At 32.9% G+C, this 72,089-nt stretch overlaps 1 protein-coding gene and 2 pseudogenes across 1 annotated transcript; all 3 read left to right on the top strand.

Annotated features, from left to right (window-relative positions):
* Positions 1-29,589: 29,589 nt before the first annotated feature.
* LOC137946571 (secreted RxLR effector protein 161-like) lies at positions 29,590-41,919 on the top strand. Its single transcript, XM_068792911.1, has 3 exons — positions 29,590-29,848; positions 41,656-41,737; positions 41,844-41,919. Exons 1-3 carry the CDS (start codon positions 29,590-29,592, stop codon positions 41,917-41,919), a joined length of 417 nt encoding a protein of 138 aa, XP_068649012.1.
* Positions 41,920-48,544: 6,625 nt separating this feature from the next.
* Positions 48,545-49,954, top strand: LOC137945977 (IAA-amino acid hydrolase ILR1-like 1; annotated as a pseudogene).
* Positions 49,955-50,002: 48 nt separating this feature from the next.
* Positions 50,003-51,341, top strand: LOC137945976 (uncharacterized; annotated as a pseudogene).
* The last annotated feature ends 20,748 nt before the right edge of the window (positions 51,342-72,089 follow it).

The following is a 72,089-nucleotide window of genomic DNA, read 5'->3' as shown; positions in this document are numbered from 1 at the left end:
TGTTCCAAGTGCAAAAAGAAAATGAATAAATATTGCCCCTTGCATTGCAAGAGCATCATAAAACAAAATGAAGTCAAACTTTTTCTTTCTGTTGGGAATTTTTCTCGAAGTGCAAAAAAAGAAAAATTAATACTTTTATACTTTTTTTCCTTCTATATGTTCTCTCCAAGTGCAAATAGAAAATAAATAATAATTTTTTTACTTTTTTTTGCTACAATTTGGTACTTTCATTTCTAGTGCAATTTTTTTTATTTTTTCTTACTTTTTTTCTTCTTCTTCGAACTTTCGTTCCATGTGCAAAAAGAAAACAAACAGCACAAAATTGTCTCTTGCATCGTGAGAGCATAATAAAAAAATATAAAGTCATACTTTTAATATAATTTTGTTTCTGTTGAGACTATTTCTTTTATTCCAAAAATAAAAATAATAAATATTGTAGTACATTTGTTTTCTCCTATGGGTATGTTCTCTCCATTTTAAATTAGAAATCCAATAAATAGTATAGAATATTTTGGTTCCTCTTGTTACTTTTGTTCCAAGTGCAAAAAGAAAATCAATAAATACTACCCCTTTCATTGTGGAGTTTAATAAAGCAAATAAAGTAAAACTTTTTTTTCCTTTGCTTTTGTTGGTTCTTTCTCTCCAAGTACAAAAAGAAAAACAAAACATATTGTTGTACTTGTTTCCCACTTCTTGGTACTTTAATTTTACTTTCTTATATAGGTATTTTCATTCCAAATGTAAAAAAAAAAATAAATAAATATTTACTTAATGTTACTTTCTTCTGTAGGTACTTTCATTCCAAGTATAGAGTGAAAAACGATAAAATATTTCCCCTTGCATTGTGAGAGCTTAATAAAACAAAACAATTTCATACTTTTTTTGCTTCTATTGGTACATTCTATCCAAGTGTAAAAAGAAAATAATAATTATTGTACTCTTTTGGCTCTTCTTGGTACTTTCGTTCCAAGTGCAAAAAAAAAAATTGAATAAATATTGTCTCTAGCATTGTGAGAGATTAATAAAACAAAACCAAGTAAATTTTTTTTTTTCTGTTGGGACTTCCTTTCCAAGTGCAAAAAGGCAAAAAATAATCTTTTCATAATTTTTTTTCCTTCTATTGGTACGTTCTCTCCAAGTGCACATAGAAAATGAATAAATATTTTTGTACTCTTTTTTGGCTCTTCTTGGTACTTTCATTCCAAGTGCAAAATGAAAATGAACAAATATTTCCCCTTTTATTGCGATAGCTTCATAAAATAAAACAATGCCAAACAATTTTTTTTCTATTGAGACTTTTTCTCCAAGTGCAAAAAGACAAAAATTAGTTATTTCATACTTTTTTGTCCTTCCATACATTCTCTCAAAGTTCATATAGAAAATCAATAATAACTTTTTTACTCTATTCTTACTACTTCTTGGTACTCTAATTTCAAGTGCAAGTGCAAATAGAAATTTTTTTTATTTTTTATAACTTCTTTTTCTTTTTCTTCATACTTTTGTTCCGTGTGCAAAAGGAAAAAAATGACAAAATATTGTCTCTTGCATTTTGTGAGCTTTTAAAAAAACAAAACAAAGTCATACTTTTTTAATACGCTTTCTATTGCAACTTTGTCTTCTAGTAAAAAAAGAAAAATAATAAATATTGTCATACATTTTTTTCTTTTGTTGGTACATTCTCTACAATTTAAATTAGAAAACCAATAAATATTTTATTATTTTTTTTGGCAGTTCTTGGTACTTTTGTTCCAAGTGAAAAAAGAAAATCAATAAATACTGCCCCTTGCATTACGAGAGCTTAATAAAGCAAAAAAAGTCAAAAAATATTTTCGTTGCCTTTGTTGGTTCTTTCTGTCCAAGTGCAAAAAGAAAAACAAGACATATTATTTTACTTTTTTTTCTACTTCTTGGTACTTTAATTTCAAGTGTAAAACAAATACAAATAAAATTTAATTAATTTTACTTTCTTCTGTTGGTACTTTCATTCCAAGTACAAATAGAAAAACAATAAAATATTGGCCTTTGCATTGTGAATGCTTAATAATACAAAAAAATTCAATTTTTTTTGCATCTATTGGCACGTTCTCTCCATGTGCAAAAAGAAAAACAATAAATATTGTTGTACTCTTTTCGGCTCTTCATGGTACTTTCGTTTCAAGTACAAAAAGAAAATGAATAAATATTGCCCCAAGCATTGCAAGAGTTTTATAAAAAAAAACAAAATCAATTTTTTTTTCTGTTGGGACTATCTCTCCTAGTGAGAAAAGAGAAAAAATAATATTTTCATAATTTTTTCCTTCTATTAGTACGTTCTCTACAAGTGAAAATAGAAAATCAATAAATATTTTTGTACTTTTTTTTGGCTTTTCTTTCTATTTTTCATTCAAAATGCAAAAAGAAAATGAATAAATATTGACCCTTGCATTGGGAGAGCTTAATAAAACAAAACAAAGTCAAACTTTTTTTTTCGGTTGGGACTTTCTCTCTAAGTGCTAAAAGAAAAACAATTAACATACTTGCTTTTTTTTTTTTTTTTTTTGCTTCTATTCATATGTTCTTTCCAAGTGCAAATAGAAAATCAATAAATATTTTTGTTCCTTTTTTTGGCTCTTCTTGGTACTTTCATTCCAAGTGCAAAAATAAAATGAATAAATATTCCTCCTTGCATTGCTAGAGCTTCATAAGACAAAACAAAGCCAAACGTTTTTTTCTTCTGTTGGGACTTTTTCTCCAAGTGCAAAATGACAAAACTTAATATTCTCATACTTTTTCTTCCTTCTATATGTTCTCACCAAGTGCAAATAAAACATCAATGATAAGGTTTTTACTTTGTTTTTTGCTACTTCATGGTACTCTCATTTCTAGTGAAAAATGAAAACAATTATTTTTTATTACTGTTTTTCTTCTTCTTCATTCTATCATTCCATGTGAAAAATGAAAAAATGACAAAATATTGTCTCTCGCATTGATAGAGATTAATAAAATAAAAATAAGTCATACTTTTTTTAATAATTTTGGTTTTGTTGCAATTTTCTCTTCTAGTCCAAAAAGAAAAGCAATAAATATTGTCATCCATTTTTTTCTTCTGTTTGTACATTCCCTCCAAGTTAAATTAGAAAAACAATAAATGTTTTAGGAATTTGTTTTGCTCTTCTTGGTACTTTCGTTCCAAGTGCAAAAAGAAAATCAATCAATACTGCCCATTGCATTATGAGAGCTTAATAAAGTAAACAAAGTCACACTTTTTTTTCATTGCTTGTGTTGGTTCTTTCTCTCCAAGTGCAAAAAGGAAAAAAAACATATTGCTGTACTTTCTTTTATACTTCTTGGTACTTTCATTTCAAGTGCAAAAAAAAAAATAAGTTTTTACTTAATTTTATTTTCTTCTCTATTGGTAATTTCATTCCAAGTACAAATAGAAAAACAATAAAATATTGCCCATTGCATTGTGAGAGCTTAATAAAACAAAAATAATTCATACTATTGTTTTTGCTTCTATTGGTACGTTCTCTCCAAGTGTAAAAATAAAAAAAATTAGTATAGTTATACTCTTTTTGGCTCTTCTAAGTATTTTCACTCCAAGTGCAGAAAGAAAATGAATAAATATTTCCCCTTGCATTGTGAATGTTTTACAAAACAAAACAAAATAATTTTTTTTTCTATTGGGAATTTTTCTCCAAGTGCAAAAGGAGAAAAAAAATATATTTTCATACTTTTTTTCGTCTATTGGTATGTTCCCTCTAAGTGCAAATAGAAAATCAATAAATATTTTTATACTTTTTTTGGCTCTTCTTGCTACTTTCATTCCAATTGCAAAAAGAAAATGAATAAATATTGACCCTTGCATTGCAAGAGCTTAATAAAACAAAACAAGGTCAATTTTTTTTTTCTGTTGGGTCTTTCTCTCAAAGTGATAAAAGAAAAAAAATTAATATTTTCATACCTTTTTTTTGCTTCTATGTTCTCTCAAAGTGAAAATAGAAAATTAATAAATATTTTTGTACTTTTTTTGGCTCTTCTTGGTACTGTCGTTCCATGTGCATAAAGAAAATTAATAAATATTCCCCCTTGCATTGTGAGAGCTTCATAAAACAAAATAAAGTCAATTATTTTTTTTTGTTGGGACTTTTTCTCCGAGTGCAAAAAGATAAAAATTAATATTTTCATACTTTTTTTTCCTTCTATACATTCTCCCCAAATGCAAATAGAAAATCAATAATAAGTATTTTACTTTGCGTTTTTCTACTTCTTGGTACTCCCATTTGAAGCGCAAAATGAAAAAAAAATTGTATTTCTTTTTTTTTCTTCTTCTTCGTACTTTCGTTCCATGTGCAAAATGAAAAAAAGTACAAAATATTGTCTCTTGCATTGATAGAGCTTAATAAAATAAACAAAGTCATACTTTTTATTTTTATTTTAGGTAAGTTGCAACTTTATCTTCTAATCCACAAAGAAAAACAATAAACACTGTAATTCATTTTTTCTCTTTTGTTGGTACATTCTCTATAACTTAAATTAAAAAACCAATAAATATTTTAAGAATTTTTTTATTCTCTTCTTGGTGCTTTTTTCCAAGTGCAAAAATAAAATCAATCAATAATGCCCCTTGCCGTACGAAAACAAAGTCAAACTTTTTTTCTTTGCTTTTGTTAGTTCTTTCTCTCCAAGTGCAAAAAGAAAAACAAAACATATTGTTGTATTTTTTTCTACTTCTTGGTACTTTCATTCTAGTGCAAAACAATAACAAATAAGTTTTTAACAAATTTTACTTTCTTCTGTTGGTTCTTTCATTCCAAGTACAAATAGAAAAAATGATAACATATTGCCCCTTGCATTGTGTGAGCCTAATAAAATAAAACAAATTCTTATTATTTTATTTGCTTCTATTGGTACGTTCTCTCTATTTGCTAAAAAAAAAACAATAAATATTATTGTACTCTTTTTGGCTCTTCTAGGTACTTTCGTTCCAAGTGCGTCTTGCATTGCAAGAGTTTAATCAAATAAATTTTTATTTTTTTTCTATTGGGACTTTCTCTCCAAGTGAAAAAAGAGAAAAAATAATATTTTAATATTTTCTTTTTCCTTCTATTGCTACGTTCTCTCCAAGAGCAAATAGAAAATCAATAAATATTTTGTACTTTTTTTGGTTCTTCTTGCAACTTTCATTCCAACTGCAAAAGGAAAATGAATAAATAGTGATCCTTGGACATTTTCTTTCTATTGGGACATTTTCTTCGAGTGCAAAAAAGACAAAAATTAATATTTTCCTACTTTTTTCCTTCCAAACGTTCTTTCCAAGTGCAAATAGCAAATCAATAATAATTTTTTGACTTCTTTTTTTTTTTGCTACAATTTGGTAGTTTAATTTCTAGTGAAAAACAATATTTATTTTGTTTTACTTTTTTTTCTTTTTCTTCGTACTTTCGTTCCATGTGCAAAAAGAAAAAAAAACTACAAAATATTGTATCTTGCATTGTGAGAGCTTAATAAAACAATATAAAGTCATACTTTTTTTATAATTTTGTTTTTGTTGCAACTTTTTCTTCAAGTCCAAAATTAAAAACAATATTTTCTTCTATGGGTAAGTTCTCTCCATTTTAAATTAGAAAACCAATAAATATTTTTATTATTTTTTGGCTCCACTTGGTTCTTTTGTTCCAAGTGAAAAAAGAAAATCAATAAATACTGCCCCATGCATTGCGAGAGTTTAATAAAAAAAAATAAAGTCAAACTTTTCTTCCTTTGCTTTTGTTGGTTCTTTCTCTCCAAGTGAAAAAAGAAAAAAAAACATATTGTTGTACTTTTTTTCCCACTTCTTGGTATTTTAATTTCAAGTTTTACTTAATTTTACTTTCTTCTGTTGGTACTTTCAATCCAAGTACAAATAGAAAAATAATAAAATATTTCCCCTTGCATTGCTTAAGAAAACAAAACAAATTCATACTTAATTTTGCTTCTATTGGTACGTTCTCTCTAAGTGCAAAAAGAAAAAAAATAAATATTATTGTACTCTTTTTGGCTCTTCTTGGTACTTACGTTCCAAGTGCTAAAAGAAAATGAATAAGTATTGCCCTTTGCATTGTGAGAGTTTAACAAAACAAAACAAAGTATTTTTTTTTTTCTGTTGGGACTTTCTTTCCAAGTGAAAAAAGGCAAAAAATAATATTTTCATAATTTTTTCCTTCTATAGGTACGTTCTCTCCAAGTACATTTGAAAAATCAAAAAATATTTTTGTACTCTTTTTTGGCTCTACTTGGTACTGTCATTCCAAGTGCAAAAATAAAATGAATAAATATTCCCCTTGATATTGTCAGAGCTTCATAAAACCAAACAAAGTCAAACTTTTTTTTCTCCAAGTGCAAAAAGACAAAAAATAGTATTTTCATACTTTTTGTCCTTCTATAAGTTCTCTCCAAGTGCAAATAGAAAATCAATAATAACATTTTTTTCTCTTTTTTTTACACTTCTTCGCACTCTCATTTCTAGTGCAAAAAGAAAAAAAATTTATTTTGTATAATTTTTTTTTCCTTTTTCTTTTTCTTTGTACTTTCGTTCCATGTGTAAAAAGAAAAAAATGACAAAATATTGTCTCTTCCAGTGTGAGAGCTTAAAAAAACAAAACAAAGTCATACTTTTTTTAATATTGTTTCTATTGCAACTTTGTCTTCTAGTCCAAAAAGAAAAACAATAAATATTATCATACATTTTTTTTTCTTCTGTTGGTACATTCTCTCCAATTTAAATTAGAAAACCAATAAATATTTTAGTATTTTTTCTCTCTTCTTGGTTCTTTTGTTCTAATTGCAAAATAAAAATCAACAAATACCACCCCTTACATTGCGAGAGCTTAATAAGGCAAAACAAAGTCAAATTTTTTTCTTTGCCTTCGTTGGTTCTTTCTCACCAAGTGAAAAAATTAAAACAAAACATATTATTGTACTTTTTTTTCTACTTCGTGGTACTTTAATTTCAAGTACAAAACTAAAGCAAATAAAATTTTAATTAATTTTACTTTCTTTTGTTGGAAGATAAGGTCAAGCCCACACGACCAAGGAAGGCCCACATATCTAAGATTATTATAAGATGGGCAACACGACCAAGGAAGGCCCACAAGATGGGCCCAAGCCCATAATAAGTAGGACCCACAATGATTACCATGAGCTGACATCCTTATCACATCAGTTGGAAGATCAAGGACTCACAGAAGTATCTTATCTTATGGTCACGTCAAATAAGAGTTTTAGTTTGAGTTATGTTTGTCTTTTATCTATATTGAGTTATTTAATTATGTTAGGACTTATCTTTAAGTCTTAGTGTTTAGGTGTAATTGGGACAAGGGTAGTTTTATTGTAATTCGACTCTACTACCTTCCTCTATTATAAATAGAGGTTCATGTACTCTGATTACAACAAGTTATTGATATCAATGAAGTATTTCACTTTTCCATAAATTCAAAATGGTATCAGAGCAGGTTCAATGAGTTGACTTGGTTAACTCACGAAGGTAATGTGATCCTTTTCTCTAAACCCTAAACCCTAAGTCTAAGTTCGTAATTATTTTTTTCAATCCCTATACCTGTAGTTATCTTTGCAATTTTTACCTCTATACGGAGTTTTTAATATTGCAATTATATATTTACGAAAATATATTTGAGTCAAATTTCCAAAGAAAAATAATTTGTTCCAATCGGAGTTATCTATAGAGAGATGTCGATATTTGAATGAGCAAATGTCAGATTGCAAAAAGGTTTGAGCAGCAGCAACAATCTTCAGATTCCGAGGTATTTTTTGGTATCAAGAACTAGACTTTATATGGAGAAATATATATCAAAAGAAAGATATGTAATTCTATTCTTTTACCTATTCAACCAATTTTTTTTATCAGAGTTATCTACAAAGAGAAATCGATATTTGAAGTAGCAAAGGTCAGATTGAAAAGGAGGTTCGAGCAGCAGTAGAAAGCCTATACTTTCGAGGTATTTTATGCTATCAAGAAAGAGACTTTATATGGAGAATTATATATCAAAAGAAAGATACGAAAGTCTATTTTCTTTCCTATTCAACCAATTCTCAGTATGAATTTTTTATTAGGAGATATTGTTTTTAGAATAGTCGATGGTCATTCTAGGAAAAAAGGAGAAACAATACTTAGTTCGGCCAGATGACAGAGACAATAATCTATCATATTATTTATCTTATGATAAATATATTTTATGAAAAGAAGTTATACTTGGATGAAAGTTATTTAGGTCTAACTTCATAATGAGAAAATTTCATGTTAATCTGAACTATATTTAAATAAATATTCGCATTGGAAGAATCAAATGTCATGTTGGTATTATGTTACATTGAAAATCCGAATTTAAGCCGATTGCTATGTGTCAATTTTTGAGTTGATATATTAGGAAAATATCTCACTTCTACCCGGTTCGACTCTACTACCTTCCTCTATTATAAATAGAGGTTCATGTACTTTTATTACAACAAGTTATTGATATCAATAAAGTATTTCACTATTCCATAAATTCAAAATGGTATCAGAGCAGGTTCTGTGAGTTGACTTGGTTAACTCACAGAGGTAATGTAATCCTTTTCTCTGAACCCTAAACCCTAAGTCTAGGTTCGTAGTTATTTTTTTTAGTCCCTATACTCATTGTTTTCTTTGCGTTTTTTTACCTCTATACAGAGCTTTTCATATTGCAAAATATATAATGACGGAAAGATATTTGAGTCTAATTTTAAAATAAAAAAATTAGTTCCAATCAGAGTTATCTATAGAGAGATGTCGATATTTGAATGAGCGAAGATCAAATTGCAAAAAGGTTCGAGCAGCAATCTTCAGATTTCGAGGTATTTTTTGCTATCAAGAACTAGACTTTTATGGAGAAATATATATCAAAATAAATATATGTAAGTATATTCTTTTACCTATTCAACCAATTTTTTATCTTAGTTATCTACAAAACGAAATCGATATTTGAAGTAGCAAAGGTAAGATTGAAAAAGAGGTTCGGACGGCAGCAAAAAGCCTCAACTTCCGAGGTATTTTATGCTATCAAGAAAGAGACGTTATATGGAGAATTATAGATTAAAAGAAATATATGTAAGTCTAGTTTCTTAAATATTCAACCAATTCTCGGTATGAAGTTTTTATTAGCAGATATTGTTCTTAGAATAATCAATGGCATTTTAGAAAAAAAGGAGAAACAGTACTTAGTTCATCCAGATGACAGAGACCGAAACCTGTTAGATTATTTATCTTCTAATAATTATAATTTAAGAAAAGTATTTATACTTGGAAGAAAGGTATTTAAATCTACTTTCATAATGAGAAAATTTCATGTTAATCTGATCTATATTTAAATAAATACTCACATTAGAAGAATCAAATGTCATGCTGGTATTCTGTTACATTGAAAATCCAAATTTAAGCTGATTGTTTGTGTCACATTTTGAGTTGATATATTAGGAAACTATCTAACTTCTAGCTGGTTCGACTCTACTAACTTCCTCTATTATAAATAGAGGTTATGTACTCTGATTACAACAAGTTATTGATATCAATGAAGTATTTCACTTTTTCATAAATTCAAAATGGTATCAGAACAGGTTCTGTGAGTTGACTTGGTTAACTCACGGAGGTAATGTGATCCTTTTCTCTAAACCCTAAACCCTAAGTCTAGGTTCGTAGATATTTTTTTCAGTCCCTATACCCTTGGTTTTCTTTGCGCTTTTTCCTCTATATAGAGTTTTTCATATTGTAAAATATATATTGACAGAAAGATATTTAAGTATAATTTCCAAATAAAAACAATTAGTTCCAATCGTAGTTATCTACAGGGAGATATTGATATTTGGATGAGTAAAGGTCAGATTGCAAAAAGATTTGAGCAGCAACAGCAATCTTCTGATTTCGAGGTATTTTTTGCTATCAAGAACTAGACTTTTTATGGAGAAATATATATATCAAAAGAAAGATATGTAAGTCTATTCTTTTAAATATTCAACCAATTTTTTATATCTGAGTTATCTACATAGAGAAATCGATATTTGAAGTAGCAAAGGTCAGATTGAAAAAGAGGTTCGAGCAGCAGTAGAAAGCCTCAACTTTTGAGGTATTTTATGCTATCAAGAAAGAGACTTTATTTGGAGAATTATATATCAAAAGAAAGATACGAAAGTCAATTTTCTTTCCTATTCAACCAATTTTCGGTATGAATTTTTTATTAGGAGATATTTTTCTTGGAATAGTCGATGGTCATTCTAGAAAAAAAAAGAGAAACAATACTTAGTTCGGCCAGATGACAGAGACAAAAATCTATCAAATTCATTATCTTCTGATAATTATATTTTATGAAGGGAAGTTATACTTGGATGAAAGGTATTTAAGTCTAATTTTATAATGAGAAAAATTTCATATTAATCTGAACTATATTTAAATAAATATTCGCATTGGAAGAATCAAATGTCATGTTGGTATTTTGTTACATTGAAAATCCAAATTTAAGCCGATTGTTTTGTGATACTTTTTGAGTTGATATATCAGGCAAATATCTCACTTCTACATGGTTCGACTCTACTACCTTCCTCTATTATAAATAGAGGTTTATGTACTTTGATTACAACAAGTTATTGATATCAATGAAGTATTTCACTTTTCCATAAATTCAAAATGGTATCAGAGCAGGTTCTGTAAGTTGACTTGGTTAACTCACAGAGGTAATGTAATCCTTTTCTCTAAACCCTAAACCCTAAGTCTAGGTTCGTAGTTATTTTTTACAGTCCCTATACTCATTGTTTTCTTTGCGTTTTTTACCTCTATAAAGAGTTTTTCATATTGCAAAATATATATTTTCGGAAAGATAGTTGAGTCTAATTTCCAAATAAAAACAATTAGTTCTAATCGGAGTTATCTACAGAGAGATGTCGATATTTGAATGAGTGAAGGTCAGATTGAAAAAAGGTTCGAGCAGCAATCTTCAAATTCAGAGGTATTTTTTGCTATCAAGAACTAGAATTTTATGGAGAAATATATATCAAAATAAATATATGTAAGTATATTCTTTTACCTATTCAACCAATTTTTTATCTTAGTTATCTACAAACCAAAATCGATATTTGAAGTAGCAAAGGTCAGATTGAAAAAGTGGTTCGGGTGGCAGTAGAAAGCCTCAACTTCTGAGGTATTTTATGCTATCAAGAAAGAGACTTTATATGGAGAATTATATATCAAAAGAAAGAAACGTAAGTCTAGTTTCTAACATATTCGACCAATTCTCGGTATGAAGTTTTTATTAGGAGATATTGTTCTTAGAATAGTCGATGGCATTCTTGAAAAAAAGGAGAAATAGTACCTAGTTCATCCAGATGACAGAGACCAAAATATATTATATTATTTATCTTCTAATAATTATATTTTATGAAAAGTATTTATACGTGGATGACAGGTATTTAAATCTATTTTCATAATGAGAAAAGTTCATGTTAATCTGATCTATATTTAAATAAATACTCACATTGGAAGAATCAAATGTCATGCTAGTATTCTGTTACATTAAAAATCCGAATTTAAGCCGATTGTTTTGTGTCACTTTTTGAGTTGATATATTAGGAAAATATCTAACTTCTAGCTAGTTCGACTCTACTACCTTCCTCTATTATAAATAGAGGTTTATGTACTCTGATTACAACAAGTTATTGATATCAATGAAGTATTTCACTTTTCCATAAATTCAAAATGGTATCAGAGCAGGTTATTTGAGTTAACTTGGTTAACTCACGGAGGTAATGTGATCCTTTTCTCTAAACCCTAAAATATAAGTCTAGGTTCGTAGTTATTTTTTTCAATCCCTATACCCTTAGTTTTCTTTGTGTGTTTTTCCTCTATACAGAGTTTCTCATATTGCAAAATATATATTGACGGAAAGATATTTAAGTCTAATTTCCAAATAAAAAAATTAGTTCTAATTTGAGTTATCTACAGAGAGATATCGATATTTGAATGAGCAAAGGTCAGATTGCAAAAAAGTTTGAGCAGTAGCAGCAATCTTCAGATTCCGAGGTATTTTTTGCTATCAAGAACTAGACTTTATATGGAGAAATATATATCAAAAGAAAGATATGTAAGTCTATTCTTTTACCTATTCAACCAATTTTTTTTATCTGAGTTATCTACAAAGAGAAATCGATATTTTAAGTAGCAAAGGTCAGATTGAAAAAGAGGTTCGAGCAACAGTAGAAAGCCTCAACTTCCGAGGTATTTTATGCTATCAAGAAAGAGACTTTATATGGAAAATTATATATCAAGAGAAAGATACGAAAGTCTATTTTATTTCCTATTCAACCAATTCTCAGTATGAATTTTTTATTAGGAGATATTTTTCTTAGAATAGTCGATGGTCATTCTAGATCAAAAGGAGAAACAATACGTAGTTCGGCCAGATGAAAGAGACCAAAATCTATCATATTATTTATCTTATGATAATTATATTTTATGAAGAGAATTTATACTTAAATGAAATTTATTTAAGTCTAATTTCATAATAAGAAAATTTCATGTTAATCTGAACTATATTTAAATAAATATTCGCATTGGAAGAATCAAATGTCACGTTGGTATTTTGTTACATTGAAAATCCAAATATAAGCCGATTGTTTTGTGTAACTTTTTGAGTTGATATATCATGAAAATATGTCACTTCTACCTAGTTCGACTCTACTACCTTCCTCTATTATAAATAGAGGTTCATGTACTCTGATTACAACAAGTTATTGATATCAATGAAGTATTTCACTTTTCCATAAATTCAAAATGGTATTAGAGCAGGTTCTTTGAGTTGACTTGGTTAACTCACGGAGGTAATGTGATCCTTTTCTCTAAACTGTAAACCCTAAGTCCAGGTTCGTAGTTATTTTTTTCAATCCCTATACCTGTAGTTTTTGTTGTGTTTTTTTTCCTCTATACAGATTTTTTCATATTGCAAAATATATATTGACCGAAAGATATTTAAGTATAATTTCAAAATAAAAAAAATTAGTTCCAATTGGAGTTATCTATAGAGAGATGTCGATATTTGAATGAGCAAATGTCAGATTGCAAAAAGGTTTGAGCAGCAGCAACAATCTTTAGATTTCGAGGTATTTTTTGCTATCAAGAACTAGACTTTATATGGAGAAATATATATCAAAAGAAAGATATGTAAGTCTATTCTTTTACCTATTCAACCAATTTTTTTTTATCTGAGTTATCTACAAAGAGAAATCGATATTTGAAGTAACAAAGGTCAGATTGAAAAAGAGGTTCGAGCAGCAGTAGAAAGCCTCAACTTCTGAGGTATTTTATGCTATCAAGAAAGATACTTTATATGGAGAATTATATATCAAAAGAAAGATACGAAAGTCTATTTTCTTTCCTATTCAACTAATTCTCGGTATGAATTTTTTATTAGGAGATATTGTTCTTTGAATAGTCGATGGTCATTCTAGAAAAAAAGGAGAAACAATACTTAGATCGGCCAGATGACAGAGAACAAAATTTATCAAATTATTTATCTTCTGATAATTATATTTTATGAAGAGAAGTTATACTTGGATGAAAGGTATTTAAGTCTAATTACATAATAATAAAATTTCATATTAATCTGAACTATATTTAAATAAATATTCGCATTGGAAGAATCAAATGTCATGTTGGTATTCTGTTACATTGAAAATCTGAATTTAAGCCGATTGTTTTGTGTAACTTTTTGAGTTGATACATTAGGAAAATATCTCACTTCTACCTGGTTCGACTCTACTACCTTCCTCTATTATAAATAGAGGTTCATGTACTCTGATTACAACAAGTTGTTGATATCAATGAAGTATTTCACTTTTCCATACTGTGAGTTGACTTGGTTAATTCACGGAGGTAATCTGATCCTTTTCTCTAAACCCTAAACCCTAAGTCTAGGTTCATAGTTATTTTTTTCAGTCCCTATCCTCGTTGTTTTCTTGGCGTTTTTTACCTCTATACAGAGTTTTTCATAATGCAAAATATATATTGAAGGAAAGATATTTGAGGCTAATTTCCAAATAAAAACAATTAGTTCCAATCGGAGTTATCTAAAGACAGATGTCGATATTTGAATGAGTGAAGGTCAGATTGCAAAAAGGTTTGAGCAACAATCTTCAGATTTTGAGGTATTTTTTGCTGTCAAGAACTAGACTTTTATGGAGAAATATATATCAAAATAAATAATTGTAAGTATATTCTTTTACCTATTCAACCAATTTTTTATCTTAGTTATCTACAAACCAAAATCGATATTTGAAGTAGCAAAGTTCAGATTGAAAAAGAGGTTCGGGTGACAACAGAAAGCCTCAACTTCCAAGGTATTTTATGCTATCAAGAAAGAGACTTTATATGGAGAATTATATATCAAAATAAATATATGTAAGTCTAGTTTCTTACATATTCAACCAATTCTTGGTTTGAATTTTTATTAGGAGATATTGTTTTTAGAATAGTCGATGGCATTCTGGAAAAAAAGGAGAAGCATGACTTAGTTCATCCAGATGACAGAGACCGAAATCTATTAGATTATTTATCTTCTAATAATTATATTTTATGAAAAGTTTTTATACTTGGATGAAAGGTATTTAAATCTACTTTCATAATGAGAAAATTTAATGTTAATCTGATCTATATTTGAATAAATACTCACATTGGAAGAATCAAATGTTATGCTAGAATTCTGTTACATTGAAAATCTGAATTTAAACCGATTGTTTTGTGTAACTTTTTGAGTTGATATATTAGAAAAATATCTCACTTCTAGCTGGTTCGACTCTATTATAAATAGAGGTTCATGTACTCTGATTACAACAAGTTATTGATATCAATGAAGTATTTCACTTTTCCATAAATTCAAAATGGTATCAGAGTAGGTTCTGTGAGTTGACTTGGTTAATTGATGGAGGTAATGTGATCCTTTTCTCTAAACCCTAAACCCTAAGTCTAGGTTCGTAGATATTTTTTTCAGTCCCTATACCCGTAGTTTTATTTGCGTTTTTTTCCTCTCTACAGAGTTTTTCATATTGCAAAATATATATTGATGGAAAGGTATTTAAGTCTAATTTCCAAATAAATACACTTAGTTCCAATCGGAGTTATCTATAGAGAGATATCGATATTTGAATGAGCGAAAGTCAGATTGCAAAAAGGTTCGAGCAGCAATCTTCAGATTCTGAAGTATTTTTTTCTATCAAGAACTAGACTTTATATGGAGAAATATATATCAAAATAAATATATGTAAGTATATTATTTTACCTATTCAACCAATTTTTTATCTTAGTTATCTAAAAACCGAAATCGATATTTGAAGTAGCGAAGGTCAGATTGAAAAATAGGTTCGGGCGACAGTAGAATGCCTCAACTTTTGAGGTATTTTATGCTATCAAGAAAAAGGCTTTATATGGAGAATTATATATCAAAATAAAGATATGTAAGTCTAGTTTCTTACATATTCAACCAATTCTCGGTATGAATTTTTTATTAGGTGATATTGTTCTTAGAATAGTCGATGGCATTCTGGCAGAAAAGGAGAAACAATACTTTGTTCGTCCAGATGACAAAAACTGAAATCTATTAGATTGTTTATCTTCTGATAATTATATTTTATTGAATGTATTTATACTTGGAATAAAGGTATTTAAATATACTTTCTTAATGATAAAATTTCATGTTAATCTGATTTATTTTTAAATAAATACTCACATTGGAAGAATCAAATGTCATGTTGGTATTCTGTTACATTGAAAATCCGAATTTAAGCCTATTGTTTTGTGTCACTTTTTGAGTTGATAAATTAGGAAAATATCACTTTTAGCTGGTTTGAGGGCTTATTTATACATCTCTTTTTCATGGCCTATTTCTACATCTATGATATTTGGTTCAAGCTGGGATCACTACCATTACCTCCCAGCTTGAGGGGGAGAAGTAGAAGAAGTACAACAAAGAGGTATTTTATTTCATATGTTGTGAATAATTTTATGTGACCAAAATATTCAAGAAAGGGGGAGCACAAAAGATGAAGCTTGTGCACGTAAGAACAAATTTCTATATCGAATTATTTCATGGGAGGGACACGGTGGTGGACACTTCAGAACAATGCCGATAGACATACTACCGATAGAAGATAGAGTGTGGCCTACATCCAACATTAGGACTGGAGTATGAAGCAATGTCTTACCGGCTAGGAGTGATTTTTACTCTCACTGATATTATGCTAGCAAGGCCTCATGGATGGACACAACACCGTGAGGGGGAATGTTGGAAGATGAAGGCATATTGGAAGATGTGTCATTTTATACAAAAATATTCTATGTATCATTTGCAGCAAGCTGGGAGTTCATGTTGTTCTCTCACCCCCAACTTGAGGGGGAGTGGTTGAAGATAAACTCAAGCACACACGACCAAGGAAGGCCTACATATCTAAGATTATTATAAGATGGGTCACACGACCAATAAAGGCCCACAAGACGGGCCCAAACCCATAAGAAGTAGGACCCACAATGATTTCCATGAGCTGGCATCCTTATCACATAAATTGGAAGATCAAGAAAAAAAATATTATTGGAGTCTTTTTGGCTCTTCTTGGTACTTTCGTTCCAAGTGCAAAAAGAAAATGAATAAAAATTTCCCCTTGCATTGCGAGAGTTTAATAAAACAAAACAAAGTCAAAATTTTATTTTTTGTTGGGACTTTCTCTCCAAGTACAAAAAGACAAAAAAATAATATTTTCATACATTTATTTTTTTTCTTTTTGCACTTGGAGAGAACGTACCAAAAGAAACAAAAAAAAATGATTTTTTTGGTTTTATTAAGCTTTCACAATTCAATGGCCAATATTTTTTCATTTTTATATTTGTAGTTGGAATGAAAGTTGTTGAATTTATGGAAAAGTGAAATACTTCATTGACATCAATAACTTATTGTAATCAGAGTACGTGAACCTCTATTTATGATAGAGGAAGGTAGTAGAGTCCAATTACAATAAAACTACCCTTATCCGAAATACACCCAAACTCTAACACTTAAAGATTAGTCCTAACATAATTAAATAAATCAATATATATATAAAAAAGACAAACATAACTCAAACTAAAACTCTTCTTGGTCGTGACCCTAAGATAAAGATACTTTTGTTAGTCCTTCTTGATCTTCCAACTGATGTGATAATGATGGCAGCTCATGGTAATCATTGTGGGTCCTACTTCTTATGGGCTTGGGCCCATCTTGTGGGCCTTCCTTGGTCGTGTGGCCCATCTTATAATAATCTTAGATATGTGGGCCTTCCTTGGTCCTGTGGGCTTGAGCTTATCTTCCAACACTCCCCCTCAAGCTGGGGGTGAGAGAACAACATGAACTCCCAGCTTGCTGCAAATGATGTATAAAATATTTTTGTATAAAATGGCACATCTTCCAATATGCCTTAATCTTCCAACATTTTCCCTCACGCTGTTGCGTCCTTCCACGAGGCCCTGCGGCATAATGTAAGTGAGAGTAAAAATCACTCCTAGCCGTAAGTCATTGCCTCATACTCCAGTCCTAATGCTGGATGTAGGGCACACTCCGTCTCCTATCGGTAGTGTGTCTATCAACATTGCTCTGAAGTGTCCACCATCGTGTCCCTCCATAGGACTGCGACTCTCAAGTGGTAGGAGTCATAAAAGCCATTATAGGAGGAGGGGGGGGGGGGGGGGGGGGGGGGGGGGGGGGGGGGGGGGGGGGGAGGGGGAGGTAGTGGATAACTTAGATGTAATAATAAGTTTCTCTGTCATGGTTTCCCAACCGTGATATTTTTTCACAGGGCCTAGATAGGGTATCCTTCGTCATGGTTTCCCAACCATGATATTTTTTTGACAGGGTAAAATAAATTATGATATGAGGGCACCTCTTCTTCAATAATAATTTCCCCAAAGAGACATAATAGTCACAACTGTATATAACACGACCATCTTCCAACACATATAACACGAACCAAATAATAAAGTTTTTAAAAGAACCCATGAAATATAAATAGAGGTTCATGTACTCTAATTATAATAAGTTAATGAAGTCAATGAAGTTTTTCTCTTTTCCATAAATTGAACAAAAACAAAACAATGTCAATTTTTTTTCTGTTTGGATTTTCACTCCAAGTTGAAAAAGACAAAAAATAATATTTTCGTACTTTTTTTTTCTTGCTATTGGTACGTTCTCTCCAAGTGCAAATAGAAAATCAATAAATATTTTTTTAGTTTGTTTGACTCTTCTTGGTACTTTCATTCCAAGTGCAAAAAGAAAATGAATAAATATTGCCCTTGTATTGCAAGAGCTTAATAACACAAAACAAAGTAACACTTTTTTTTTTCCATTAGGACTTTTTGTCCAAGTGTAAAAAGAAAATAATTAATATTTTAATTTTTTTTTTTTTGCTTCTATTGGTACGTTCTCTCCAAGTGCATATAGAAAATCAATAATTATTTTTGTACCTTTCTTTGGCTCTTCTTGGTACTTTCGTTCCCAATACAAAAAGAAAATGAATAAATATTGCCCTTTGCATTGGAGAGCTTCATACAACAACACAAAGTCAAAAAAAATTTTCCTATTGGGACTTTTTCTCCAAGTGCTAAAGGACAAAAATTAATATTTTCATTCTTTTTTTTCTTCTATACATTCTCTCCAAGTGCAAATAGAAAATCAATAATAATTTTTTTTATTTTTTCTTGCTACTTCTTGATACTCTCATTTGTAGAGAAAAAAATAAATAAAAATTATTTTGTATTACATTTTTTCTTCTTTGTACTTTCGTTCCTTGTATGAACAGATAAATGATAAAATATTGTCTCTTGCATTGTGAGAGCTTAATAAAACAAAACAAAGTGATAATCAATTTTTATTTCTGTTGCAACTTTCTCTTCTAGTCTTAAAAGAAAAAATATAAATATTGTCATACAATTTTTTTTTCTTCAGTTAGTATGTTCTCTCCAAGTTAAATTAGAAAACCAATAAAAATTTAATACTTTTTTTGGCTGTTCTTGGTTCTTTTGTTCCAAGTGTAAAATGAAAATCAATAAATACAGCCCCTTGCATTGTGAGAGCTTAATAAAGCAAAACAAAATCAAACTTTTTTTTCTTTGCTTTTGTTGGTTCTTTCTTTCCAAGTGCAAAAAGAAAAATAAAACATATTGTTGTAATTTTTTTTTCTACTTCTTGGTACTTTCATTTTAAGTGTAAAAAAAATTTACTTTATTTTACTTTCTTCTGTTGGTACTTTCATTCCAAGTACGAATATAAAAACGATAAAATATTTCCCCTTGCATGGTAAGAGCTTAATAAAACAAAACAAATTCATACTTTTTTTTTGCTTCTATTGGTACGTTATCTCCGAGTGTAAAAAGAAAATAATAAATATTATTGAACACTTTTTGGATTATCTAGGTACTTTTGTTCCAAGTACAAAAAGAAAATGAATAAATATTGTCACTTGCATTATGAGAGTTTAATAGAACAAAACAAAGTCAATTTTTTTTCTGGTTGGACTTTCACTCCACATGCAAAAAGACAAAAATTAATATTTTCATACTTTGTTTTTCTTGCTATTAGTATGTTCTCTCCAAGTGCAAATAGAAAATCAATATTATTTTTTTACTTTTTTAAGCTCTTCTTGCTACTTTCGTTCCAAGTACAAAAAGAAAATGAATAAATATTGTCCCTTGCATTATGAGAGTTTAATAGAACAAACCAAAGTCAATTTTTTTTTCTGGTTGGACTTTCACTCCAAGTGCAAAAAGACAAAAAATAATATTTTCATACTTTGTTTTTCTTGCTATTAGTATGTTCTCTCCAAGTGCAAATAGAAAATCAATATTATTGTTTTACTTTTTTTGGCTCTTCTTGCTACTTACGTGCCATGTGCAAAAAGAAAATGAATAAATACTGCCCCTTGCATTGCAAAAGCTTCATAAAATAAAACGAAGTCAAACTTAATTTATTTTGGGATTTTTTCTCCAAGTCCAAAAAGAAAGAAATTAATATTTTCAATTTTTTTTTCATTCTTTTGGTATGTTCTATCCTTGTGCAAATAGAAAATCAATAATAAGTTTTTTACATTTTTTTGTTACTTCGTGGTACTCTCATTTCTAGTGCAAAATGAAAACAAATTTATTTTGTATTACATTTTTCTTCTTCTTCTTCATACTTTTGTTCCATGTGCAAAAAGAAAAAAATGACAAAATATTTATTGAGGGTTTAATAAAAAAACAAAGTCATATTTTTTTTTTTTTTATATTTCTGTTGGAACTTTATCTTCTAGTCCAAATAGGAAAACAAGAAATATTGTCATACATTTTTTTCTTCTGTTGGTATGTTCTCTCCAATTTAAATTAGAAAACGAATAAATATTTTGTATTTTTTTTCTCTTGTTGATACTTTTGTTCCAACTGCAAAAAGAAAATCAATAAATACTGACCCTTGCATTGCGAGAGCTTACTATAGCAAAACAAAGTAATTTTTTTTTTCTTTCCTATTTGTAGTTTTTTCTCTCCGAGTGCAAAAAGAAAAACAAAAGATATTGTTGTACTTTTTTTTCTATTTCTTGGTAGTTTCATTTCAAGTGTAAAATAAAAACAAATAAATTTTTACTTAATTTTACTTTCTTCAATTGGTACTTTCATTAGAAAGAGAAAAGCAATAAAATATTGCCTATTGCATTGTGAGAACCTAATAAAAAAAATCATACTTTTTTTTTTGCTTCTATTGGTACGTTCTATCCAAGTGCGAAAAGAAAAATAATAAATATTATTGTAAACTTTTTGGCTCTTCTTGGTACTTTTGTTTCAAGTGAAAAAAGAAAATGAATAAATATTGCCCCTTGCATTGCGAGAGTTTGATAAAATAAACAAAGTCAACCTTTTTCTTTATCTTGGAACTTTTTCTCAAATTGCAAAAAGACAAAATTTAATATTTTCATACTTTTTTTTCCTTCCATTGGTACGTTCTCTCCACGTGCAAATAGAAAATCAATAAATATTTTTTACACTTTTTTTGGCTAGTCTTGGTACTTTCATTCCAAGTGCAAAAAGAAAATGAATAAATATTGCCCCACTCATTGCGAGAGCTTCATGAAACAAAACAAAGTCAAACTTTTTTTTCCTATTGAGACTTTTTCACCAAATGCAAAAGGAAAAAGAATAATATTTTCATTCTTTTTTTTCCTTCTATTGGTACGTTCTCTCCAAGTGCAAATAAAAAATCAATAAATATTTTTGTACTTTTTTTTATCTCTTCTTGGTACTTTGTTCAAAGTGAGAAAAGAAAATGAATAAATATTGTCTCTTGCAATGCGAGAGCTTCATAAAATAAAACAAAGTAAAACTTTTTTATTTTTGTTGGAACTTTTTCTCCAAGTGCAAAAAGGCAGAAATTATTATTCTCATACTTTATTTTTCCTTCTTTTGGTGCGTTCTCTCCAAGTGCAAGTAGAAAACCAACAATAAGTTTTTTACCTTTTTTTGTTACTTCTTTGTACTCTCTTTTCTAGTGAAAAAAAAAATTATTTATTTTTTATAATTTTTTTCTTCTTCTTCGTATTTTCGTTTCATGTACAAAAATAAAAAATGATAAAAGATTGTCTCTTGCATTGTGAGAGATTAATAAAACAAAAAGAAGTCATACTTTTTTTTTTTAATTTGGTTTATGTTGCAACTTTCTCTTCTAGTCCAAAACGGAAAATAATAAATATCGACATAAATTTGTTTTCTTCTGTTGGTACATTCTATGCAATTTAAATTAGAAAACCAATATATATATATATATATATTATATATTTTTTGTTCTTCTTGGCACTTTGTTCCAAGTGCAAAAAGAAAATCAATAAATACTGCCCCTTGGATTGCGAGAGCTTAACAAAGCAAAACAAAGCAAAACAAAGTCAAACTTTTTTTCTAGGCTTTTGTTGGTTCTTTCTCTCTAAGTATAAAAATAAAAACAAAACATATTGTTGTACTTGTTTTTCTACTTCTTGGTACATTCGTTTCAAGTGTAAAAAAAAAAAAAAAAATTTACTTAATTTTACTTTCTTCTGTAGGTACTTTCATACCAAGTACAAATAGAAAAATGATAAAATATATCCCCTCACATTGTGACCGCTTAATAAAGCAAAACAAATTCATACTTTTTTTTGCTTCTTTTGGTACGTTCTCTCCTTTTGGCACTTCTTGGTTTTTTTCGTTCTAAGTGCTAAAAGAAAATAAATAAATATTGCTCCTTGCATTGCGATAGTTTAATAAAATAAAACAAAGTAAATTTTTTCTTTCTATTGGGACTTTCTCTCCAAGAGTAAAAGGACAAAAAAAAAAATATTTTCTTACTTTTTTTCATTCTAATTGTACGTTCTCTCCAAGTGCAATTAAAAAAAATATTTTTGTACTTTTTTTTGCTCTTCTTGGTACTTTCATTCCAAGAGCAATGTTGGAAGATGGGCGCAAGCCCACAAGCTCAAGACAAGAAGCCCACACGTCAAAGGAGTGGCATATGTGTAAAATATGGTACTTTCCATAAAGATGACATAAAGGTGTAAATATGTTGTCCTTTTATGTCTTTTGTTTTATCAAGTTGTAGCCCTAAGGGCAGCATTGACTAAGAGGTAGAGCATTGAAGTCCTCTCCTCTTCTTCCAAAAATTCGTCCAGCCTTCCACTTTCTTATTTGACACAAACCCTTCTTCCCTTAATCCAAACTCTCTCCTTCTACTTTCCTCTTTTTCTCCTCTCCTTTATCTCTTCTTGTTCTTCTCCCTCGTTGATCTAAAGTTCATCTCTTGGGATCCTAAATTCTACATGGTATCAAAACAAGGAGTTTAGGATCCAACCATGAAGAAATAAGTTAATTCTCTTCTTCACAAGGAGTTTAGGACCCAACCATGAAGAAATAAGTTAATTCTCTTCTTCACAAGGAGTTTAGGATCCAACCATGAAGAAATAAGTTAATTCTCTTCTTCTTTACATTTTTTTTCTTCTTATTTACATACTCCTTTTTTACGTTTTTTTCTTCTTCTTGAACTTTGAATCACATCAAGTCAAGATAATCTTCATATGTTGTGAAAATTTATTTTTATGACTAAAATGATGTTATAATCTTGATCTTCTTTTAGATCAATTACAAGCTTGATCAAGATCAGTTTCTACTTGTGTCTTATCAAGATTGATGTTTTGAGATTCAGTTACCTTTATGTAACTTGGATCAATTTTATTTGAGGTGGAATTCCTGCACATGTTGCTATAAATTCTCCCACTTGATGTTGCTCATGGGATTGTGTTATTTTGTTGGATGAGCGTTATATGTTTGATGAAATTCGAGCACTCACTTATCCCTATTATTTTTGTTGCTCTTGAACTTCAACAATTGCATTTTTTTTACATTGAAGTATTCCCATGAGCAGAAGATAAAAATTTTTCCGATTGTCATGATTTGTGTTGAATTTATGGAAAAGAGAAATACTTTATTGACTTCATTAACATATTATAATCATAGTACATGAACCTCTATTTATAATAGAGGAAGGTAGTAGAGTCCAATTACAATAAAACTACCTTTGTCCCAATTATACCCAAACTCTAACACTTAAATATAAGTCCTAGCATAATTAAATAACTCAATATAGATAAAAGACAAACATAACTCAAACTAGAATTCTTCTAGGATGTGACTATAAGATAAAGATGCCTTTCTGAGTCCTTCTTGATCTTCCAACTTATGTGATAAGGATGCCAGCTCGTGGTAATCATGGTGCGTCCTACTTCTTCGTGTTTGGGCCCATCTTGTGGGCTTTCCTTGGTCGTGTGGCCCATCTTATAATACTCTTAAATATTTGGGCCTTCCTTGGTCATATGGTCTTGGGCCTATCTTCCAACACTCCCCCTCAAGCTAGGGGTGAGAGAACAACATGAACTCCTAGCTTGCTACAAATGATGTATATAAACGTTTTGTATAAAATTGCACATCTTCCAACACTCCCCCTTATGTTGTTGCATATTTCCCTGAGGCCCTACTGGCATAATATAAGTGAGAGTAATAATCACACCTAGCCGATATGACATTGCTCCACACTCCAATCCTAATACTGGATGTAGGGCACACTCCGTCTTCTATAGGTAGTGTGTCTATCGGCATTGCTCTGAAGTGTCCACCACCGTGTCCCTCCAAAAAACAACGACTCTCAAGTGGTAGGAGTAATAAAAGTCATTACATGGGGGGGTGGGGGGTAGTGGGTGGGTAGTGGGTTTATTTATAATGGTGTCCCATCCAGACACCAACTCTCATGGTATCCCAATTGTGATATTTTTTAGAGTTAAATTTATCATGGTGTCCAAATCTGGGCACCAACTCTCATGGTCTCCAAACCGTGATATTTTTTAGAGTCAAATAAATTATGGTATGAGAGAAGGTACTGGGGCCACCTCTTCTTCAATAATAATGTCCCCTAAGAGACATAATAGTTGCAGCTGAATATACACGACCATCTTCCAACTCATATAACACATACCAAAATAATAAACCTTGTAGAAGGACCCATGAAATAATCATCATCCGATATAAATATTTTTTCTTAGATGCATAAACTTCATCTTTTGTGCACCCCCTTTCTTGAATATTTTATTCACATAAACTTATCCACAACATATGGAATAAAATACCTCTTTCTTGTACTTCTTCTACTTCTCCCCCTCAAGCTGGGATGTAATGGTAGTGATCCCAGCTTGAACCAAATATTATTGATGTAGCAATAAGCCAAGATAAATTTTTTTCTTAGTGTTGTGATTTGTGTTGAATTTATGGAAAATAAAAATACTTCATGGACTTCATTAATATATTATAATCAGAGTACATGAACCTCTATTTATAATAGAGGAAGGTAGTAGAGTCCAATTACAATAAAACTACCTTTGTCCCAATTACACCCAAACTCTAACACTTAAAGATAAGTCCTAACATAATTAAATCACTCAATATAGATAAAAGACAAACATAACTCAAACTAGAACTCATCTAGGACGTGACCATAAGATAAAGATGCCTTTGTGAGTCTTTCTTAATCTTCCGACTTATGTGATCAGGATGTCAGCTCGTGGTATTCATGGTGTGTCCTACTTCTTATGGGCTTGGGCCCATCTTGTAGTCCTTCCTTGGTCGTGTGGTTCATCTTATAATACTCTTAGATATGTGGCCTTCCTTTGTCACGTGGGCTTGGGCCGATCTTCCAAAAATTTGCCTCTAAGTTTTCTCTAAATATTTTTTGCTCTCGGTTTGTGTTGGAGTTTGGATTAAGGCCTAAGCGGTTGCATCTAGCTTCTCCTCTTTGTTTTTTACTTTAAGAATATAAGAGAATTGAGTGATGGCTGGATCTTATTCTCACTTGCCAAAAGCAGAAATTTGTTGATGATTTGGTGCTTACTTTTGTGAAGAAATTCTTTTCTCTTTTTCCCACTATTATTGGTGTCTGATTTGGTCCACGGGTTCTTTAAATTACATTGAGTAATTGTTATTTGAAGAAGGCCCCTGCCCTTGACCTCCACATTTGCTTGGCCTCATCATGGAGAGTGGACACACCAGTAATAAGAGTGACAAACTCCGCATTACTATGATTCCACTAAGAGGTCTCTCCCATTACCTTAGCTGATCACAATCGGTACAGAGGGTTCTCATTACTCGTGACCTTCTTAGTCTTGTTATCAAAATCCCTGCTCCGATTGATGAGGAAGTTGAAGCCTACTAAAACTGGGTTAAAAATGATAACATGGTTATCAGTTGGCTCATCAATAGCATGGAAGTGCATGTAGCTAACAATGTGGTCCGCTTGGAAATAACCAAGGACATTTGGGACACTTTTACTAAGCTCTATTCAAGTACGGCCTCATTACAAAGAGTAAATTATGTCTTACAAAGTATGTTTCATACTAAACACGGAGATAACATTCATGAGTTTTTGGCCCGGTTTCGGGGCCTTCTCCAAGAATGGAAAATAGCTCAGCCATAGTCCACTGACATTGCTGTTCAAGAACGACAATGAGAGGCCTTGGCAGCAACTATTTTCTTGTCAAATACTAAGCCTTACCTTGACGTTGTGAAGACCCAACTTCTATGTTCCTCCGCTCTTCCATCCTTCGATGACATCAGTGCCACATTACTATGGATCCCTGATCCATCCCTTTCTACTCCTATTGATGCTCCATCGGCTATGTTCTTAGACAATTGGGGTACATCATCCTCATACCAACGACGGGGCAAAAATATGAGAGAGGGAAGAACTATGAAGAGGGGGCAGAAAATAGAGGTGGTGGAACAGGTCCGAATAATTCCCGTACTGAGCCTCGACTTTGCACTTACTGTGGTGATCAGAACCACCTTATGGAAACATGCTAGAAACTTCATGGCAAGCTTGATTGGGTCACGACTAACCTTGTCTCTGTTAATGTTTAGAAACATGAAGAAAAGGCTGACTCCCACTACGGAAATGTGACTCTCACTGCTGAAGACTATGTTGCATTTTAGAAGATGAAGTCCTTAATGGAATCCTCCATTCCTCCATTATCTACTGCCACTACCACCATTGCCTCAATTATGCTTTCTTCCTCTTCATCTTCTTCCTCTTGGATCATCAACTCCAGGGCCTCCGAACATCTGTCAGGTAATAAACACTTGTTTCAATCATTATCTCATTGTCTTCCTCAAAAATTCGTTACTATTGAAAATGGTACCCAAACCAAGGTCCTTAGCAAAGGTTCCTCCTCTCTTACCTCATCTATTCCTCTTCAAGATGTTTTGTCCCTCAATTTCCTTTAAATTTGCTTTTTGTTAGTCAAGTAACAAAACAGTTCAATTACTTTGTCACCTACTCACCGTCTTCTTGCATATTTCAGGATCTCACTATGAAGAGGGTGATTGGTGGTGGCCATGAAAAGGGAGCTTGTACTACTTCACTCTTCCACCATTAGCTGCCTTATCATCTACATCCAAGGCCCAACTTTGGCACAACCGGCTTGGTCATCCGTCAACCTCTTCACTTCATTCTTGGCTTCCATATTTAAAAATACTTTCTACTTTTAGTTGTGAGGTTTTTCAATTAAGTAAACACATTAGGAGTACATATTCTCCTCTTACAACTACAAGTGCTGCTCCTTTTGAGTTAATACATTCTGATGTATGGGGACCTTTATGTGTCTCAAATATTTCTCAAGTTAAATATTTTGTCACTTTTGTTGATGATTTTACCTGAGTGACTTGGTTATATTTATTTAAAGAACGTTCAGAAATTCTTCCTCAATTGAAAAACTTTCATGCTATGGTATTGACACAATTTGGGAAGAAAATTCAAATCCTTTGGTCTGATAATACTAAGGAATATTTGTCTAATGAATTCAGATCATTTTGTGAGAGTAATGGGCTTATCCATCAAACATCATGTGTTGAAAGGAAGAATCGTTACCTTCTTGAAGTTGCTCGGGGCCTCCTCAACTCCATGAAGGTACCCTATTTTTAATGGCCTCATGCTATACTTACGGCATGCTTTCTTATTAATAGGTTACCTTCATCAGTTCTTCATAGTAAAACTCCTTACTCTATTTTATTTCATGGTGAAGATCCATTTTCTCTTCCTCTTAAAGAGTTTGGATGTACATGTTTTTTTCATGTTACTTCCACACAAAAAAAAAAAAAAAAAAACTTGATCCTCAGTCTATGAGGTGTATTTTTTTGGGGTACTCTTGCACACAGAAAGGTTATGTCTATTAAATCCTACCCTTCGGAGGATGCTTCTTTCTCGGAATGTGACTTTCTTTGAGGACACCTCCTTCTACTCCTCCCATGATGCTCCTCCATGATGGAAATTTCCGTCTACCACTCTGTGTCTGCTTGTACCTTTCAATGTTGATATTAATCCACCCCTAACACATTGGCCATACCTTCTGACAAAGATTTCTAGATGAATGAAGCCTGATGAGATCAGCCAACGTCCACTGTTGAAGCCTGATGGAACAGCCAAGAACTAGAGCTCTAAGCTCTAAGTTTGCGTGGACAGAACCACCACCAAATGAGGCTAACAGCACAGCCATGAGCAAGAGCTCCAAGCTCTGAGTTCGATGGACAGAAACACCACCCCAAGAGGCAGACGAAACAGCCAAGGACCAAAGCTTCAAGCTCTGAGTTCACTGTGAGCAAGATGACACAAAGGAGGCTGGAAAAAAAGGAGTGCTGCTCCCCTCTCCTTCTTTTCTATGTAAACTTAGGGTTAGGTCAATTACAATACAGCCACTGGGCTAAATACAATGCAACCCAGCCCAACTAATCCCTTTCTAATTAACCTATGTACATGTCATTATTTATAAAAAAAATGTACTATAAAACCTATCTTATATACATTCCAACATATTGTAACACCTTCACCTTTGGAGTTGTCGGATCCACCAGAGGTAAGTCCTTCTCCTCGTATGTTTGGGCCTGAATTTGATACTAGGACTATTGCTTTAAGAAAGGAATGTCGTTCTTGTACTACTTCGCATCCTATCTCAAATTCTGTCTCACCATCGCTTGTCTTCTAAGTGCTTTCAGTTCTTTGCTTCTCTTTCTTCTACTTCCATTCCATAGCTGTATTAGGAAGCTTTGAAGCCTCTAGGATGGAAGGTGGCTAAGGATGAAGAAATGCATGCCTTGTATGAAAATCAAACCTGGTCCTTAGCATCACCCCCAAAAGGTAAAAGACCAGTTGGTTGTAGATGGGTATTTTTAGTGAAACATAACCGGATGGATCGATTGCACATCTTAAAGCTCAACTCGTTGCTAAAGGTTATATTCAGTGCTATGGGATAGATTATGAGGGAAACTTTGCTCTTATTGCCAAATTGAATTCGGGACATATCATCTTATCTATTACTGCTAACTCATCATAGCCCATGTATCAATTGGATGTTAAAATACCTTTTTAAATGGTTATATACGTGAGGAAATTTATATGGTTCAACCACCGTGGTTGAGGGGGAGTCCGTGTACCAGTTAAAAAATCTTTATGAGGGCTTAAACAGTCCCCTTGGGCTTGGTATGATAAATTTATTCAAGCACTTCTACGGTTTGGTTTTAATCGGTACTCAGTTGATCATTTAGTATATTTTAAAGATACTGTAATAGGGAAAATATTATTGGCTTTATATGTTGATGATTTTATCATAACCGGTGATGATGCTCAAAGCATACAAGAAGTGAAGAATATGATATATCAGGAATTCAAGACTAAAGATCTGGGTATGCTTAAATATTTTTTGGGCATAGAAGTTCTTCAATCCAAGCATGGAATGATATTGTCTCAAGGGAAATATGTCTTGTATCTCCTCGAAGAAATAGAAATGAAGGGTTGTCAACCAGTTGACACAGCTATGGATACAAATGTAAAATTGTGTGCCATGACTAGATAAGATATTGATATTGGAAAATATCCAAGACTCATGGGAAAACTGATCTATCTCAAGGTAACTAGGCCGAACATATCATATGTTGTAAGTGTGGTGAGTCAATTCATGCACAAACCACAAGTTACCCATTGGCAGGCCTTAGAGAGAATATTACGATACCTAAAAGGAGCTCCGGGAAGAGGATTGTTGTATAAAAAATATGGGCACTTCAACATAGAAAACTTCTCATATGCAGATTGGGGATCACCCAATGATAGGAAATCTACATCGGTATATTGTACTCCTGTTAGAGGGAACTTGGTTACATGGAAAAGTAAGAAGCAAAATGTGGCTGCAAGATCTAGCGCCAAAGTAGAATACAGAGGTATGGCCCATATAGTTAGTGAACTATTATGGATTAGGACCCTTCTTACCGAATTAGGATTTTATAAAAGAGGTTCCATGGGTCTGCATTGTGATAACCAAACAGTCATTCATATTACTTCAAATCTAGTCTGCTATGAAAGAACTAAACATATTGAGGTGGATTGTCACTTTATATGGGAGAAGTTTCAAGCTGGAATACTCTTCCTCAAACATGTTTCATCTCAAGAGCAAGTAGCTGATATTCTCACTAAACCCGTTACATCTAAAATCCTATCTTTTATATGTGGCAAGCTGGGTATTTATGATGTCTTTTCTCCTCCAGCTGGAGGGGGAGTGTTGGAAGATGGGCTGAAGCCCACAAGCTCAAGACAAGAAGACCACATGTCAAAGGAGTGGCATATGTGTAAAATATGGTACTTTCCATAAAGATGGCATAGAGGTGTAAATATGTGTTCCTTTTATGTCTTTTGTTTTATCAAGTTGTACCCCTAAGGGCATTGTAAAATTATAAATAAAGGCATTGGCTAAGAGGTAGAGCATTGAAGTCCTCTCCTCTTCTTCCACAAATTTGTCCAACCTTCCTCTTTATTATTTGACACAAACCCTTCTTCCCTTAATCCAAACTCTCTCCTTCTACGTTCTTCTGCTTCTCCTCTCCTTTCTCTCTTCTTCTTCTTCTTCCTCGTTGATCTAAAGTTCTTCTCATGGGATCCTAAATTCTACAAGCAAAAAAGAAAATGAATAAATATTGCCCCTTGTATTGTAAGAGCTTAATAAAAAAAAAACATAGTCAAACTTTTTTTTTTCTGTTGGGACTTTCTGTAAAAGTGCAAAAAAAAAAAAAACTATTAATATTTTCATACTTTTTTTTGCTTCTATTGGTATGTTCTCTCCAAGTGCTAATAGAAAATCAATAAACAATTTTGTACATTTTTTGGCTCTTGTTGGTACTTTCGTTCCAAGTGCAAAAAAGAAAATGAATAAATATTGCCCATTGCATTATGAGAGTTTCATAAAACAAAACAAATTCTAACTTTTTTTTTATAATGATCAACGAGAGTTTCATAAAACAAAACAAATTTTAACTTTTTCAAAAATAAAAAAATTAATATTTTCATTCTTTTTTTCCTTATATATGTTCTCTCCAAGTGCAATTAAAAAATCAATAATAATTTTTTAACTTTTTTTTGTACTTCTTGGTACTCTCATTTCTAGTGCAAAAAGAAAACAATTTTATTTTGTATTACTGTTTTTTCTTCTTCTTTGTACTTTCGTTCCATGTACAAAAATAAAAAATGACAAAATATTGTCTCTTGCATTGTGAGAGTCTGATAAAACAAAACAGAGTCACACATTTTAAAAAAAAAATTTATTGCAACTTTCTCTTCTAGTCCAAAAAGAAAAAAAAATTGTCATACATTTTTTTTCTTCTATTGGGACGTCCTCTCCAATTTAAATTAGAAAACCAAAAAATATTTTAGCATTTTGTTTTGGCTCTTCTTGGTACTTTTGTTTCAAGTGCAGAAAGAAAATCAATAAATACTGCCCCTTGCATTGCGAGAGCTTAATAAAGCAAAACAAGGTCAAACGTTTTTTCTTTGCTTTTGTTGGTTCTTTCTCCCCAAGTTCAAAAAGAAAGACAAAACATATTGTTGTACTTTTTTTTTTCTTCTTGGTACTTTCATTTCAAGTGTGAAACAAAAACAAATAAATTTTTAATTAATTTTATTTTCTTATGTTAGTACTTTCATACCAAGTAAAAATAGAAAAATGATTAAATATAGCCCCTTGCATTGTGAGAGCTTAATAAAGCAAAAAAAAAAAAAATAATACTTTTTTTTTGCTTCTATTGGTATGTTCTCTTATAGTACAAAAAGAAAAATAATACATATTATTGTACTCTTTATGGCTCTTCTTGGTACTTTCATTCCAAGTGCAAAAAGAAAATAAATAAATATTGCCCCTTGCATTGCGAGAGTTTAATAAAATAAAACAAAGTCAATTTTTTTTCTATTGGGACTTTCTCTCCTACTGCAAATAAACAAAAAATAAAATTTTTGTACTTTTTTTACTCTTCTTGCTAATTTCATTACAAGTGCAAAAATAAAATGAATAAATGTTGCCCCTTGCATTGCAATAGGTGAATAAAACAAAACAAAGTCAAAGTTTTTTTTTTTCTGTTGGGACTTTTCTCTGCAAGTGCAAAAGAAGAAAAACAATTAATATTTTCATACTTTGTTTTGTCTTGTATTGGTACATTCTTTCCAAGTGCAAATAGAAAATCACTAAATATTTTTGTACACTTTTTTTGGTCTTTTTGGTACTTTCATTCCAAGTGCAAAAAGAAAATGAATAAATATTGCCCCTTGCATTGCGAGAGCTAAATTAAACAAAACAAAGCCAAACTTTTTTTTTTTATGTTGGGAATTTCTCTCCAAGTGCTAAAATAAAAATAATTAATAGTTTTATACTTTGCTTTTCCTTCTATTGGTATGTTCTCTGTATGTGCAAATAGAAAATTAATAAATATTTTTGTATACTTTTTTGGCTCTTCTTCGTACTTTCGTTCCAAGTGCAAAAAGAAAATGAATAAATATTGCCCCTTGCATTGGGAGAGCTTCATAAAACAAAATAAAGTCAATTTTTTTTTTTCTGTTGAGACTTTTTCTCCAAGTGCAAAAGGACAAAAAATAATATTTTTGTACTTTTTTTACTCTTCTTGCTAATTTCATTACAAGTGCAAAAATAAAATGAATAAATGTTGCCCCTTGCATTGCAATAGGTGAATAAAACAAAACAAAGTCAAAGTTTTTTTTTTTCTGTTGGGACTTTTCTCTGCAAGTGCAAAAGAAGAAAAACAATTAATATTTTCATACTTTGTTTTGTCTTGTATTGGTACATTCTTTCCAAGTGCAAATAGAAAATCACTAAATATTTTTGTACACTTTTTTTGGTCTTTTTGGTACTTTCATTCCAAGTGCAAAAAGAAAATGAATAAATATTGCCCCTTGCATTGCGAGAGCTAAATTAAACAAAACAAAGCCAAACTTTTTTTTTTATGTTGGGAATTTCTCTCCAAGTGCTAAAATAAAAATAATTAATAGTTTTATACTTTGCTTTTCCTTCTATTGGTATGTTCTCTGTATGTGCAAATAGAAAATTAATAAATATTTTTGTATACTTTTTTGGCTCTTCTTCGTACTTTCGTTCCAAGTGCAAAAAGAAAATGAATAAATATTGCCCCTTGCATTGGGAGAGCTTCATAAAACAAAATAAAGTCAATTTTTTTTTCTGTTGAGACTTTTTCTCCAAGTGCAAAAGGACAAAAAATTATATTTTCACTGTTTTTTTCCTTCTATTTGTACATTCTCTCCTAGTGCAAATAGAAAATCATTAAATATTTTTGTACTTTTTTATGGCTCTTTTTTTTACTTTCGTTCCAAGTGCAAAAAGAAAATGAATAAATATTGTACCTTGAATTGTGAGAACTTCATAAAATAAAACAAAGTCAAACTTTTTTTTTCTATTGGGACTTTTTCTCCAAGTGCATAAGGACAAAATTAATATTTTCATTCATTTTTATCATCCTATACGTTCTATCCAAGTGCAAATAGAAAATCAATAATACGTTTTTTACTTTTTTCTTGCTACTTCTTGGAACTCTCATTTCTAGTGCAAAAAAAAAAAAAAATTATAATGTATTACATTTTTTTTCTTCTTCTTCGTACTTTCGTTCCATGTGAAAAAATAAAAAAACGACAAAATATTGTCTCTTGCATTGTGAGAGTTTAATAAAATAAAAAAAAGTCATACTTTTTTTTAATTTTGTTTCTATTGCAACTTTTTCTTTTAGTCCGAAAAAATTAATAAATATTGTCAAACATTTTTTCTTCTGTTGGTACTTCCTCTCAAATTTAAATTATAAAACCAATAAATATTTTAGCATTTTTTTACTCTTTTTCTCTATGTGATAAAAGAAAAACAATTAATATTTTCATACTTTTTTTCCTTCTAATGGTACGTTCTCTCCAAGTGCAAATATAAAATCATTATATATTTTTGTACTTTTTTTTGGCTCTTCTTGGTACTTTCGTTCAAAGTTCAAAAAGAAAATGCATAAATATTGCCCCTTGCATTGCAAGAGCTAAATAAAACAAAAAAAATCAAATCTGTTTTTTTTCTATTGGGACTTTCCCTACAAGTGCAAAAAGAAAAACAATTAATATTTTCATACTTTTTTTGGCATCTATTGGTACATTCTATCCAAGTGCATATAGAAAATAAATAAATAATTTTGTACTCTTTTTTGGCTCTTCTTTGTACTTCCGTTCCAACTTCAAAAATAAAATAAATAAATATTGCCCCTTGCATTGTGAGAGCTTCACGAAACAAAACAAAGTCAATTATTTTTTTTCTATCGAGGCTTTTTCTCCATGTGCAAAAAGTCAAAAAATAATAATTTCATACTTTCTTTTCCTTCTATTGGTACATCTCTACTAGTACAAATAAAAAATAAATAAATATTTTTTTAGTTTTTTTGGCTTTTCTTACTAATTTCATTCCAAGTGCAAAAGGAAAATGAATAAATATTACCCCTTGCATTGCGAGAGTTAAATAAAACAAAACAAAGTCAAACTTTTTTTTTCTATTGGGACTTTTTCCCGAAGTGCTAAAAGAAAAATAATTTATATTTTTATACTTTTTACCTTCTATTTGTACTTTCTCTCCAAGTGCAAATAGAAAATCAATAAATATTACCCCTTGCATTGCGAGAGCTTCATAAAACAAAACCCAGTCAATTATTTTTTTTTCTTTTGAGACTTTTTTCTCCCAAGTGCAAAAGGACAAAAAATAATATTTTCACACATCTTTTTCCTTCTATTGGTACGTTCTCTCCAAGTGCAAATAGAAAATTGATAAATATTTTTGTAGTTTTTTATGACTCTTCTTGGTACTTTTCATTCCAAGTATAAAAAGAAAATGAATAAATATTTCCCCTTGAATTGTGAGAGCTTCATAAAAAAAAACAAAGTCAAACTTTTTTTTTTGTTGGGACTTTTTCTCCAAGTGCAAAAAGATAAAAAATTGTATTTTCATTCATTTTTTCCCTCTATATATTATCTCCAAGTGCAAATAGAAAATCAATAATAATTTTTTGACTTGGTTTGCTACTTCTTGGTACTCTCATTTCTAGTGCAAAAAGAAAACAAATTTATTTTGTATTACTTTTTTTTCTTCTTCTCTGTACTTTCAATCCATGTGCAAAAAGAAAAAATGGCAAAATATTATCTTTTGCATTGTGAGAGCTTAATAAAAGAAAACAAAGTCATACTTTGTTTTTTTTTTAATTTTGTTTCTGTTACAACTTTCTCTTCGAGTCCAAAAATAAAAACAATAAATATTATCACACATTTTTTTATTCTATTGGTCTGTTCGCTCCAAGATAAATTAGAAAACAAATAAATATTTTAGTACTTTTTTTGGCTATTCTTGGTACTTATGTTTCAAGGGCAGAAAACAAAATCATTAAATACTGCCCCTTGCATTGCGAGATCTTAATAAAGCAAAACAAAGTCAAATTTTTTTTCTTTGCTTTTTTAGGTTCTTTCTCTCCAAGTGCAAAAAGAATAAAAAAACATATTGTTGAACTTTTTTTACTTCTTAGTACTTTCGTTTCAAGTGTGAAACAAAAACAAATTAATTTTTACTTAATTTTGCTCTCTTCTGTTGGTACTTTCATACCAAGTACAAATAGAAAAATGATAAAATATGGTCCCTTGCATTGTGAGAGGTTAATAAAGAAAACAAAATTCATACTTCTTTTTTGCTTCTATTGGTACGATCTCTCAAAGTGCATAAAGTCAAACAATAAATATTATTGTACTCTTTTTGGCTCTTCATGGTACTTTCGTTCGAAGTGCAAAAAGAAAATGAATAAATATTGCCCTATACATTGTGAGAGTTTAATAAAACAAAAAACAATCAATTTTTTTTTAATTATTTTTTTGTTGCAACTTTCTCTACTAGTCGAACAAGAAAAACAATGAATATTGGCATACATTTTTTCTTCTGTTGTTATGTTCTCTCCGATTTAAATTAGAAAAACAATAATTTTTTAGTATTTTTTGGGCTCTTCTTGGTACTTTTGTTCCAAGTGCAAAAAGAAAATCAATAAATACTACCCCTTACATTGTTAGAGCTTAATAAAGCAAAACAAAGTCAATTTTTTTTCTTTTTTTTTGTTGGTTCTTTCTCTCTAAGAACAAAAATAAAAACAAAACATTTTGTGCTACTTTTTTTTTCAACTTCTTGGTACTTTCATTTCAAGTGTAAACCAAAAACAAATAATTTTTTACGTAATTTTACTTTCTTCTGTTGGTATTTTCATTCCTAGTATAAATTAAAAAACTATAAAATATTACGCCTTGCATTGTGAGACCTTAATAAAACAAAAAAATTCATACTTTTTTTTTCTTCTACTGGTACTTTCTCTCCAAGTGAAGAAAGAAAAACAATAAATATTATTGTACTCTTTTCGGCTCTTCTTGGTACTTTCATTCCAAGTGCAAAAGAAAATGAATAAATATTGCCCCTTGCATTGTGAGAGTTTAATAAAACAAAACAAAGTCATTTTTTTATTTTTAGTTGGGACTTTCTCTCCATGTGCAAAAAGACAAAAAATATTATTTTTATTCTTATTTTCTTTCTATTGGTACGTTCTCTCCAAGTGAAACTAAAAAATATAATATTTTTGTACTTTTGTTTGCTCTTCTTGTTATTTTTGTTCCAAGTGTTTCAGGATAATTAATAAATATTGCCCCTTGCATTGCGAGAGCATCATCAAAGAAAACAAAGCCAAACTTTTTTTTTCTTCTGTTGGGACATATTCACCAAGTGCTAAAAAGAAAAAAATTAATATTTTCATACTTTTTTTGGCTCTTCTTGGTACTTTTGTTCCAAGTGCAAAAAGAAAACGAATAAATATTGCCGCTTGTATTGCAAGAGCTTCATAAAACAAAACAAAGTCAAATTTTTTTTTTTCTATTTGGCCTTTTTCTTCATTTGAAAAAAGACAAAAAATAATATTTTCATACTTTTTTTCTTTCTATTGGTACTTTCTCTCCAAATGCAAATAGAAAATCAATAATTATTTTTTCACTTTTTTTCAATCCATGTCCAAAAAGAAAATGAATAAAATTGCCCCTTGCATTGCGAAAGCTTAAAAAAACAAAACAAAGTCAAACTTTTTTTTTCTGTTCAGACATTCCGTACAAGTGCAAAAAAAAAAAAAAAATTAATATTTTCAAACTTCTTTTTTTCTGTTCAAATAATTAATATTGCCTCTCACAATTCTTCTTTGTACTTTCGTTCTAAGTGCAAAAAGAAAATGAATAAATACTAACCCTTGCATTGTGAGAGCTTCATAAAACAAAACAAAGTCAAATATTTTTTTCTTTTGGGACTTTTTAACCAAGTGCAATAAGACAAAAATTAATATTTTCATACTTTTTTCCCTTCAATAAATAATTTTGTACTTTTTTTTGGCTTTCTTGGTACTTGCGTTCTAAGTGCAAAGTCAAAATGAAAAAATATTGCCCCTTGGGAGCTTCATAAAACAAAACAAAATCAAAATTTTTTTTCTATTGAGACTTTTTCTCAAAGTACAAAAGGACAAAAAATAATATTATACGCTTTTTTTCCTTCTATTGGTACATTCTCTCCAAATGCAAATAGATAATCACTAAATATTTTTTTACTTTTTTTGGCTCTTCTTAGCTCTTTGTTCCAAGTGCAAAAAGAAAATGAAAAAATATTGCCCCTTACGTTGCGAGAGCTTCATAAAAGAAAACAAAGTCAAACTTCTTTATTTCTATTGGAACACTTTCTCCAAGTGCAAAAAGTAACAAATTAAAAATTTTGTACTTTTTTCCTTCTTTTGTTATGTTCTCTCCAAGAGCAAATAGAAAATCAATAATAATTTTTTTACATTTTTTTTGTTACTTCTTCGTACTCTCATTTCTAGTGCAAAAAGAAAATAAATTTATTTTGAGTTACTTTTTTTCTCCTTCTTCGTATTTTCGTTTTGATGTGCAAAAAAAAAAAAAGACAAAATATTGTCTCTTGCTTTGTGAGTGTTTAATAAAACAAAACAAAGTCATACTTTTTTTTTAATTTTGTTTTTGGTACAACTTTCTTTTCTAGTCGAACATGAAAAATAATAAATATTGTCATACATTTTTTTCTTCTGTTGGTATGTTCTCTCCAATTTAAATTAGAAAAACAATAAATATTTTGGTTTTTTTTTTGGTTCGTCTTGGTACTTTTGTTCCAAGTACAAAAATAAAATCAATAAATATTGTCCCTTACAATGTGAGAGCTTAATAATGCAAAACAAAGTCAATTTTTTTTTTCCTTTGTTGGTTCTTTCTCTCCAAGAACAAAAATAAAAACAAAACATATTGTGGTACTTTTTTTCTATTTCTTGGTACTTTCATATCAAGTGTAAAACAAAAACAAATAAATTTTTACGTAATTTTACTTTCTTCTGTTGGTATTTTCATTCCAAGTACAAATAGAAAAATGATAAAATATTGCGCCTTGCATTGTGACAACTTAATAAAACAAAACAAATTCATACTTTTTTTTGCTTCTATGGGTACGTTCTCTCCAAGTGAAAAAAGAAAAACAATAAATATTATTGTACTCTTTTCGGTTCTTCTTGGTACTTTCGTTCCAAGTGCAAAAAGAAAATGAATAAATATTGGACCTTGCAATGCGAGAGTTTAATAAAACAAAACAAAGTGAAAATTTTATTTTTTGTTAGGACTTTCTCTCCAAGTACAAAAGGACAAAAAATAATATTTTTATCCTTTTATTTTCCTTCTATTGGTACATTCTCTCCAAGTGCAAATAAAATAAATAAATATTTTTGTACTCTTTTTTGCTCTTCATGATATTTTTGTTCCAAGTGTTTGATGAAAATGAATAAATATTGTTCCTTGCATTGCAAGAGCATCATCAAACAAAACAAAGTCAAACCTTTTTTTTTTTCTGTTGGAAGTGCAAAAAAGAAAAAAAATTAATATTTTCATACTTTTTTTTGCTTCTACTCATACGTTTCTCCAACTACAGATATAAAACCAATAAATGTTTTTGTTCTTTTTTTGGTTCTTCTAGGTACTTTCATGCCAAGTGCAAAAAAAAAAAAAATGAATAAATATTTTTGTAAGTTTTTTTGGCACTTCTTGGTACTTTTGTTCCAAGTGCAAAAAGAAATGAATAAATATTGCCCCTCACATTGCGAGAGCTTCAAAATACAAAACAAAGTCAAACTTCTTCTTTTATGTTGGGACTTTTTTTCCTTGTGCAAAAAGACAAAAATTAATATTTTCATATTTTTTTCTCTCTATTGGTACGTTCTCTCCATGTGCAATAGAAACTCAATATTAAGCTTTTTACTTTTTTTTGCTACTTCTTGGTACTCTCATTGCTGGTGTAAAAAGAAAAAAAAATTATTTTGTATGATTTTTTTTCTTCTTCGTACTTTTGTTCCGTGTGCAAAAAGAAAAAAATGATAAAATATTCTCTTATAAAAATGATAAAATTAAAAAAGTCATACTTTTTTTTTAATTTTGTTTTTGTTGCAATTTTCTCTTCTAGTAAAAAAAGAAAAACATTAAATATTTTCACAAACTTTTTTATTCTGTTGGAATATTTTCTCCAATTAAATTAGAAAACAGATAAATATTTTAGAACTTTTTTTTGGCTCTTCTTGGTACTTTTGTTTCGAGAGCTAAAAGAAAATCAATAAATACTACCCCTTGCATTACGAGAGCTAAAAGAAAACCAAAGTCAAAAAATTTCTTATTTGCTTTTGTTTGTTCTTTCTCTCCAAGTGCAAAAAAAAAAAAAAAAAACATATTGTTGAACTTTTTTTTCTACTTCTTTGTACTTTCATTTCAATTGTAAAACAAAAACAAATAAATTTTTACTTAATTTTACTTTCTTCTATTGAAGTGTAAAAAAAAGTAAATAAATTTTACTTTCTAATGTTGGTACTTTCATTCCTAGTACAAATAGAAAAACGTTAAAATATAGCCCCTTGCAATGTGAGAACTTAATAAATAAATAAAAATTCATATTTTTTTTTGCTTGATTGGTATGTTGTCTCAGAGTGCAAAAAATAAAAAAAATAAATATTATTGTACTCTTTTTGGCTTTTCTTGGTACTTTCATTCAAAGTGCAAAAAGGAAAGGAATAAATATTACCCCTTCTATTGCGAGAGTTTAATAAAATAAAACAAAGTCATTTTTTTTCTATTGGGACTTTCTTTCTATGTACAAAGGACAAAATATAATTTTTTCGCTTCTATTGGTACGTTCTCTCCAAGTGCAAATAAAAAATAAATAATTTTTTTTTACTTTTTTTTGCCTCTTCTTGCTACTTTCACTCCAAGTGCAATAACAAAATGAATAAATATTGCCCCTTGAATTGCCAGACCTTAATATAAGTAAACAAAGTCAATCTTTTTTTCTGCATAGACTTTCTCTACAAGTAAAAAAAGAAAAATAATTAATATTTTTTATTATTTTTTTTGCTTTTATTGGTTCGTTCTCTCAAAGTGCAAATAGAAAAATAATAATTATTTTTGTACTTTTTTTTGGCTTTTCTTTGTACTTCCATTTCAAGTGCAAAAACAAATGAATAAATACCCCTTGCATTGCGAAAGCTTCATAAAACAAAACAAAGTCAAACTTTTATTTTCTTTTGGGACTTTTTCTACAAGTCCAAAAAGACCAATTTAATATTTTCACACTTTTTCCCCTTGTATTGGTATGTTCTCTCCAAGTGCAAATAGAAAATCAATAAATATTTTTGTACTTTTTTTTGGCTCTTCTTGGTTCTTTCATTCCAAGTGAAAAAAGAAAATAAATAAATATTGCCCCTTGCATTGCTAGAGCTAAATAAAGAAAAACAAAGTCAAACTTTTTTTACTTTGCTTTTGTTGGTTCTTTCTCTCCAAGTGCAAAAATGAAAAACAAAACGTAGCGTTGTATTTTTTTTCTACTTTTTTGTACTTTCATTTCATGTGTAAAAAAATTAATAATAATAATTAATTAATTTTACTTTCTTCTATTGGTAATTTCATTTCAAGTGTAAAACAAAAAGAAATAAATTTTTACTTAATTTTACTTTCCTCTATTTGTACTTTCATTCCAAGTACAAATAGAAAAATGATAAAATATAGCCCCTTGCATTGTGAGAGCTTATTGAAGCAAAACAAATTCATACTTTGTTTTTGCTTCTATTGGTATGTTCTCTCATAAGGAAAAAAGAAAAAAAATAAATATTATTGTACTCTTTTTGGCTCTTTTTGGTACTTTAGTTCCAAGTGCAAAAAGAAAATGAATAAATATTGCCCCTTGCATTGCGAGAGTTTAATAAAACAAAAAAAAACTATTTTTTTTTGGAGACTTTATCCCCAAGTGGATAAAGACAAAAAATGTATTTTCATACTTTTTCCCCTTTCTATTGGTATGTTCTCTTCAAGTGCAAATAAAAATAAATAAATATTTTAGAACTTTTTTTGGCTCTTCTTTGTACTTTCATCCCAAGTGCAAAAAATGAATAAATATTGCCCCTTGCATTGTGAGAGATTCATAAAACAATGCAAAGTCAAACTTTTCTTTTCTTTAGGGACTTTTTTTGCAAGTGCAAAAAGACCAAAATTAATATTTTCATAATTTTTTTCCTTCTATTTGTACGTTCTCTCCAAGTGAAAATAGAAAATTGTTAGATTGTAGGACCCACCATCGTGTACGAGCTGGTGGGACTCACCATGAGGACGTGGGATGCCAAGAAGATTCCTCACACAAGCTTGCACGAGTTAAGAAGATAAGAAGCACAAGCTGAAATGAGTTAGAAGACTTGAAGATCAAGGGGACCCACAAAGAAACCACAAGCTGGTAATCTTATCAATATGAATTGGAAGATTATGTGGGACTCACAAGGATAAGGCCACGAGCTTGCCTCTCACTTATGTCTACGTTATTGAAGAAGAGTTCTAGTTCAACTTATATTAGACCTCTAGTGGATTGTATTATCTTGTAATGATAGACTTATCTATGAGAGTTAGAGTTGGAATGTAATTAGGAGATTGAAAGGTTAATTGTATAAGGACTCTATCAGTTCTTTTACTATAAATAGAGGTGTTGTAATTCAGAATTAATCAAGTTTGCTTGGCACACACCTCTTTTTTCCTCTTTTGTTCTCTCTACCTGAGAGTTTTTCTTCCCTTTTCTTCTTTTTCTTTCTCTTTTCTCTTACTAGGAATATTGGAAAAAGGATCCTAAATTCAACATGGTATCAGAGCATTAAATTTAGGATCCCTCGCCAAAAGGAATGCTCTAAAAAGATATGATCAACACCACTCAAATAAGACTCTTTTGTGAAGAAATATCACAAACCGTGAGATAAATTCTTCATTTTTTATTACTTCAAGTTACTGGTTTCTGAATTTAGAAGATGATTTAAATATGAGTTTGTGAATGCCTTTCATCTTATGATCTTGTAGATATGCATGTCTCTCCATCTAGAAGAAGCTATCAAAACATTTTTGTCAATTTGGAATTTCTGTTAATTGAGACCAATCCATGATCAGTTTGTTGAAAAAAAAATTTCATGGGAACTAGAGTCCCCTGATATTGAAGATTGACATTGAGTCTCTTATGAGTGGAATATAAGGAAAAAAATTAGAATACTGATTTAGTGTCAATGCTAAAGTTCTCCATACATCAAGTTGTTTGAAGAATACTATTTGGTGTTATTGTTAGAAATTTTTTGAGAGTTATTTTCATTGAAGGGCCTATCATGGCCGAAGAGAATATGTATATCAAAGGTGATATACTGAGAATTACCACTATACCCTTATGAGGGGTAGCAAATTTTATGAGTTGGTCCCCATCAGTTCAGAGGTTTTTATAACAAAGGACCTACTTGGCCACCTCACCAACAGAGGACCACCTATTGATGAAGAAGATATTTTTAATAACAAATGGTTGAAGAATGTTACCATAGTTGACAGTTCTCAAACCAAAGTCCAAGGGAAAGGATCCACTTCTATCACGCCTTCACTTCCGCTCACTGATATTCTTTTCGTTCCTACTTTCCCTTTGAATCTATTATCTGTTAGTCAGCTGACAAAATACTTTAATTGCCCTATTACCTTCTCACCCACTTCATGTGTATTTCAAAATCTTATAACGAAGAGGTGATTGGTGGAGGCCATGAACAAGGGGGGCTTTACTACCTAGACGTGCCAAAAATGAATATGGTTTCCACCACTAGAAATGAGACAAGGCTATGGCACAATCAGTTGGGACATCCATCTACACAGTTTCTTCATTATATGTTTCCTACTCTTAAAAGTAAGGTCAGAATTTCATCGTGAGGTTTGTCAAATGAGTAAACATCAAAGGAGTACATACTCTCCTTGTCCAGAAGTCAAAAGCGTTACTCCATTTTCTTTAATTCATACTGATGTCTAGGGGCCTTTGAGTGTCTCAAACATTTCTCAAGAAAAATATTTTATTCATTTATTGATGATTTCACTTGTACAACTTGGTTGTTTGTATGTAACGAGCGTTCTAAATTACCATTGATTTTTAAGTCATTTCATACTATGGTACTCACACAGTTTGGTCAAAAAATAAAATTACTCGGGTCTGATAATGCCAAAGAATACATTTCCAAATACCTTGACTCCTTTTGTCAAGAAAATGACATTGTCCATCAAACATCATGTGTCTACACTCCTCGACAAAATGGTGTCGCCGAACGAAAAAATTGTCATATTCTTGAGGTAGCTTGAGGTTCATTATATGCCATGAAAGTTCCCTACTTTTATTGGCCTCATGTAGTTCTTACGGCTTGCTTTCTTATCAATACTATATCATCTTCTGTTATTGGTATTAAATCTCCTTACTCTAGATTATTACCAAATGATGATCCATTTTCACTACTTTTGAGAGTCTTCGGATGTCAATGCTTTGTTCATAATTTATTTCCTAGACACAACAAACTTGATCCTAAATTTATCAAGTGTATCTTCTTGGGATACTCTCACACACAAAAGGGTTATGTTTGTTATAGTCCCACTCTTCAACATTTATTTGTGTCCAAGGATGTAACATTTTTTGAAGACTCCTCATTTAATTCTGATAGTGCTCCTCCTAGTCTATCCTTAGTACCAGGTTCCCCTCGACCGACTGTGCCCTATTGGAAGATAGACCCAAGCCCAAGCGACCAAGGAAGGCCCACATATCTAAGAGTATTATAAGATGGGCCACACGACCAAGGAAGGCCCACAATATGGGCCCACCATGATTACCACTAGCTGGCATCCTTATCACATAAGTTGGAAGATAAAGAAGGACTCACAAAGGCATCTTTATCTTATGGTCACGTCCTAGAAGAGTTCTAGTTTGAGATATGTTTGTCTTTCATCTATATTGAGTTATTTAATTATGCTAGGACTTATCTTTAAGTGTCAAAGTTTTGGTGTAATTGGGACAAAGGTAGTTTTATTGTAATTGGACTCTACTACATTCCTCTATTATAAATAGAGGTTCATGTACTCTAATTATAACAAGTTAATGAAGTCAATGAATTATTTCTCTTTTCCATAAATTCAACATGGTATCAGAGAAGGTTATGTGAGTTTACTTGGTCAACCCACAGACATAATGAGATCTTTTTCTCTAAACCCTAAACCCTAAACCCTAAGTCTAGGTTCGTAATTTTTTATTTAGTACGTACACCCATAGTTTGCTTTGCATTTTCCACCTCTATAATGAGATTTTCATATTTAAAATTATATATTGAAGGAAATATATTTGAGTCTACTTTCCAAGAAAAAAATTATTTTTTCCAATCGGAGTTATCTACAAAGAGAAATGGATATTTGAATGAGCATAGGTCAGATTGCAAAAGACGTTTGAGCAACAGCAGAAAGCTTCAACCTCTGAGATATTTTATTCTATCAAGAACTAGAATTTATATGGATATATATCAAAAGAAATATCTATAAGTTTATTCTCTTATATATTCAACCAATTTTCAATTGGATTTATCTTCAAAGAGAAACAGATATTTGAAGAAGCGAAGGTCAGATTGAAAAAAAGGTTCAAGAAGCAGCAGAAAGCTTAAACTTCCGAGGTATTTTATGCTATCAAGAACGAGACTTGATATGGAGAATTATATATAAAAAGAAATATCTGTAAGTCTATTTTCTTACCTATTCAACAAATTCTCGATCTAAGTTTTTTATAATGAGATATTGATCTTGGAAGAGTCAATGGTCATGCTAGAAAAAAAGGAGAAACAATTGTTAGTTCGGCCAGATGATAGAGACCGAAATCTATCAGATTATTTATCTTCTGGTAATTATATTTTATGAAGAGAAGTTATACTTGGATGAAATTTATTAAATTCTATTTTCATAATGAGAAAATTTCATGTCAATCTGATCTATATTTAAAGCTATATTCACATTAGAAGATTCAAAGGTTTTGTTGGTATTCTGTTGTATTGAAAAATCCGAATTTATGCCCTTTGTTTTGCATCACTCTTTGAGTTGCGATATTAGGAAAATATCTCACTTCTCTCTGGTTTAAGGGCTTATTACTACATCTCTTTTATTTGGGCTTATTGTTCCATCTATGATATTTGGTTAATGCTAGGATCACTACCATTACCTCCCATCTTGAGGGGGAGAAGTACAAGAAGTTCAAGAAAGAGGTATTTTATTCCATATGTTGTAGATAATGTTATAAAGTGGGACCCACCATGGTGCTCGAGCTGGTGGGACCCACCATAAGGACATAGGTCATCAAGAAGAGTCCTAAAGGACGTGGGACACCAAGAAGAGTCCTCTCCCAGAGCAAACACGAGTTAAGGAAGCAAGAAGAAGCTGAATTGATTTAGAAGACTTGAAGATCAAGTGGGACCCACAAAGTTCGCACGAGTTGGCACTCTTATCAAGGTGCGCTGGGAGATCATGAGGGGCCCACAAGGATAAGGCTACGAGCTGGCTTATCCATTCCCCTCACGTGAATAATAAAGGACTCCTAGTTCTACACAAGTTGGTGTTCTAGTTGTTTAGTTTAAATAGACTTACTTATATTGAAGAGTTAGAGTTGGAATCTAATTAGGATTGAATGGTAAGTTGTATAAGGACTCTACCTCCTCCTCAACTATAAAGAGAGGTCTTGTAAGTCTAAATTAATAAATTCACACATAAAATCCCGAGTTGGTTCTCTCTCTCCCTCTACTTACTTGGCGCAGCCCACTCTTCTCCTTTTATTTTTTTCTCTTCTCTACCGAGAGGTTTCCTCCCCTTTTTTTTCGGTTTTCTTTATTCTTTATCTTGTTCTTGATCATGGAAAAAGGATCCTAAATTCAAAATGGTATCAGAGCAACATATTTAGGATCCCTCGAAAGGAATGCTCTAGAGAAGTGATGATCAATACCACTCCAAGAAGGCTCTTGTATGAAGGAAGAACACTAGCCGAGAGATAAGTGTTCAAAAATATTGTTTTTATGCTACTGGTTCTTGTTTTTAGATGATGATTCAAGGATCAATATGTGAATTTTTTCATCTTATTATGTTATGAATATGCATGCCCCTCTATCTAGAAGGAGCTATCAAAATAGTTTTATCGGTTTGGAAATTCTGTTTACCGAGAGACCAGTCCATACTCAGATTATTGAATTATTTTTCATGGGATAAGATTTCCCTGAAAATAGAAGATTTCTATTGAGCCTCTTATGAGTGGTTTTCTGAAAAAAAATTATTTAGCATTGATGCTATATTTACATATATCGAGTTGATTGAAGAAGTGCTACTTGGTGATATTATTTGAAGTTTTTTTTGAAGAAAAGCCTATCATGGCTGATGAGAATATGAATATCAAAGGTGATAAACTGAAAATCACCACCTTAACCTTACGTGGGGTATCAAATTTTATGAGTTGGTCCACCTCGGTTAGGAGGTTTCTCATAACCAAAGACCTACTTGGTCACCTCACTACCCAAGGATCGCTTATTGATGAAGACGATATTTTTTATATGAAATGGCTCAAGAATGATACTTTGGTAATTGGTTGGCTGATAAAAAGCATGGAAAAACATGTCTCTAGTAAGGTTATTCATCTTGACACTGCTAAACATATTTGGAAGACATGTACTAAACTATATTCATGCCCTGATACACTGCATAGACCCTGTAGTACTAGCAGATCAGATGATATTAAATGCACTCATTGTAAATTTTCGGGTCACACTATAGACTAGTGCCGTTATAGGGCATGCACTTACTGTGGTAGATATGACCACTATAAAGAAATATGTTATAAGGCTAATGACAAGTCAGAATCAAGAAGGGCCCTCATAAGTGACGTGCAAGCAGACCATCCCCCAACACCAGCTGGACAGAAAATTATTACTAATGAAGAGTATGAATTATTTCAGAAAATGAAGACCATGCTAGGGTCTTCTCCTAGCCTCTCTGCCACTACTGCTGCCACTACTGCTTCAGGTATTCTATCTGCCTCCTCTTCATCCTGGATAATTGATTCAGGAGCCTCCGAGCATCTTACAGGTAAAAAACCTTTATTACATTCTTTATCTCCGAGTCTTTCACACAAATTTGTTACCGTAGCTGACAGTTCTCAAACCAAAGTCCAAGGAAAAGGTTTTACTTCTGTCACCCCATCATTTCCGCTCAATGATATTCTTTTTGTTCTTCCCTTTCCTCTAAACTTGCTCTCTGTGAGTCAACTTACAAAATATTTTAATTGCTCGGTTACCTTCTCACCTACTTCATGTGTTTTTTAGGATCTTATAACGAAGCAGGTGATTGGTGGAGGCCATGAACAAGGGAGGCTCTACTACTTGGATGTGCCAAAGGTTAATATAGTGTCTATGTTATGAACACAATAACATTATTTTTTTTTTAATTTAATTTACTTTATTTTATTTCAGTTTAGGCCACAAGGGTATTTTTGGAATATTTAATTTATAGGGGTATTTTTGGAATATTTTATTTATAGGGGTATTTTTGTAATATTTTATATTAAACCCTAACAGGGTGAACCCTATTTAAGGGGTAAAAGTAATGAGAAAAACAAGCATTGATTTTAGGTTAAATTTAGGTTAAACAGTCTTGGACCTCTCCTCAATGATCTCTAGGGTTTTCAATTGATTTTCATTTTCCTCTCCATGTCTCCCTACAATTCTGCCATGTTGTTCTGCAATTCCACATGGCCGAACCAGAACGTTAACAATGAATCCTTGTGTCAAATCTGGGACCATAACAACTAGTATCAGAGCGGGAACACGATGAGCCCGTCTATGTCCCGAGAAAAAGGGATTGCCATGCATGATCAATGGGAAGAAAGACGTGCACGGTACAGAGCAATTGACGAAGAATTGTGTACAACAGGAGAAGTATTTTCTGCTCGCATTGCCGCCGAAAAAGTCATACAACTTGAAATCACCAAGCAGATGTACGAGAAGGGCAAGCATTAGAAGTTGTCTGGGACGGAGCAACAGGCCACGACCCGGAAAAATAAAAAATTTTGTCCCGTTTACCAGCTGAAGGCCCTACGGAAGATTCGGGGGAAACCACAAATCCGGACAGACAGAAAGCCATGTCTCGGAAACCTTCAAAATTTCAGCGCAGGGAGAACCATAGCCGCACAGCGGGGACCACGATTTGGGGCATTCGGCAGGGTATTCTGCCAAGACGTCGTCGATCATGGACGATACTGGTGCGATCCCAAATCCTAATACAGGGACCTCAAAAATCTCCAAGAAAGACCCTGGAAATCCGAAATCAGAGGAGTATGCGGACACAATCTCATCGATACAAGTTGATTTGGGTTCGACCTCCTAATATCCATTATCACGGCCAGCATAAGGTCGGTTCTTCATCGTCGATAGGGAAAACTCCCAAACGGTGAAGCCCCAACGGGCTGCAATTCGCCACCGGAGAAGCAGGGGACTCCGTTGGGTCCGTCAGCGAAATTTCCGCTCAAACTCGGTCTCGACAGCACAGTGGCAAATGAACTTCCACAAAATTTGGGGTAAACTCGTGTGACGAATTTTCCCAAATTTCATCTTCTCTTTTCTCAAATCCATCTATGTTTCACATAATTCCTTCCCAATGGCATCAAAATTGTTTCGTGAAAATTTTGGTGTTGCGAAACAGAGGGGTTTTCTGTTTAATTTTCTGGATCCCATGTATGCTGTTCGGCCAAGAAATGTTTTTTGGATGTTGTTTTATTTTTCTACTGCTGAGAACAGCAGCAATGCGTCTCTTCCAATTTCTGCTGCACACATGGATGAAGGACATGTTTCTCCTCCATTCGTCGCTCTCAGAGCAGACATGGATGCTTTACCAATCCAGGAATTGGAAAAATGGGAGCATAAAAGCAAAATAGCAGGGAAAATGCATGCTTGTGGGCATGATGCACATGTTCGCATGCTCCTTGGAGCTGCAAGGATACTTCAACAACTTAGCAGTACAGTACAAGGAACACTTGTTCTTATATTTCAACCTGCTGAGGAACAAGGAAGAGGAGCTTGGAAAATGATCAAAGAAGAGGTGTTGGAAAATGTAGAGGCTATTTTTGGTATTCACTTGGGGTTTCACTATCCCACAGGGGTAGTGGCTTTAAAAACTGGCGACTTCTTGGCTGGCTGTAGACACTTCCAAGCAAAGATTAGTGGAAATGGAGGCCATGCAGCTATTCCACAATCTTCTATATACCTGTTTCGGCAGCATCATCTTCAGTAATAAGCTTACAACAACTTGTCTCAAGGGAGGCAGATCCTCTAGATTATCAGGTGGTTTCAGTGTTCCACATCAATGGAGGCAGTGCTTACACTATCATTCCTGATTCAGTACCAGTTGGCGGCACTTTCAGGGCATTTTGTAAAAAGAGCTTCTATGCATTAACACAAAGAATTCAAGAGGTAATCACTGGGCAGGCAGTTGTGCACTGATGCACGAAAGGTTGCAATTATGCACTGCAAGTGAGACCACAAAAATTAGACTCATCTTTTACCTCTCCTTTTCAATTGTTGTCCATGACTCAGTTGCCTGCTGGAAATTCTATTGTAATTTCTAGAGTATGTTGGAGGGAGCTGAATGCCATTGCTAATGGGATCAACGAAGTTGTTCCTTTTCTGTTTGAGAAAGGGCTTAATTATCATAGAGGGTGTGTGTTAATAGACATTCTGTTGGGTTTTCTGGAATTGGTCACTCGACTAAGCCTTCCAGTGTCGCAATTGCTACACAATTTCTCCTTCTCAGTGAGGATGGGATCTCTTGTTCTGAAGTTTGCAGTCTACTGCTCTGACCATGTCATACTCTTCAGGCAAGAGAGTTATTTTTCTTCCCTATTTGGAGTAAGGGAACCTGACTTTTATGGGGCAATAGACATTGCTTCTGGAAAATCCATCCTCTTTGCTCCCAGGTTGTCTGATGATTATGCTGTTTGGCTGGGAGAAATAAAGCCCTTATCATACTTCAAGCAAAGATACATGGTCAACATGGTTTGCTAAACTTATCAGATGGTGAAGGTGCTTTATGATCACTACCAAGGATTGGGAAAGCCATTCTTGTTTCTCTTGTACGGGCTTAATACTGATAGCAACAAATTTTCCAAACCTGTAGAGCTTGAGGAAATGGAGAAGTTTGAAATAGACCGTAGTACATTGCATCCTATCTTGAACGAATGCCGTATATTTAAGTCGAGAATGGAGCTTGAACTCATACAATATGCTAATGATATAAGTTTGGAGGCTCATATTGAGGTTATGCGCAAAACAAAAGTGGGCATGAAAGAGTATCAGTTGTAGAGCATGTTTCTCCATCCTGTGTACATGTATGGAGGCTGTAGATTTTGTTCATACACATGCATATGTGCTACTGGTGAAAGTAGTTCTGTTCTTCATTATGGGCATGCTACTGCTCCAAATGACAAGATCTTACACGATGGTGACATTTCTAGATATGGGAGCTGAATACCATTTTTATGGTTCTGACATAACTTGTTCTTTTCCTGTGAATGATAAATTTACGAGTGATCAACATCTTATCTATAATGCAGTCATTAAGGCCCATAATGATGTTGTCTCTACAATGAGACTTGGAGTAAGCTGAATGGTCATGCACAAGCTAGCAGAGAAAGTTATTCTCAGGTCATTGGTGGCTGGTGGCTTAATTAATGGTGATGTTGATGATATGATGGCTGAGAGATTCGGTGCTGTTTTCATGCTTCATGGTCTTGGGCACTTCCTTGGGATTGCTACTCATGATCCGGGGGGCTATGCTAAGGATTTGGAGAGGCCAAAAGAACCTGGGTTGAGTGTTTTTGGACTGCTAGAAAACTTGAAGAGGGCATGGTCTCCAGCGCTGATATGAAAGAAGTGTATGCTGAGCTTGCACGACTTGGTGGTTGGAATGATCCAGACATGCTTGAGGTAGGAAATGGAGGTATGACCAATGATTACTACATCACACACTTCAGTTTATGGGCTCTCTCTAAGGCACCTCTCCTAATCGGATGTGATGTGCGGAATGCCACCAAGGAAACCTTGAAAATTATTGGCAATAAAGAAGTGGTAGCAGTGAACCAAGATCATCTTGGTGTTCAAGCTAAGAAGGTTCGCATGGAGGGAGATCTTGTGATATGGGCTGGACCACTCTCCAACTATAGGATAGTTGTGCTCTTAGTCAATTGTCGCCCTAGGTATTTTGAAATTACTACCAACTAGGGATGAGGAGGTCTAGCAGAGAAACATAAAATAGCAAGTGGGAGATCCGAATTTAACAAAAAAAAAGAAGAAAAAAACATGCTTCTCCACGTGGATGTTTTAGTTTTGTAGTCCAGAGGGCTGCCACATATACTATGATTGACGCTTGAGAAGGGATGAAGACATTGGCACGGGCACGTAGACCTAACTTCGAGCTTGAGGACAAACTCTTTCTTCCAAGGGGGTGTAATGTTATGAACACAATAACATTATTATTTTTTTTGTTTTTCTTTAATTTACTTTATTTTATTTCAATTTAGGCCACAGGGGTATTTTTTGGAATATTTTATTTATAGGGGTATTTTTGGAATATTTTATTTATAGGGGTATTTTTGTAATATTTTGTATTAAACCTAACAGGGTGCACCCTATTTAAGGGGTAAGAGTAATGAGAAAAAAACATTGATTTTAGGTTAAATTTAGGTTAAATAGGCTTGGAGCTCTCCTCAACGATCTCTAGGGTTTTCGATTGATTTTCTTCTTCCTCTCCATATCTCCCTAAAATTCTGTCATGTTGTTCTACAACTCCCCATGGCCGAACCGGAACGTCACCAATGAATCCTTGTGTCAGATCTTGGCCATAATAGTCTACTACTACGAATGAGACACGATTATGGCACAATCGGTTGGGACATCCTTCCATACAATCTCTTCATCATATGTTTCGATCTCTTAAGATAAGGTCAGAATTTAGTTGTGAGGTGTGTCAGTTAAGTAAACATCAAAGGAGTACGTAGTCTCCTCGTCCAGTAGTCAAAAGTAACATTCCTTTTTCATTGATTCATACTGATGTTTGGGGGCCTTTGAGTCTCTCTAATATTTCTCAAGCCAAATATTTTATCACTTTTATTGATGATTTCACTCGTACAACTTGGTTGTTTATTTTTAAAGAGTGTTCTGAGATACCATCTATTTTTAAATCTTTTTATGTGACGGTACTCACACAATTTGGTCAGAAGATAAAAATCCTCCGGTCTGATAATGCCAAAGAGTATATTTCAAAAGACCTTGGCTCCTTTTGTCAAGAGAATGACATTATCCATCAGACATCATGTGCCTACAGTCCTCAACAAAATGGTGTAGTCGAACAGAAAAATTGTCATATTCTTGAGATAGCTCGAGGTCTATTATATGCCATGAAAGTTCCATATTTTTATTGGCCCCATGCTGTCCTTACAACGTGTTTTCTTATAAATAGTCTACCGTCTACTGTTTTTGGGAATAAATCCCCCTACTCTAAACTATTACCACATGATGATCCGTTTGCATTACCATTGAAAGTCTTCGGTTGTCAATGTTTTGTTCATAATACTTTACTTAGACACAACAAACTTGACCCTAAATCTATAAAGTGTATCTTTTTGGGATACTCTCGCACACAAAAGGGTTATGTTTGTTATTGTCCCTCTTTGCAATGTTTATTTGTGTCTAGGGATGTAACATTCTTTGAAGACTCCTCATATTATTCTGGTAGCGCTCCACCTAGTATGTCATCAGTACCAAGTTCTCCTCGACCGGTTGTGCCTTGTGATACAGATATTGTTCAGCCCCCAGAGACAATGGCCGATACCACACTTGCTGAGTTGTCGGATCCACCAGAGGGAAGTCCTTCATCACCAGTAATTTTTGGTCCTGAATTTGATACTCATCCTATTGATATAAGAAAAGAACCTCGTTCATGCACTCAACCTTCTACTTCTCAACCTATCTCAAATTTTGTGTCTCATCATCACCTCTCACCTTTATGTTGTCAGTTTATTTCTTCTATTTCTTCCATATCTGTTCCATAGTCATATCAGGAGGCTCTCCAACATCTAGGGTGGAAGGCAGCAATGGATGAAGAAATGAAGGCACTCAATGACAATCATACATGGTCATTGGTTCCTCTACCTACAGATAAAAAAACCATTGGTTGCAAGTGGGTTTATACAGTAAAACATAATCCAAATGGGACTATTGCACGACTGAAGGCTCCACTGGTTGCAAAAGGATACACTCAATGTTGTGACATTGATTATGATGAGACATTCTCTCCAGTGGCAAAAATGACCTCGGTACATATTTTATTATCCTTGGTAGCTAATTCATCATGGCCAATATATCAACTGAATGTAAAAAATGCATTTCTCAATGGTGATATCAAAGAAGAGATTTATATGCAACAACCACCTTGATATGTGGTTGAGGGGGAGTCCGTATGTCATCTTAAAAAATCTCTATATGGACTGAAGCAATCCCCACGGGCATGGTTTGAGAAATTTAGTCAAGTCATCATACGGACAGGTTTTTATAGATGCTCTGCAGACCACTCAGTATTTATTGAGAACACAACAAGAGGTAAGGTGATTCTAGCTGTTTATGTTGATTATATTATTTTAACTGGGAGTTATTCTGAAGGCATTCAGAAAATAAAAGAGAGAATATGTGTTGAATTCAAGACAAATGATCTTGGATTATTGAAATACTTTTTGGGTATTGAGATCTTACAATCCAGACATGGGATTATTCTATCCCAAAGAAAATATGCCCTTGATCTACTAGAAGAAACATGTATGATGGGATGCAAACCGGTAGACACTCCTATGGGTGCAAATACAAAATTATGTGGAGTCACTAAAGAAAATGTCGATATTGGCAAATATCAAAGGTTAGTGGGATGACTTATTTACCTATGTGTAACAAGGCCAAGCATTTCATATGGTGTACGTGTGGTAAGTCAGTATATGCACAAGCCACAACTTAGTCATTGGCAAGCACTTGAGAGGATACTAAGTTATCTGAAAGGGGCTTCTCTATAAAAAAAACATGGTCACTTCAACATTGAAGATTCGCAGATGCAGAATGGGTTGGATCCCCAGATGATAGAAAATCTACTTCTGGTTTTTGCACGATGGTTGGAGGAAATCTGGTTACATGGAAAAGCAAAAAACAAAATGTAGTAGCACGGTCAAGTGCAAAAGTAGAATACAGAGACTTGGCACACACTGTAAGTGAACTCTTATGGATAACGTCTCTTCTCACTAAATTAGGATTTTATAAAGAAGCTCCAATGGATCTATACTATGATAATCAAGCAACAATACATATTGCATCTAATCCATTCTTCCATGAGAGGACAAAGCACATTGAAGTAGATTGCCACTGTATATGAGAAAAATTCCAAGTTGGTCTTTTATCCCTGAAGCACATCTCATCACATAATCAAGTTGCAGACATCGTCACCAAACCAGTCACTCACAAGATTATGTCTACTATATGCAGCTAGCTGAGCGTTTATGATGTTTTCTCACCCTCAGCTTGAGGGGGACTGTTACAAAGTGGGACCCACCATGGTGCTCGAGCTGGTGAGACCCACCATAAGGATGTAGGTCATCAAGAAGAGTCCTAGAGGACATTGGACACCAAGAAGAGTCCTCTCCCAAAGCAAGCACGAGTTAAGGAAGCAAGAAGCACAAGCTAAATTGATTTAGAAGACTTGAATATCAAGTGGGACCCACAAAGATCTCATGAGCTGGCACTCTTATCAAGGTGCACTGGGAGATCATGAGGGGCCCACAAGGATAAGGCTACGAGCTGGCTTATCCATTCCCCTCACGTGAATAATAAAGAACTCCTAGTTCTACTCAAGTTGGTATTCAAGTTGTTTAGTTTAAATAGACTTACTTATATTGAAGAGTTAGAATTGGAATGTAATTAGGATTGAATGATAAGTTGTATAATGACTCTACCTCCTCCTCTACTATAAAGAGAGGTCTTGTAAGTCGAAATTAATCAAGTCACACATTCAATACCGAGTTGGTTCTCTCTCTCCCTCTCCTTACTTGGCGCAACCCACTCTTCTCCTTTTATTTTTTTCTCTTCTCTACCGAGAGCTTTCCTCCCCTTTTCTTAGTTTTCTTTCTTCTTTCTCTTGTTCGTGATCATGGAAAAGGGATCCTAAATTCAACAGACAAGTTTATGTGATCAAAATATTCAATAAAGGGGGAGCACAAAAGATGAATCTTAATCATCTAAGAACAAATATTTGTATCAGATTACGATTATATTACAAGGTTTATTATTTTGGTTCGTGTTATATGTGTTGGAAGATGGTCATGTTACATTATAGCTGTTGCTATTATGTCTCTTTGGATGAGACATTATTATTGAAGAAGAGGTGGCCTCAGTACCTTTTCACGTACCATAATTTATTTGAATCTAAAAAAAATCACGGTTGGGACACCACGATAAATTTTACTCTAAAAAATATCACGGTTGGGATACCATGAGAGTTGGTATCCGAATTGGGATACCATGTATGATGGGATGCAAACCGGTAGACACTCCTATGGGTGCAAATACAAAATTATGTGGAGTCACTAAAGAAAATGTCGATATTGGCAAATATCAAAGGTTAGTGGGATGACTTATTTACCTATGTGTAACAAGGCCAAGCATTTCATATGGTGTACGTGTGGTAAGTCAGTATATGCACAAGCCCCAACTTAGTCATTGGCAAACACTTGAGAGGATACTAAGTTATCTGAAAGGGGCTCCTCTATAAAAAAAACATGGTCACTTCAACATTGAAGATTCGCAGATGCAGAATGGGTTGGATCCCCAGATGATAGAAAATCTACTTCTGGTTTTTGCACGATGGTTGGAGGAAATCTGGTTACATGGAAAAGCAAAAAACAAAATGTAGTAGCACGGTCAAGTGCAAAAGTAGAATACAGAGACTTGGTACACATTGTAAGTGAACTCTTATGGATAACGTCTCTTCTCACTAAATTAGGATTTTATAAAGAAGCTCCAATGGATCTATACTATGATAATCAAGCAACAATACATATTGCATCTAATCCATTCTTCCATGAGAGGACAAAGCACATTGAAGTAGATTGCCACTGTATATGAGAAAAATTCCAAGTTGGTCTTTTATCCCTGAAGCACATCTCATCACATTATCAAGTTGCAGACATCGTCACCAAACCAGTCACTCACAAGATTATGTCTACTATATGCAGCTAGCTAAGCGTTTATGATGTTTTCTCACCCTCAGCTTGAGGGGCACTGTTACAAAGTGGGACCCACCATGGTGCTCGAGCTGGTGAGACCCACCATAAGGATGTAGGTCATCAAGAAGAGTCCTAGAGGACATTGGACACCAAGAAGAGTCCTCTCCCAAAGCAAGCACGAGTTAAGGAAGCAAGAAGCACAAGCTAAATTGATTTAGAAGACTTGAATATCAAGTGGGACCCACAAAGATCTCATGAGCTGGCACTCTTATCAAGGTGCACTGGGAGATCATGAGGGGCCCACAAGGATAAGGCTACGAGCTGGCTTATCCATTCCCCTCACGTGAATAATAAAGGACTCCTAGTTCTACTCAAGTTGGTGTTCAAGTTGTTTAGTTTAAATAGACTTACTTATATTGAAGAGTTAGAATTGGAATGTAATTAGGATTGAATGATAAGTTGTATAATGACTCTACCTCCTCATCTACTATAAAGAGAGGTCTTGTAAGTCGAAATTAATCAAGTCACACATTCAATACCGAGTTGGTTCTCTCTCTCCCTCTCCTTACTTGGCGCAACCCACTCTTCTCCTTTTATTTTTTTCTCTTCTCTACCGAGAGCTTTCCTCCCCTTTTCTCAGTTTTCTTTCTTCTTTCTCTTGTTCGTGATCATGGAAAAGGGATCCTAAATTCAACAGACAAGTTTATGTGATCAAAATATTCAAGAAAGGGGGAGCACAAAAGATGAATCTTAATCATCTAAGAACAAATATTTGTATCAGATTACGATTATATTACAAGGTTTATTATTTTGGTTCGTGTTATATTTGTTGGAAGATGGTCATGTTACATTATAGCTGTTGCTATTATGTCTCTTTGGATGAAACATTATTATTGAAGAAGAGGTGGCCTCAGTACCTTTTCACGTACCATAATTTATTTGAATCTAAAAAAATCACGGTTGGGACACCACGATAAATTTTACTCTAAAAAATATCACGGTTGGGATACCATGAGAGTTGGTATCCGAATTGGGACACAATTATAAATAAACCCACAACTCCACCCCACCCCCCCTGTAATGGTTTTTATTTCTCCTTCCACTTGAGAGTCGTTGTCCTATTGAGGGACACGGTGGTGGACACTTCAGAGCAATGTCAATAGACACACTATCTAGAAAAGCCGAAGTGTGCCCTACATCCCGCATTAGGACTGGAGTATGGATCAATGTCTTACCGGCTAGGAGTGATTTTTACTCTCACTTATATTATACTAGCGGGGCCTCATGGAAGGACGCAACAGTGCGAGGGAGAGTGTAGGAAGATGAAGTCATATTGGAAGATGTGCCATTTTATACAAAATGATCATATACGTCATTTGCAGTAAGCTGGGAGTTCATGTTGTTCTCTCACCCCCAGCTTGAGGGGGAGTGTTGAAAGATAGACCCAAGCCCACACGACCAAGAAAGGTCCACATATCTAAGAGTATTATAAAATGGGCATCACGACCAAGGAAGGCCACAAGATGGACCCAAACACATAAGAAGTAGGACCCACCATGATTACCACGAGCTGGCATCCTTATCACATAAGTTGGAAGATCAAGAAGAACTCACAAAAGCATCTTTATCTTATGGTTATGTTCCAGTTTGAACTATGCTTGTCTTTTATCTATATTGAGTTATTTAATTATGCTAGGACTTATATTTAAGTGTCAGAGTTTGGGTGTAATTGGGACAAAACTAGTTTTATTGTAATTGGACTCTACTACCTTCCTCTATTATAAATAGAGGTTCATGTACTCTGATTATAATAAGTTAATGAAGTCAATGAAGTATTTCTCTTTTCCATAAAGTCATCATGCACCATGATACAGAGATCATTCAACCCTCAGAGCAAGTGGCCGACATCACACCTGCCGAGTTAACAGATCCCATAGAGGTAAGTCCTTCATCCCTAGTTGTTTTTGGCCCTCAATATGATACTCATCCTATTGTTGTACGGAAAGAACCTAGATCATGCACTCAACCTTCTACTTCTCATCCCATTTCAAATTTTGTGTCTCATCATCGCCTTTCACCTCTATGTTGTCAGTTTATTTCTTCTATTTCCTCCATATATGTTCCACAGACCTATCAGGAGGCTCTACAACATCAAGGGTGGAAGGAAGAAATGAATGAAGAAATGAAGGCACTTAATGACAATCAGACATGGTCACTAGTTCCTCTTCCAAAAGATAAAAAACCCGTCGGTTGCAAGTGGGTTTTATATTGTCCAACATAATCCGGATGGGTCAATAGCACCACTGAAGGCTCTATTGGTTACTAAAGGTTATACTCAGTGTTATGGTATTGATTATGAAGAAATCTACCCTCCAGTGGCAAAAATGAACTCCGTACGTATATTAGTATCTCTAGTGGCCAATTCATCATGGCCGATATATGAACTTAATGTAACAAGTGCATTTCTAAATGGGGATATTAAGGAAGAAATTTATATGCAACAACCACCTGGGTATGTGGTTGAGGGGGAGTTAGTATGTCAACTAAAAAAATCTTTGTATGGTCTCAAGCAGTCCCCTTAGGCATGGTTTGAGAAATTTAGTCAAGTCCTCATACAGGCTAGATTTTACAGATGCTCTGGAGATCACTCTATATTTATTGAAAACACATCGAGAGGTAAGGTAATTCTGGCAATTTATTTTTGATGATATCTTTTTAACTGGTAGTGATTCTGAGGGCATCTAGAAAGAAAAGGAAAAAAATTGTGCTAAATTCAAGACAAATGATCTTGGCCTACTCAAATATTTTTTGGGAATGGAAGTATTACAATCCAGACATGGGATTGTGCTATCCCAAAGGAAGTATGCCCTTGATCTACTAGAGGAGATAGGAATGATGGGATACAAACCAGTAGAAACTCCTATGGACACAAATACAAAATTATGTGGAGGCACTGAAGAAGATGTAGATATTGGAAAATATCAAAGACTAGTTGGAAGACTTATTTACTTGTGTGTAATGAGGCCAGATATATCATTTGCAGTAAGTGTGGTAAGTCAATACATGCACAAGCCACAACTTAGTCATTGGCAAGCACTTGAAAGGATACTACAATATCTGAAAGGAGCTCAAGGAAGAGGGCTTCTCTATAAAAACTATGGTCACTTCAACATCGAAGGATTCTCAAATGCAGACTGGGTCGGATGAAAGAAAATCTACTTCAGGATTTTGTATGATGGTTGGAGGGAATTTGATTACATGGAAAAGCAAAAAAGTAAAATGTAGTAGCACGGTCTGGTGCAGAAGCAGAATACAGAGCCATGACACACACTGTTAGTGAACTCCTATGGATAAGATCTCTTCTCATTGAATTGGGATTCTACAAAGAAGCTCTGATGGATCATTATTGTGATAATCAAGGAGCAATACACATTACATCAAATCCAGTCTTCCATGGAAGAACAAAGCATATTGAAGTGGACTGCCATTTTATACGAGAAAAGTTTCAAGCAGGTTTTTTTTATCTCTAAGGCATATATCATCACAAAGTCAAGTTGCAGATATTCTCACCAAGCCGGTCACTCACAAGACTATGTCTACCATTTACAACAACCTAGGCATCTACGATGTTTTCTCACCCCCAGCTTGAGGGGAAGTGTTACAATATGGGACCAACCATGGTGCACGAGCTGGTGGGGGAACCACCATGAGGACATGGGATGCCAAGAAAAGTCTTCACCCAAGCTAGCATGGTTTAAGAAGATAAGAAGCACAAGCTGAAATGAGTTAGAAGACTTGAAGGTCAAGTGGGACCCACAAAGATACCACGAGCTGGTAATCTTATCAATATGAGCTGGAAGATCAAGTGGGACCCACAAGGATAACGCCATGAGCTAGCCTCCTCCCTTATGTCCACGTTATTAAAGAAGAGTTCTAGTTCAACTTACATTAGACCTCTAGGAGATTGTGTTATATTGTCATGATAGACTTATCTTAGAGAGTTAGAGTTGGAATGTGATTAGGAGATTGAAAGGTGTTGAATTTAGGATCTCTTTCCCAATATTCTGAGCAAGAGAAAGGAGAAAGACAAAGAAGAAAAGGGAAGAAGAGCTCTTGGGCAGAGAGAGGAAAAAAAAAAGAAAGAGAGATGTGTGCTAAGCAAAGAGAGAGAGATTTACTCAAGAAGGAGATGTGTAACTTGATTAATTCCGAATTACAACACCTCTATTTATAGTAGAGGAAGTGATAGAGTCCTTATACAATTAACTTTTCAATCTACTAATTACATTCCAACTCTAACTCTCTAAGATAAGTCTATCATGAAAAGATAACTCAATCTACAAGAAGTTTAATATGAGTTGAACTAGAACTCTTCTTCAATAATGTGAATAAAAGGGAGGAGGCCAGCTCGTGGCTGTATCCTTGTGGTATCTTCAGGGTCGCACTTGATCTTCAAGTCTTCTAACTCATGCTAGCTTGGGTGAGGACTCTTCTTGGTATCCCACGTCCTCATGGTAGGTCCCACCAAATCGTGCACCATGGTGGGTTCCACATTGTAACAAAAGGTTAATTGTATAAGGACTCTATCACTTCCTCTACTATAAATAGAGGTGTTGTAATTCTAAATTAATCAAGTTACACATCTCCTTCTTGAGTAAATCTCTCTCTCTCTCTCTTGCTTTGTCGCACACCTCTTTTTTCCTCTTCTCTTCTCTCTATCTGAGAGCTTTTCTCCCCTTTCTTCTTTTTCTTTCTCTCTTCTCTTCCTCGAAATATTAGAAAAGGGATCCTAAATTCAACAAAAATCAATAAATATTTTCGTACTTTTTTTTTGCTGTTCTTGGTTCTTTCGTTCCGAGTGCAAAAAGAAAATAAATAAATATTGCCCCTTGCATTGTGAGAGCTTCATAAAACAAAACAAAGTAAAACATTTTTTCTGTTGGGATTTTTTCTCCAAGTGAAAAAAGACAAAAATTAATATTTTCATATTTTTTTTCCTTCTATAGGTACATTCTCTCCAAGTGAAAATAGAAAATCAATAAATATTTTTGTACTTTTTTTTGGCTGTTCTAGGTGCTTTCGATCAAAGTGAAAAAAAAAAGAATAAATATTTCCCCTTGCATTGCGAGAGCTTCATAAAACAAAAAAAATCAAACTTTTTCCTTTTCTATAGACACTTTATCTACAAGTACAAAAAGACAAACATAAGATTTTGATACTTTCTTTTCCTACTATTGGTACGTTCTCTCCATGTGCATATAGATATTCAATAATAAGTTTTTTGCTTTTTTTTGTTGCTTCTTGGTACTCTCATTGCTAGTGAAAAAATAAAACAAATTTATTTTGTATTACTTTTTTTCTTCTTCGTACTTTCGTTTCATGTGCAAAAAGAAAAAAATTATAAAATATTTTCTGTTGCATTATGAGAGCATAAGAAAAAAAAAGTTATACTTTTTTTTTCTATTCCAACTTTCTCTTCTAGTTCAAAAGATAAAAAATAAATATTGTCATACATTTTTTTTCTTCTGTTGGTATGTTCTCTCCAAATTAAATTAGAAAACCAACAAATATTTTAGTACTTTTTTTTGCCTCTTCTTGGTACTTTTGTTCCAAGAGCAAAAAGAAAATCATAAAATACTGCCTCTTGCCATGCGAGAGCTTAATAAAGAAAAAGAAAGTCAAACTTTTTTTACTTTGCTTTTGTTGGTTCTTTCTCTCCAAGTGCAAAAATGAAAAACAAAACATATTGTTGTACTTTTTTTCTACTTCTTTGTACTTTCATTTCAAGTGTAAAACAAAAATAAATAAATATTTACTTAATTTTACTTTCTTCTATTGGTACTTTCATTTCAAGTATAAAACAAAAAGAAATAATTTTTTACGTAATTTTACTTTCCTCTATTGGTACTTTCATTCAAAGTACAAATAGAAAAACGATCAAATATAGCCCCTTGCATAGTGAGAGCTTAATAAAGCAAAAAAAAAAAAATAATACTTATTTTTCTTCTATTGGTACGTTCTCTCAGAGTGCAAAAAGAAAAGCAATATATTTTATTGTACTCTTTTTGGCACTTCTTGGTACTTTCGTTCCAATTGCAAAAAGAAAATGAATAAATATTGCCCCTTGCATTGCTAGAGCTTAATTAAACAAAACAAAGTCAATTTTTTATTTTTTGTTGGGACTTTCGCTCAAAGTGCAAAAAGATAAAAAATAAATTTTTCATACTTTTTTTCCTTCTATTGGTACATTCTCTCCAACTGAAAATAAAAAAATGAATATTTTGGTACTTTATTTTTTCTCTTCTTAGTATTGTTGTTCCAAGTGTTTGAGGAAAATGAATAAATATTTCCCCTTGCTTTGCGAGAGCATCATCAAACAAAACAAAGTCAAACTTTTTTTACTTTGCTTTTGTCAGTTCTTTCCCACCAAATGCAAAAATGAAAAAACAAAACATATTGTTGTACTTTTTTTCCACTTCTTTGTACTTTCATTTCAAGTGTAAAAACAAAAACAAATAAATATTTACTTAATTTTACTTTTTTCTGTTGGTACTTTTATTTCAAGTGAAACACAAAAAGTAAATTTTTTTACACAATTTTACTGTCCTCTGCCACTTTCATTCCAAGTAAAAATAGAAAAACAATCAAATAAAGACCCTTGAATTGTGAGAACTTCATAAAACAAAACTAAATTCATACTTTTTTTGGCTTCTATTGGTACGTTCTCTCAGAGTGCAAAAAAAAAAATATTATTGTACTCTTTTAGGCTCTTCTTGGTACTTTCGTTACTAGTGCAAAAAGAGAATGAATAAATATTGCCCCTTGCATTGTGAGATTTTAATAAAACAAAACCAAGCCAATTTTGTTTTTTCAGTTGGGACTTTCTCCCCAGGTGCAAAAAGACAAAAATAATATTTTCATACAAGTGAAAATAAAAAATAAATAATATTTTTGTACTTTTCTTTGGCTCTTCTTGCTACTTTCATTCCAACTGCAAAAAGAAAATGAATAAATAATGCCCCCTGCATTGCGAGAGCTTAATAAAATAAAACAAAAATAAACTTTTTTTTTTCTGTTAGGACGTTCTCTCCAAGTGCTAAAAGAAAAATAATTAATGTTTTCATACTTTTTTTCCTTCTATTGGTACGTTCTCTCCAAGTTCAAATATCAATAAATATTTTTGTACTTTTATTTTTGTTCTTCTTGGTTCTTTCATTCCTAATGCAAAAAGAAATGGAGTAAATATTCCCCATTGCATTGCAAGAGGTTCATAAAAAAAACAAAGTGAAACTTTTGTTTTTTATGTACGGACTTTTCTCCAAGTGAAAAAAGACAAAATTAATATTTTTATACTTTTTTTCCTCTTCTATTGGTACGTTCTCTTCAAGTGCAAATAGAAAATCAATAATAAGTTTTTTACTTTTTTTTTGCTACTTCTTGGTACTCTCATTGTTAGTGCAAAAATAAAACTAATTCAATTTATATTACTTTTTTCTTCTTCTTCGTAATTTTGTTCCATGTGCAAAAAGAAAAAATGATAAAATATAATTGGTTGCATTGTGAGAACTTAAGAAAAAAACAAAGTAATAATTGTTTTTTGTTGCAACTTCTCTTCTAGTCCAAAAACATCAACAATAAATATTGTCATACATTTTTTTTTTTTTGGGTGCGTTCTCTCCAAGTTAAATTAGAAAACCAATAAATATTTTAGTACTTTTTTTTGGCTCTTCTTGGAACTTTTGTTCCAAGAACAAAAGGAAAATAATAAAATACTGCCCCTTGCAATGCAAGAGCTTAATAAAGAAACAAAGTCAATTTTTTTTACTTTGCTTTTATTGGTTCTGTTATGCACGCAATAACATTATTATTTTAGTGTTTTCTTTAATTTACTTTATTTTATTTCAGTTTTAGGTCATAGGGGTATTTTTGGAATATTTTATTGTAAACCCTAACCGGGTGAACCCTATTTAAGGGGTAAGAGTAATGAGAAAGAAAGCATTGAAGTATTAAGAATTAGGTTAAATCTAGCGTAAAGAGGCTTAGAGTTCTCCTCAACGAGCTCTAGGGTTTTCAAGCTTCCCTTTGGCTTGATCTTCGTTTTCATCTTCCCCATGTCTTCCTACTACCCCTACGGTAAAGCTTGGAAGACCCGTAACCCGTGGCAGACTCCAGATCCTCCCAAAGAATCCACGTGTCAGATCCGGGACCGTAACAACTGGTATCAGAGCAGGAACACAATGGGTTATTCTATATCCCAAGAAAGATGGGTTGCTATGGGTAAGGAATTGGAGGAAATACGAGCACGGTTAGATGCTTCAATTGAATGTTCGGCAATGGAGCCACGTGCTCCCACAGAAAAGGTCATACGACCTGAAATTTTCTGCATATGCGTAGGCATATGCGTAGAAGAGGCAGCTGCTGCTTTGGACGAGCAGAAAGGCCAACGGCCAGGAACTCCAGCGGCGACGACATCGGAATTTGGGGATTCCGAAATTCCAAAATTGGCTGCACCGGAAATTCCGACGGCACTTGAAATCTCCGAGCAAGCGCAGAACTTCCGATATGCCTCCAAGGGCTACGATTCGCCTCCAAGTGGTGCGATTCGCCGCCGGCGTAGCAGGCGACCCAGTCGCTTCCCTTGGGTTCGTCGGCAAACTACCCGAGAGCCCTCTGTCTCGAAAAAATTCCAAGCGGCGACGCCTCAGCGGGCTTCTCGTCGCCACCGGCGAAGCAAAATAGTTCGTCGGCGCCATAAGCAACTTTTCCGCAAGGGATCTCGGTTCCGGGAGGCTGAGGAACGACGATTTACAAGTTTCCGAGACCCCTCTGTCTCGGAAACTATCCAGGCGGCGAAGCCCTGACGGGCTGCGATTCGCCACCGGAAAATCATGCGATTCCGTCGGTGCCGGGAGAGAGGAAGGAGACGAACGTCGCTGGTAATCGTCGGTGCCGTGAGGAACGGAACCGCCGGCCGCAGAGTTCGGGAGCCGCCGAAGGAAGAAGACGACTTCCGATTAAATTTTCCTAACTTAGGAAAATTTAATCGGCCCGGTCCGCTGAGTCGCAAGCCGGACCGGGTTCCTGAACCGGGTCAACCCAGGTTAACTCGGACCGGCCCCCCCTCCCCCCCGAAAAAAAAAAAAAAAAAAAAGGGGCAAGCAGAGGGGGCGTCATAGCTTTCGCGGATGCTACTTCAGCACCGGTGAAGACGTCGGCATACAGACACTACTTCCGAGCTTGAGGACAAGCTCGTTTTCCAAGGGGGGTGTAATGTTATGCACGCAATAACATTATTATTTTAGTGTTTTCTTTAATTTACTTTATTTTATTTCAGTTTTAGGTCATAGGGGTATTTTTGGAATATTTTATTTATAGGGGTATTTTTGGAATATTTTATTGTAAACCCTAACCGGGTGAACCCTATTTAAGGGGTAAGAGTAATGAGAAAGAAAGCATTGAAGTATTAAGAATTATGTTAAATCTAGCGTAAAGAGGCTTAGAGTTCTCCTCAACGAGCTCTAGGGTTTTCAAGCTTCCCTTTGGCTTGATCTTCGTTTTCATCTTCCCCATGTCTTCCTACTACCCCTATGGTAAAGCTTGGAAGACCCGTAACCCGTGGCAGACTCCAGATCCTCCCAAAGAATCCACTTTGTCAGATCCTGGACCGTAACAACGTGCGGCGGGATATTTACCCGAGTCAAACAAGCCATTATTTTGCCCGTTTGCAAAAAGCTGACCTAACAATCATAGATGATTGTAAAGTGATTTTTCATTCGTAAAGGGCTATAATATTGTAAGAAATGACTTATGGATTGGGAGTCAACACACAATTAAAAATCCCCCGCCTCCCCCTTTTCCCGATGATTGCAAAACTTGAGAACTAAAAACTGAAAAGAGCTCACAATCCTTAAATATCACAGACACTCTTTAGAATTATATCTCTCTACATTTGAGCATTGTGCATCTCCATTTTTGATGTAAACTTTTTTATTAAATCAAAACTTTGAGATTTCGTTCTCCCTTGATGCCGTAAACAAAAAAAGGTAAATAGATCACAACAAAATGTAAATTTTAGAGTTTATGTATGGAAAAAAATTAAAACAATAACAAATGTAATTAATGAAAATTTACTCACACACCACAAATGAACACAAAATTTAGTTATCCAAGATTGGGAAATTCCACTGGTCCAACCCTAATAGCTTGGAATTTTAAAAAATAGAGAATTCTTCTACACGTGTTTTAAAGATGGATATGCATGCTTCAAACATGTTAAAGATGCAAATGACCTATGGATCCAATGCTTTTAATGACAATAGCAAACACTCATTAAATTCTGAAGTGAACGTGGGGCGGGATATTTACCCGAGTCAAACAAGCCATTATTTTGCCCGTTTGCAAAAAGTTGACCTAACAATCATAGATGATTGTAATGTGATTTATCATGAGTAACGGGCTATATTTTTGTAAGAAATGACATAGGGATTGGGAGTCAACAGTCAGTTAAAAATGCCCCGCCTCCCCGTTTTCCCGTCGATTGCAAAACCTGAGATATAAAAACTAAAAAGATCTTACAATCCCTAAAAATTACAAACACTCTTTGGAATTATCTCTCCCTACATTTGTGCATTGTACATCTCCATTTTAGATGTACACTTTTTTCTGAATACAAAACTTTAAGTTTTTGTTCTCCCTTCATCCCGTAAACAAAAAAAGGCAAATAGATAACAACAAAATGAAAATTTTAGAGTTTATGTGTGAAAAAAAAATTAAAACAATAACAAATGTAAGTATAGAAAATTTATTCACACACCACAAATGAACACAAAAGTTTTGTTTTCCAAGTTTGGGAAATTCCACTAGTTCAACCCTAATTGCATAGAATTTTACAAGAAAGAGATTTCTTCTACACGTGTTTTAAAAATGGATATGCATGCTTGAAACATGTTAAAGATGCAAATGACTTATGGATCCGAAGCTTTTAAAGAGAATAACAAACGCTCATTAAATTCTCAATGAACGTACGGTTGGATATTTACCAGAATAAAACTAGCCATTATTTTGCCCGTTTACAAAAAGCTTACCTAACAATCATAGATGATTGTAAAGTGATTTATCATCTGTAACGTGCTATATTTTTTTAAGAAATGACTTACGGATTGGGAGTCAACACTCAGTTAAAAACACCCCGCCCCCCCTTTTCCCGACGATTGCAAAACCTGAGATATAAAAACTGAAAAGAGCTCACAATCCTTAAAAATCACAGACGCTCTTTGGAATCATATCTCTCTTCCTTGTGCATTGTGCTTCTCTATTTTAGATGTACACTTTTTTATTAAATCAAAACTTTGAGTTTTCGTTCTCCCTTCATGCCGTAAACAAAAAAAGGTAAATAGATCACAAAAAAATGTAAATTTTAGAGTTTATGTATGGAAAAAAATTAAAACATTAAAAAATGTAAGTAATGAAAATTTATTCACACACCACAATTGAACACAAAATTTTTGTTATCCAAGTTTGGGAAATTCCACTAGTTCAACCCTAATAGCTTGGAATTTTACAAGAAAGAAAATTCTTCTACACGTGTTTTAAAAATGGATATGCTTGCTTGAAACATGTTAAAGAAGCAAATGACCTATGGATCCAAAGCTTTTAATGAGAATAACAAACACTCATTAAATTCTGAAGTGAACGTGCGGCGGGATATTTACCCGAGTTAAACAAGCCATTATTTTGCCCGTTTGCAAAAAGTTGACCTAACAATCATAGATGATTGTAATGTGATTTATCATGAGTAACAGGCTATATTTTTTAAGAAATGAAATACGGATTGGGAGTCAACAGTCAGTTAAAAATACCCCGCCTCCTCGTTTTCTCGACGATTGCAAAACCTGAGATATAAAAACTAAAAAGATCTTACAATCCCTAAAAATTACAAATACTCTTTGGAAATATCTCTCCCTACATTTCTGGATTGTGCATCTTCATTTTAGATGTACACTTTTTTCTTAAATCAAAACTTGGAGTTTTCGCTCTCCCTTCATCCCGTAAACCAAAAAAGGCAAATAGATCACTACAAAATGAAAATTTTAGAGTTTATGTGTGAAAAAAAATTAAAACAATAACAAATGTAAGTAGAGAAAATTTATTCACACACCACAAATGAACACAAAAGTTTTGTTTTCCAAGTTTGGGAAATTCCACTAGTTCAACCCTAATTGCATGGAATTTTACAAGAAAGAGATTTCTTCTACACGTGTTTTAAAAATGGATATGCATGCTTGAAACTTGTTAAAGATGCAAATGACCTATGGATCCAAAGCTTTTAAAGAGAATAACAAACGCTTATTAAATTTTCAATGAATGTGCGGTGGGATATTTACCAGAATCAAACTATCCATTATTTTGCCCGTTTACAAAAAGCTTACCTAACAATCATAAATGATTGTTAAGTGATTTATCATCCGTAACGGGCAAAATTTTTGTAAGAAATGAATTATGGATTGGGAGTCAACACTCAGTTAAAAACACCCCGCCTCCCCCTTTTCCCGACGATTGCAAAACCTGAGATATAAAAACTGAAAAGAACTCACAATCCTTAAAAATCACAGACACTCTTTGGAATTATATCTCTCTAAATTTGTGCATTGTGCTTCTCCATTTTAGATGTACACTTTTTTATTAAATCAAAACTTTGAGTTTTCGTTCTCCCTTCATGCCGTAAACAAAAAAAGGTAAATAGATCACAACAAAATGTAAATTTTAGAGTTTATGTATGGAAAAAATTTAAAACAATAACAAATTTAAGTAAAGAAAATTTATTCACACACCACAAATGAACACAAAATTTAGCTATCCAAGATCTAGAAATTCCACTAGTTCAACCCTAATAGCTTGGAATTTTACAAGAAAGAAAATTCTTCTACACGTGTTTTAAAAATGGATATGCATGCTTGAAACATGTTAAAGATGCAAATGACCTATGGATCCAAAGCTTTTAATGAGAATAACAAACACTATTAAATTCTAAAGTGAACGTGTGGCGGGATATTTACCCGAGTTAAACAAGCCATTATTTTGCTCGTTTTCAAAAAGATGACCTAACAATCATAGTTGATTGTAATGTGATTTATCATGAGTAACGGGCTATATTTTTGTCAGAAATGACATACGGATTGGGAGTCAGCAGTCAGTTAAAAATACCCCGCCTCCCCGTTTTCTTGACGATTGCAAAACCTGAGATATAAAAACTAAAAAGATCTTACAATCCCTAAAAATTACAAACACTCTTTGGAATTATCTCTCCCTACATTTGTGCATTGTGCATCTCCATTTTAGATCTACACTTTTTTCTTAAATCAAAACTTTGAGTTTTCGCTCTCCCTTCATCCCGTAAACCAAAAAAGGCAAATAGATCACTACAAATTGAAAATTTTAGAGTTTATGTGTGAAAAAAAATTAAAACAATTAAAAATGAGAGTATAGAAAATTTATTCACACGCCACAAATAAACACAAAAGTTATGTTTTCCATGTTTGGGAAATTCCACTAGTTCAACCCTAGTTGCATGGAATTTTACAAGAAAGAGATTTCTTCTACACGTGTTTTAAAAATGGATATGCATGCTTGAAACATGTTAAAGATGCAAATGACCTATGGATCCGAAGCTTTTAAAGAGAATAACAAAAGCTTATTAAATTTTCAATGAACGTGCGGTGGGATATTTACCAGAATCAAACTAGCCATTATTTTGCCCGTGTACAAAACGCTTACCTAACAATCATAGATGATTGTAAAGTGATTTATCATCCGTAACGGGCTACATATTTCTAAGAAATGAATTATGGATTGGGAGTCAACACTCAGTTAAAAACAACCCGCCTCCCCCTTTTCCCGATGATTGCAAAACCTGAGATATAAAAACTAAAAAGAGCTTAAATTCCTTAAAAATTACAGACACTCTTTGGATTTATCTCTCTCTACATTTGTGCACTCTGTGTCTCCTTTTTAAATGTACACTTTTTTTTTAAATCAAAACTTTGAGTTTTCTCCCTCCCTTCATCCCGAAAACAAAAAAAGGCAAATAGATCACTGCAAAATGAAAATTTTTGAGTTTATGTATGGAAAAAATTTAAAACAATAACAAATGTAAGTAAAGAAAATTTATTCACACATCAAAAATTAACACAAAACTTTTGTTATCCAAGTTTGGGAAATTCCACTAGTTCAACCCTAATAGCTTGGAATTTTACAAGAAAGAGATTTCTTCTACACGTGTTTTAAAAATGGATATGCAAGCTGGAACCATGTTAAAGATGCAAATGACCTATGCATACAAAGCTTTTAAAGAGAATAACATACGTTCATTAAATTCTGAAGTGAACGTGCGGCGGGATATTTACCCGAGTCAAACAAGCCATTATTTTGCCCGTTTGCAAAAAGCTGACCTAACAATCATAGATGATTGTAATATGATTTGTCATGAGTAACGGCCTATATTTTTGAAAAAAATGACATACGGATTGGGAGTCAACAGTCAGTTAAAAATACCCCCGCCTCCCCGTTTGCACAAGGATTGCAAAACCTGAGATATAAAAACTAAAAGGATCTTACAATCCTTAAAAATTACAAACACTCTTAGGAATTATCTCTCCCTATATTTGTGCATTGATCTCCATTTTAGACGTACACTTTTTTCTTAAATCAAAACTTTGAGTTTTCGCTCTCCCTTCATCCCGTAAACCAAAAAAGGCAAATAGATCACAACAAAATAAAAATTTTAGAGTTTATGTGTGAAAAAAAATTAAAACAATTAAAAATGTGAGTATAGAAAATTTATTCACACACCACAAATAAACACAAAAGTTATGTTTTCCAAGTTTGGGAAATTCCACTAGTTCAACCCTAGTTGCATGGAATTTTACAAGAAAGAGATTTCTTCTACACGTGTTTTAAAATTGGACATGCATGCTTGAAACATGTTAAAGATGCAAATGACTTATGGATCCGAAGCTTTTAAAGAGAATAACAAACGCTCATTAAATTCTCAATGAACGTACGGTGGGATATTTACCAGAATCAAACTAGCCATTATTTTGCCCGTTTACAAAAAGCTTACCTAACAATCATAGATGATTGCAAAGTTATTTATCATCCATAACGGTCTATATTTTTGTAAGAAATGACTTACGGATTGGGAGTCACCACTCAGTTAAAAACACCCCGCCTCCCCCTTTTCTCGACGATTGCAAAACCAAAGATATAAAAACTAAAAAGAGCTTAAATTCCCTAAAAATTACAGACACTCTTTGGAATTATCCCTCTCTACATTTGTGCACTGTGCGTCTCCATTTTAAATG

This window comes from Aristolochia californica, unplaced genomic scaffold (assembly GCF_029961685.1).
Source record: "Aristolochia californica isolate CCGP_79_NKW_82.1479 unplaced genomic scaffold, dmAriCali1.0.hap1 SCAF_12, whole genome shotgun sequence".
In the NCBI taxonomy this organism is placed as follows: Eukaryota; Viridiplantae; Streptophyta; class Magnoliopsida; order Piperales; family Aristolochiaceae; genus Aristolochia; species Aristolochia californica.
Note: the sequence above shows the minus strand (reverse complement) of the source record. Positions and strands in the feature narration are given on the sequence as shown.

Coding starts and splice junctions, on each gene's coding strand:
- LOC137946571 (XM_068792911.1), top strand. CDS start 29,590: ATGCACAAACCACAAGTTACCCATTGGCAGGCCTTAGAGAGAATATTA. Junction 29,849..41,655: donor CGCCAAAGTAGAATACAGAG/GTATGGCCCATA, acceptor GTTAGATTGTAG/GACCCACCATCGTGTACGAG. Junction 41,738..41,843: donor CCTCACACAAGCTTGCACGA/GTTAAGAAGATA, acceptor ATGAATTGGAAG/ATTATGTGGGACTCACAAGG.